The sequence below is a fragment of the Coptis chinensis genome, chromosome 4 (genome assembly GCF_015680905.1).
Source record: "Coptis chinensis isolate HL-2020 chromosome 4, ASM1568090v1, whole genome shotgun sequence".
Taxonomy (NCBI): Eukaryota; Viridiplantae; Streptophyta; class Magnoliopsida; order Ranunculales; family Ranunculaceae; genus Coptis; species Coptis chinensis.
Window position 1 is genome coordinate 16,778,684 of NC_141459.1, and position 72,089 is coordinate 16,850,772.

General features: G+C 38.6%; 1 protein-coding gene, 1 long non-coding RNA gene and 1 pseudogene across 3 annotated transcripts in view; 1 reads left to right on the forward strand and 2 right to left on the reverse strand.

The window, feature by feature from the left end:
* LOC147502216 (3-ketoacyl-CoA synthase 10 pseudogene) overlaps nucleotides 1–6,496 on the forward strand; it is a 12,448-nt pseudogene extending 5,952 nt beyond the window's left edge. Inside the window, exons 2-3 of the transcript XR_015220904.1 lie at nucleotides 5,750–6,376; nucleotides 6,484–6,496. The product of XR_015220904.1 is annotated as a 3-ketoacyl-CoA synthase 10 pseudogene (transcript). The remainder of the gene's footprint in view (nucleotides 1–5,749; nucleotides 6,377–6,483) is intronic.
* Nucleotides 6,497–9,992: 3,496 nt separating this feature from the next.
* LOC147502217 (uncharacterized) lies at nucleotides 9,993–10,505 on the reverse strand. Its single transcript, XR_015221736.1, has 3 exons — nucleotides 10,408–10,505; nucleotides 10,254–10,323; nucleotides 9,993–10,171 (listed from the first exon to the last, which is right to left on the reverse strand). It is a non-coding gene; the product is annotated as an uncharacterized LOC147502217 (long non-coding RNA).
* A 15,805-nt stretch (nucleotides 10,506–26,310) lies between these two features.
* On the reverse strand, nucleotides 26,311–29,158 carry LOC147502218 (putative trehalose-phosphate phosphatase J). Its single transcript, XM_086607132.1, has 11 exons — nucleotides 28,655–29,158; nucleotides 28,427–28,567; nucleotides 28,263–28,334; nucleotides 28,060–28,152; nucleotides 27,893–27,949; nucleotides 27,675–27,776; nucleotides 27,486–27,563; nucleotides 27,274–27,343; nucleotides 26,988–27,058; nucleotides 26,771–26,863; nucleotides 26,311–26,665 (listed from the first exon to the last, which is right to left on the reverse strand). Exons 1-11 carry the CDS (start codon nucleotides 28,937–28,939, stop codon nucleotides 26,597–26,599), a joined length of 1,131 nt encoding a protein of 376 aa, XP_086463258.1. The 5' UTR covers nucleotides 28,940–29,158; the 3' UTR covers nucleotides 26,311–26,596.
* Nucleotides 29,159–72,089: the final 42,931 nt, after the last annotated feature.

Consider the following 72,089-nt stretch of genomic DNA (forward strand, 5'->3'; position numbering starts at 1 on the left):
CCTGAGGAGATTCCGCAAGACAAATGGGATTTGCAGGATAGAAAGGCCTTGGCCACAATCCGATTGAGTCTTTTGAAGTCGGTAGCCTTCAATATTAAGACTGAGAAGACGGCGAAGTCTCTCATGGAGGCACTTACTACGATGTATGAACAACCCTCGGCCGCGAACAAAGTCTATTTGATCACCAAGCTATTTAGTATGAGAATGTCGGAGGGGACATCCTTCAAGGATCACTTAAATGAATTCAACCAAACTAAGGACCAATTGGAGTCGGTTGAGATTACATTTAGTGATGAGGTGCTAGCTTTGGCGATACTTGGACAAATGCCTCCAAGTTGGAAGGCTACAGTTGCGGCTATTAGTGGCTCTGCGGAAATGACCAAGTTGAAGTTTGAGCACGTTGTTAGTATGGTACTAACCGAGGAAATTCGGAGACAGGATTGTCCTTCATCTTCGGGGTCAACTTCGAGGTCGGCATTGAGCACTGAAAGTAGGGGGAGAAATTCAAACAGGAATCGTGGTAAGAAGAAGTGGAGGGGGAGATCGAAATCTCAAGCCCCCCAATTGCAAAGCGTTGAACACAAACCTCGAGACATAAGTGAAGTGGTGTGCTATAATTGTGGTAGGCCTGGCCACTATAGCCCCAATTGTCCGGCACCAAGAAACAACAACAACATTAATAAGAACAAGAAAAAGAATCAAGAAGCTAATGTTGTTGAGATGGTAGATGACGCTTTGATATGTTCGATGGAGCACAAGAAGGAGTCTTGGGTACTTGATTCCGGTACATCTTTCCATGCTACCTCACATCGAGAGTTCCTTGAGAACTACACCGAAGGTGACCTTGGAACGGTCTTTCTCGGTGATGACCAACCTTGTGACATTGTCGGCAAGGGTCACGTGCATGTCAAGATGAATGGCTCATCATGGTTATTGAGGGACGTCAGACACGTTCTGGATTTGAGGAAGAATTTGATTTCTGTGGGGCAATTGGCAAGTGAAGGATTTGTTACAGTCTTCACCGGTGATACTTGGAAGGTCTCGAAGGGTTCATTGATTGTTACAAATGGTAAGAAAGATGGTACTCTCTACATGACTGCACATGGTTGTGAGTCGATTGCCGTGGCACATGGCAAAGAGGATCCGAATGTTTGGCACCGCAGACTTGGTCACATGAGTGAGAAAGGAATGAAAATCCTTCACTCTTCTGGTAAACTCCCAAAGTTACAGTCGACTGAAATTGACTTCTGTGAGAACTGTGTATTTGGAAAGCAGAAGCGGGTGAGTTTTCAGAGAATGGGTCAGACTTCGAAAGCAAGAAGGCTTGAGTTGATTCATACAGATGTCTGGGGTCCAGCTAATGTCTCTTCACTTGGCGGAAAGTCATATTTTGTGACTTTCATTGATGACCATACTAGGAAGGTGTGGGTCTATTTCTTGAGACACAAGTCAGAAGTATTTGAAGTATTCAAGACTTGGAAGGCCATGGTTGAGAATGAGACAAGCTTGAAAGTAAAGAAGTTGAGATCCGACAACGGTAGAGAGTATGAGGATTCAGGTTTTAAGAAGTACTGTGCTGACAATGGCATCAAGATGGAAAAGACTTTGCCAGGGACACCTCAGCAGAATGGGGTTGCAGAGCGGATGAATAGAACACTGACAGAGAGAGCTAGGTATATGCGTACACTAGTAGGCTTGCCCAAGCAGTTTTGGGCAGAAAGTGTTAGCGCAGCAGCTTACCTGATCAATAGAGGACCATCAGTACCTTTGGATTTTAAGATTCCAGAGGAAGTGTGGAGCGGAAGGATGTGAACCTTTCCCATTTGAAGGTGTTTGGTTGTGTGTCCTATGTCCACATTAGTGACCAAGCTAGAAGCAAGCTTGATGCTAAGTCACTAAAGTGCACCTTCATCGGCTATGGCGGTGATGATTTTGGGTATCGCTTTTGGGATGATCAAAATCGAAAAATCATTCGTAGTAGAGATGTTGTGTTTAATGAGAAGGTGATGTATAAGGACAGAGATGAAGCACAAACCAAGGAATCGGGTACAGAGAGCGGCACAGAGTATGTTGAGTTGGAAGACTTCGATGTAAGTCGTGGTATAGTGGGAGCCCCACAGTCAGAGGATGACAGTAGTAGTGACTCAGAGAATAATGAGGATACTACACCACCGAGTCCATCTCCACCTCGTGCCCCAAGGAAGACATCCAGGCCACATGTACCGAGTACGAGATATCCACCCTCCACCTATGTGAATTACTTGCTACTTACTGATGGTGGCGAGCCTCAATGCTATGATGAAGCATTGGAGGTGAGTGATGCAAGCAAGTGGGAGCTTGCTATGCAAGATGAGATGAAGTCCCTCATCTCTAGTGGCACGTGGGAGTTAGCCAAACTACCCATGGGCAAGAAGGCTCTACAGAACAAATGGGTGTTTAGAGTCAAAGAGGAACATGATGGTTCCCAGAGATACAAAGCGAGGCTAGTAGTCAAGGGTTTTCAGCAGAAAGCAGGCGTTGACTTCACAGAGATATTCTCCCCAGTGGTGAAACTGAATACTATTCGGTCAGTGTTGAGTATTGTTGCAGCAGAAGATTTGTATCTTGAGCAGTTGGATGTTAAAACTGTCTTCCTCCATGGTGACCTAGTTGAGGAAATTTACATGCAGCAACCGGAGGGTTTCATCAAGAAGGATAAAGAGAATATGGTATGCAGGCTCAGAAAGAGCTTGTATGGTTTGAAGCAAGCCCCTAGGCAGTGGTACAGGAAGTTTGATAACTTCATGCAAGGAAATAGCTACTATAAGTGCAACGCTGACCATTGTTGCTACTTCAAGAGGTTCGACTCCAGCTACGTCATCCTGTTGCTATATGTTGATGATATGTTAGTAGCAAGTTCTGATATGTCAGAAATTGGGAGATTGAAAGAGAAGTTAGCAAGTGAGTTCTCTATGAAGGACTTGGGTGCAGCGAAACAGATTCTAGGGATGAGGATCAGAAGAGATAGGCAGAAAGGTATTTTGGAGTTGTCTCAGGCTGAGTATATTGAGAAGGTATTGAAGAGGTTCAACATGGGTAGTGCGAAACCAGTTTTCACACCTTTGGCAATCCACTTCAAGTTGTCCAAGGAACACTCTCCCAAGACTGTTGAGGAAAGAAACTTCATGGCTAAGGTACCATACGCCTCTACCATTGGAAGTCTTATGTATGCCATGGTTTGCACGCGTCCGGATATAGCCCAAGCAGTAGGAGCTGTCAATAGATTTATGTCTAATCCTGGCAAGCAACATTGGGAAGCCGTGAAGTGGATATTGAGATATCTGAGAGATACTACAGAGAAATGCCTATGTTATGGAAGGGGTGTTGTGAACCTGCAAGGGTATGTGGATGCCGATTTTGCAGGAGAAGTAGATCGCAGAAGAAACACTACTGGTTATGTCTTTACAGTAGGTGCTACTGCAGTGAGTTGGATTTCTCAGTTACAGAAGATTGTTACTTTGTCTACCACGTATGGTATGTGGCGTTCTGAGAGGCAAGCAAAGAGATGATCCGTTCTGAGGGATTGATGGAAGAGCTTGGGATGAAGCAAGAGAGAAGTGTGTTACACAGTGACAGTCATAGTGCTATACATCTTGCTAAGAATTCCGCCTTTCATTCTAGGACCAAGCACATTGGTCTCCGGTATCATTTTATCCGATCTCTGTTAGAGGATGAGGTTTTGGCACTTGAGAAGATCCAAGGGAGTGAGAATCCGGCGGATATGTTGACCAAGACCGTGCCTACTGAGAAGTTGAAGTTGTGTTCAACTTCGGTGGGTCTTCTTGCTTGAAGACCATGATAGATGAGCCGAGTGTTTTTTTAGTAAATTGGAATTGGATGGAGTTGTTACAATTGAGATGTGATGTGCATGTAGAATCTCGAAGGTTCCAAGTGGGAGATTGTTGGGCTGTGGAACCGTCGAGCGTATGAAGCTCCGGTATCTCACCAGCAAGCTTTAGAGTTATGAAACTTTTCGGAATTTCGACGATTTGTCGATATTTCAGCCCCAAACCTTTTCTCCCCTTTTTTTCTATGTACACCTATATAAAGGAAATAGATTAGGGTTTTGAGACAACCTTTTGAGAGATTCATTTCTTGGGTATTGTGGGAGCTCTATTGAGCTAGGGTTTGAGAGAGGCCTCTTGTTCTTGATTCTTGATATCTCTTGTAAACTCTCCAATCTTTGCTATAAAGGAAACTTGGCTCTTGTGTGGATGTAGGTAACATTTACCAAACCACCTAAATCTTTGTGTCTCTTTGCATATTTACTTCCTTATTTATTGTTTGCTTGCTATGGGTGATGATAAATTAGTGGCTTTGCTTGTTTGAGTTTGTTGTGATAACTACCAAAGTCTTGGGTGGGTGATTTCCTTGGTGTGAGCTCCAAGTTGAAATCATTTGGGATAGAAAGTAACTAGATTGAGGTGTGAATTTCTAGTGAAATCTCCCAACAACTCAAATTCACTCTATATTTTGGATCGGCTGTACCAATTTGGTTGCCTACGTACCCATTTCGGAATCAAGCCGTCGTAGTTCACTTCTCTCTCCTCACCCTTCTATGCCTCCATTGATTGCCCCTCTTTCTTCTCCCTTCTTTTTCCTTTTATATCTCTCTTAGGTTTTATTCATGGGCATAGTATGGTCCTGGGCCTATTCTCTGGGCCCAATATATACTATGGTATGGGCCTTATCTCTTGGGCCAATACTTATGTGATGCATTCCTGAATATGGCTACTACATCTGATTTGTTTTTAGTAGTAGATTAGAAGTGGCAACTTCATGTGAATTAATTAATAATATACTGAAAGTTTAATTAATTAATAGCAGACTAACTTCATGTGAATTTTGAGAAACTGTAGCAGTTTAATAAACTCATCACTTCTAGCTGAAGTAGTTGAAGTTGATAAGCAATTAATAGCTGTGGTTACAGTCATTACTGTAGCAGTTATAATGCAATTGACTGTAACCATTAACAATAACTCATCACTGTAGCAGTTATAATGCAATTGACTGTAACCAGTAACAATACAAACACCACTAAGTGTCATACTGTCATTGGATATGTAAGAAGTTAGATAAGCAATAATTCACAATACATGGAAGATACTAACATGCACATTGTCATCAAATTGGAAAGATGATATCGAGCATACATGACCTCCAAGATAAAGAGACAAGAGTCCGTATTAGACAATGAGCAGAGTAAGGTGCAGAGGATGACATGCGTACACAGGACCTAGTTCTGCCGAGGATTTCCTATGTTTTTTTTCGTTATAAAATTGTGTGATAGAGTTTTGATCGAAAGATCCCCTACTCAAGTGGTATGCTTAATAGAAAGTAAAATTAAAGCTTGCTGATGAACATCAGAACATGTCAATTAGGTGTTCTGTTTGTGTCATAATTTTAGGTTCAACCAAATGAACCAACTGCCACATTAATTCACTATCAAAGTCTTCACTTTTCACTACCGAACTACTGGTCTACAGCATGACTTTGGTGTAAGACCTATACCAAGACCCTTAAAATCTAGTGTCCAATAGAATCAATATACAATTTATACCATGATCACAACCTTTAATTTAAAAAGTGAAGTTAATTATGCTGCTTTTCAACGCAATAGTAGTCATGAGGACTGACACCCATCATAAGTGATCTTTTTATTTAGAGTGTTTTGGGGTTCTACTGCATTACCATTTGAATTATGGAACAGGTATCCAAGGAGGATTTTATTGAGTTAGCTCGAAAATCTGGTAAATTTGATGAAGCAAGCCTTGAATTTCAAAACCGAATTCTAGAAGCATCTGACATTGGTGATGAGACATACATACCCCAGGCAATATGGTCACCGGAGAATTGTTCAACCATGAAAGAAGGCCGCGCAGAAGCTTCAACAATCATCTTTGGCACCCTTGATGAACTGTTTGAAAAATGTCGAATTCGTCCAAAGGATGTTGGAGTTCTTGTTGTTAACTGTAGCCTCTTCAACCCTACTCCATCACTGTCAGCCATGATAGTAAATCACTACAAGATGAGAGGGAACATCCTTAGCTTCAATCTTGGGGGGATGGGATGTAGTGTCGGTATCATTGCTATTGATTTGGCTCGGGACATGCTCCAAGCTAATCCAAATAACTATGCTGTCGTGGTGAGCACGGAGATGGTCACTTTTAACTTTGTACCACGGCATAAACCGTTCAATGCTTATACCAAATTGTTACTTCCGCATGGGATGCTCTGCTGTACTTCTCTCAAACCGAAGACCAGATTTCCGACGGGCTAAGTATCATCTTGAGCACCTTGTCCGAAATCCTAAAGGTGCTGATGACCGGAGCTTCAGGTATTCAATACATTCTTTAATCGTTTTTGTGTTAACCCCTAGATTCCGTAAATTCATATACCATTTTTGAGACCCGCAATTAACTGACACAAAATATGAATCTTTAGGAGGGATACATAAAATGGAAGTTGGTTATAAAGTTGTCAAATGGCCTATAGCTTCTTTGATATTCTAGTGGTATGGTTACTTTCTTTAATTAGGTAGACTAGAAACCATGTCACTTAGTTTTAATTAGTATAAGTGAAGCTATTGTTGTATATATCTCTCGTTACATTTTAAAGTAGAAGTCTATCTAAACTCTTTTATTAAATGAAACAAGTAATGCATGCGGCATTTGTTTGTTGCCGACCTTGAAGGATGGGGGTGGTCGATATTGCCACTTGGACACTTTATAATAAGAAGACTTTCTTTCTAGCTAGTTGTAAGCATAGTGTAATGTACTTTTTCGCTTGGAAAATTGAAGTACTTGGTGTTTACAAGTGACTTCATAATTTTGAGTGATGGAATGAATGTTTTATTCTTGAATGGGATTGACGGTGTGATTGTGTATTTTATGTATGGAATGGATTGTTTTTTTAAAGAGTTGTATCTTGGCTAGTTCATATAGCAACCGGTGGTGGCTAGGGCTAGTTGTATCTTGAATAATAATAATAATAATAATTGGTTGCTATACATCCACCGGTGAATATATAGTAACTAATTATTATTATTATTTTCTAAAATATATTTTGGGACGTCAAAATGGCGTCACTAATATTGCGACGCCATTTTGACATCACAAAATTGGATTGTTTTTTCAAAGAGTTGTATCTTGGCTAGTTCATATAGCAACCGGTGGTGGCTAGGGCTAGTTGTATCTTGAATAATAATAATAATAATAATAATTGTTTGCTATACATCCACCGGTGAATATATAGCAACTAATTATTATTTTTTTCTAAAATATATTTTGTGATGCCATTTTGACATCACAAAGTTTTATGACGCCAAACTGGTGTCACCAATTTGTGACGTCAAAATGGCGTCACTAATTTGTGACGTCAAATTGGTGTCACAAAAAAAATTGACGCCAAATTGTGACGCCAAAATGGTGTCACTAAAATTATTTGTGACGCCATTTTGGCGTCACAAAAAAACTGTTTTGGTGTAGTGGATACTTCAAATTACATATAAAATTAACTATAAGAAAAAAGACAACGTACCCCACTGATAGAAAAACGTATGAATCTGAACTTTCCTTATATTACCATCCTCACTAACCCTCTCACCTCGATCTCTTCCCACTACTAAAAAAAATGGTTTTATATCGGCTTAAAAGTGATATAAAAGACTTATTATATCGGTTTTTCAATAAACTTCAAACCGATAGAAGTACCCCCGATATAACAGATAACCATAACCGATATAATAAGTGTCCCTTTCTAGATCGGTTAAACATGAACTGATGTAATAATCTTATGTATTTATAACATAAATTCATTAAAAATTGATATAACTAACAGAGAAAACCGATATAAAAAAGAGTTATTATATCGGTTTTTATATTGTTTGTTATATCGGTTTTGATATTTGTCTGTTATATCGGTTTTTGTAAAATTGTTTAATATCGGTTGTTTTGTAACCGAAATAATATTATTATTATTTTTTTTTTAATATTAAAACCAATTGCAACACCACAAAATAACCTCCAATCTCACAATATACCAACAACATCCTTGCAGTAAGCTAACAAAAGAAGACTTGCATAAGAAAGCTTGCTATAGACAATTTTCCACTGAAAAAGTATGTGTTGCACTTTCAGGTAAAAAGTTAAAAGAAAACAAAAAATCAAAAGTAACACAAGATGCCTCCATGTAAAGCTTCCTCGATTAGTTCTCTAACTTCCATTCCATGCATGTACAAAAAAAAATTAAAACTAAACAAAAAACCAAAAGTAGCACATGATGTCTCCATGTAAAGCTTCCCCCATTAGTTCTCCAATGAAAACTTTACCTACACGGCATAAATCAAGCACTTCATCAATACTTTGCAAGAGAAGCCTAACAAAATAATACCAAGCACGTACACCAAGAAATTAAACATGTAACTACTAAACTCCAAGAGAAGTCGCCAACCTAACATTGAATATTATTTTACACTATTTCACACATGGCAAATAAGTGTAGTAGTGTAAGTGTAAGTGTTTACTTAAACTTCCTATCGGCTTGAATGGGCAGGTAAGGGACAGACTGATTGTTCCTACTAAGCACACTCACTCAAGCTCACCTACGAGTGCCTTCCTCGCTTCTGTTCTGACCAAAGAACCGACATAGCGCATTGCCCAACCAAAGGCAGGGGAAGAAAGAGCATGTCCAGATACATCTATTACATAGATGAGGTTACCCTTAAGTCCCTGACTACTGCACTGCTCTAGTAGCGAAGTCACTTTTATCAAGTCAGTGTCTCGCCTAACAGCTTTGACAGCATAGAGCTTGACAGTGTATCCCCAAGGATAACCTAAAGCCTTGACAGATTTTCCAACTCATTTGTTAATAATATTCATAAGGCATGTTATGTGTGACACAATTATTAATATTTCTAAGGATGTATAAGGGTGGATAGTTGGAATAGTCAGGCTGAGCCTTGGGACTTGGTCCCATTGTCTTGGGTTTAATTCCCACCTTCGCAAGGAAATAGAAAGGGGAATCAAGTTCTAACTATAAAAAAAAAAAAGCTTACACCCCAATCCCAATCACCCTCTAAAAGGTTTGGTGCCTCAAGGCTCTCAAGTGTTTTCTTAAACTGATGACGTACTCACGTTTTTTAAGGAAAAAGGAAATTAATTCAAAGGGGACAAACACAACCAACAATCACATTTGTTAATACTGATATGTCATGTGAAACATATATAAAAGAACAATTACTGAAGTAAGCTAAACAAGGCAAAATAAACTCTCTCAGATTAGCAAAACCGACTAAAAATACTTTTAGACCCTATTTGGCAGTAACAAATTATGTAGTACTTAATCAAGATTGAAGTATAGTAATGAATGTCATAAAGGTGAATTGTTCAGAAGTTGTTTGGCTTCCACACGTGCTAGATTATGCCACAAAACCTAAATACGTAAGATCAAAAGAACAAAAATAACAAAAAATTGGGAAAACAAAGATTTCAACACCCATAGTAACTCCAAAATGCATACTATTTTGCATAAATTTTACATTGCATAGTTTTGCATTTCCAAAAACAACAAAAACCCTAATATGGAATTAAAAGAAGAAGAAAAAAAAATGTTGGAAGAAAGTACAAGTGTCCGATTTAGACACAGGTACGGAGATTTGGGTACGACATAGTCTAAAATATCAGATTCGTTGACACGGCTAATATTCATTTTAATTTTAATTTTTTTTATTAAATAGACTATATGATGAGAAAGTTATAGTAAAGATAAGTAAAACGTTGTAGTAGGAATAGACAAGTCTAACTCTTGTCCTTAATAGGAATACAAATGCGGAGGTCAGCTTGTTTTAGGTCATAAAGGGAATAGGTTTCATGCCATCAAGAAAGACAAACATGCATTCATGCCAATTAAGAGCCAAAAGCATAGGAAGTACCTATTCTCCATGGTTGATAAAATCCAAAATGTATTCAACTAACTCCAAATGAATATCATTAAGCTCCTCGTCTTCGTATGTCGCTACTTCCCCAAGTTCTTTCAACTTAGATTTTGTCGACACGAGAGGATCTTCCATAAGGTGCTTCATAAATTTCATTCCATAAATGCCGCATTCCTTATTCCCTGTTTGTTTAGGGCACTACATAGAGATGAAAAAAAAAAGTCACACACGAGGGATTAAACTATGTGGTATATCATCAACACAACTATTCATTCCTCACCTTCACCAATTCCCAAGTCGGATTTCCTTTAGTTCTTTTTCCCATTTCCATAGCTGCCACTTTCATCGCACTTCACACAACGGTATCCATTACGACTTAGTATTTTAAAAATGAAGCCTTGAAAAAAAACAAACAAGAAGAATGAACTACTCACTCATTCACTATGAACTTTACATCCAAATCAATAGCCTTTCGTACCATGGAGTCCAACCAAAACACTTCCATTGATGTCATATCAATGACTAACAAAAGCCAATGACCCCTAAAGCCACAAAAGTGGACGGATTAAATGACAAGTAAGATTTAATTACATACAAGTGGTTAAAATTAAATAACTAGTAAGATACATTGAACACACATAAATATACAATACATACACACTTACATGGTGGAGTATGGCACAAAAATCAATTGATCCTTTCTCACAACTTTCATTCTCTTTATCAGGTTGCGTTTCATCTCTTCTCTATCTCCAAAATCATTGAAATGTGAAGGATGGAAGAATCCATATTTTGCTCGAGAACTTTCAAATCGGGTCGTAGAAAACCTAAAAAATAAGTATAGTAAATTAAATGGCAATACCACCCAATGTATAAAAGATTCCTCTTGAGACAAATAGTTTACCTTAAGTATGCAGTCATTGAGTTAACCTCAAGCTTCTTCATGTTACAAACATCTAACAAATCAGATTTTAAGAAATAATTGAATGCTATCTCTTCTTCAAACACCCCCTTCTCAAGTGGAATACTTATTTGACTTGATTTCATCATTTTTTCTATAATCTTGCCAAACTTTTGGAGCTGACTTGCCACTTCACCATTAGCTGCAGAAGAATCATCAACCATATCCTACAATCAAGTAAAAACGCGTAAAGTTAGTTTCACGATAGTTCTAAAAGCATAACTAATAAAATTTGGAAAATATATTTTACCTTATCACCTACTATCACCCACTTTTCAGGCCCAAGCCACAAATGAGTTGTGTGCATCTAAAATAGAGGTCAAAACACCACGCATGGTGCATAGAGAGGGGAATCAGGACACAATACACAATCAATCGACACTTTTACATTGTGCTCCCCTAAAGGAAGATTGTGAATTTTTTTCTAATGGTCCCGCTTCTCATAAACCTTTCCTTTGGCAACAATCTTGTCCTTTGATCCCAAAGTCAATCTACAATTCTGCATCTATCAAATAATACATACAAGTATTAAATACTAATGTATATGATAGAATGAAACTAATGTTGGATATAATTTCACAATTTAGCCCATAAAACATACTTCTATGGATACTAAACTCAATATTTGACGCCTTTGTCCACTTTTGAAGTACCACCATCTTCAAACTACATGTAAGAGATAGTGAAAGTTAATAAATAAAGACAAAGCAACATTGCATAAATTTCTAAAATTTCTACTAAACCAAAAAGCTAACAATGGGGACCATTTCTTGGCATGTGGATGCGACATAACTTAAGTCGTATCAATGATCTAGTAATCCTTTTTTTGCCGCGTTTAGTTAAAAATACGCAAGTTCCTTGTTTCTTATCCAAAACCTTCACCGTTCTATTCCTTTTTAAGGCAAAACATCCCTCTCGTTGTGGAAGAACACCGCTCATCATCCTACACATCCAATCCTTGTGTATGGTTTTAGTCATCGTTGGTAAAATCCTACACCTTGAACACGCATGAGTTCAACAAATGGTAAAACAAATCTTTAGAAGAACCATGAGTTCCCAGTTTTTGAATGTTCAGAACTTCCCACCTCTCCAATCCTTACATTCCAACGTACAAGAACAAACACACAACATGGTGGATAGTCACCATATGCAAGGAGTGAATGCAGTAAATCCAGGAGCTCAAACAAGAAATTGGAACGAGCTGTTCCAGGTCAAAAGGAGGTGCAGGTAGAAAATTCTGTAACCATACCTGAGAGTAGCATGTTTAGAAATGATAGAGGGGAAGAAATCACCAGTCTTCCTGAAGCTACAGCGGAACAAACCCAAAATGAGATAGTGGAGCAGTTGATGCAAGCAGAAGAGAGAGAGGTACTAGCTGAGGTAGAGGAGCAGTCAGGCTGTAACATTAATGATGAAGTGGACACGGGGCTTTTGGAGAGAGCAGTTGTCTCAGGTAACAGTGTAGGCTCTATGGCAGTAAGGGAGGAAGTGCGCCGGATTGAGGTTGTGTCAGAAAGAGAGGAACAAGCTGAGAGAGAGAGGAGCTGCTAGGCAGAAACTCTTATGAGGAAGTGGGCATAAGAAGTTCAGGAAGAGATGTTGTCTCAGGTAGTAGTGTAGAATCGATAGCAGAAAAGAGCTTGTGATTCGGTCGGAGGTAGTGGCAGAAGCATCAGCAGTAGAGTATAGTGAGTCTGAGGAAAACAGGGACAGGAGAGGTGAGATAGAGAGGCCAGAAGGAGTTCTCGATACCGTTGCTAGTGCAGTCAATCGGCTAGAGGCAGAGATTCTGGTCAGCAGTGTTATAGTGGTAACAGGAGAGGAGTCAGAAAGTGGGGTTGAGTACAGTGAAGGGCTATACAGAGAGAATAGGTACGGGAGCAATGAGGTGGTTCTGGGGGATCAATTGAGGCCAGATCAAAGCACTGAGGGGGCTGTGATAGTACAGGAGCAGCACAGAGTGGTGGATTCTGAGAACAGGGAGAGGTTGTCAGGGGAGTTTATGGAAGAGCATGTTAACGTCTTAGTGCCTTATGTTAACGTCTTAGTGCCTTAACTTTTAAAAAAAAGCTAAGGTTTGGCAAACTACCTGTCGACCTCTTGAGATGGCGCTACTATTGGATGCAACATTTTCTGAATGGTGGGAGTTATTTGTCTCTTTTTCCTTCACAATATGTTCTAAAACTCTCACCCTTTCCTGAGATTCATGTAATTGGGCCAACAGCTCCGCATTATACTTCTTTGTTCCTCGTTTTGGTATTTTGAAATAGGCCATTGGCGTGACATGCTTCCCTTCGCCTCTAACTCGCCCACAGTGCTCCGGAGTACCCAAAGCCATAGCAAGAACATCATTGCTTCCCTTATTCACTACAATCCCCTCATCTACTTGCTTTTTCAAATCATCCTACAATAATAATGAAACCAGTGAATCCCGAGCCATATGTATACAGGTGATATAAAAATAGCTTGATGTATGGGCATGCAAGGCAGTCTTCCTACTGCCCCGCAAATTAAGAGCAATCAGTGGAAACCACCTACTGCTCAAACCATAAAAATTAACATTGATGGAACAGTTGGGAAGAATTCTGAACCTGCAAGCTATAGTTAAGGCGTTTGATACGTCACAACCTTGGGAAATCTTACAAAAAGTCCAAAACAGTTGACAATGGAAACTTACAATTTTTCCTATTACTTCCCTTGTGGCGTCATTTGAATATTCGCCGTTTTTGTTTTGACGAGCCAATTTCCATTTGACACTCCTATCTTCATGGTCAACAAAAATGCCTGTCTCTATGGATTTTTTTTTCTACACATGAACCATAACAACACAATTAGACATCTAAGTTAGTTTAGTTTGAACGTAAGAAACTACTTAAAATAGTATTTACTAAATGTACTTACAATATCTTCTTCAAGACCCACATAGCCCGATTCGGTGTATATACATTATTGGATTGCCTTTCAGATTGTAGCAAGTTTAACTCCTTAAAAATTCCAAAGAAGAAAAGACATTAACATATGTATATATATCTAAAATACATTAACAGACAAAAGAAGTAGATATATACCTGGAACTCCGGGGTCAACCTTGATTGCACAAATGCAGTCCAAACCATTATGTCAAGATATTTATACTTTGTAGGTGGCGCCACAAGTAGTTCGAGATCATCTTTGAATGGAAGTATGTACTTAGTAGTCGAGTTGTCTTTAAATGTCCTCCACTTGAGGCCAATATCGATATAACTTGACCCCTCGTGATTTGGATCCAACACAAATCTCGTCTATATCAAATGAATTAAATGGTAAGCCCACGCAGAAAATTCATTCTAAAATATATAAATAACAGGCCGGAAAGCGCATATTTCTTTACCTGCATTGTAGCCCATAAATCTTTTTCCAATTGCCCTCCCCAAAAATCTTTTAGTTTGCGCCAATCACTAAACGCGTTAAGTGGGACCATTACTCTTGCCAAAGCCCCTTCATAACCAGCTATCTTCCTAGGCCTGCGTACTGCTCGTGGTGTAAGCCTACCTTTTTTTATCATACTCAACAGTAATTACCTTTCCATCCCAATTCTTGGTCATCTCAAGCATTACAGTTGTCCCCATACTAGCTTTCCTTTTTTTTCTGAATGTGGGGTTGATCAACATTACTTCTGTTGTCCTGTGATTCACCATTCCTTTCTGGATCCATTACTATGCTATGAAAAAAACCATACATATCAATAAATATATTGTGCATGGCCTAGAATGGGTAAGTTCAACATGATACACAGAACAATGCAGAGCATACGAGTATGAATAAACATAGTATAACAATGCAATGCAGAGCATAATGAAAGTATGAATAAACATAGTACAACAATGCACCGCAGAAAATATATAGGAACAAAAGACACTTACACAAAAATCGCAATTACCATACATAGTAATCGATTACATGTCTTTGGCATCAATTTTCAAAACAAACAAAAAAAAGATCATAAGACAAAAACAGACCCGAAAACAAGTAGCACCATGCAAAAAGATCTATCACTTAAATATCATTGTCGGTCCAAATCCCTCAACATCTTCACGCGTGTGTACATTTTCTCGGATTCATTTACAAAGATCCAAAGGTTCATCATAATGCACTACTTCGGATTCGGTATGATCTTCAATGCCAAAGATCAAAGAGGTCTTCTTCATTGTCATCAGCATGATAGGTTCTTTGAGGAGCTGCTAGAGCAATGGACCATTTCTGATTGACTGGATCAGGTACATAGAAGACTTTCTTTGCTTGGGAGGCTAAAATGAAAGAATCGGATTTATAGCCAATTCTAGAAAGATCAACTATGGTGAAACCCAACTCATCAACCTTAAAGCCATTCTTGTTGTCAACCCAATCACACTTGAACACTGGGATTTTGAAATGACCATAATCAATCAACCATATTTCCTTAATAACACCATAGTATCCTGCTTCGCAGAAAACAGGATTTTTATCCTTTGCACTAGAGACATGCATTGCAATGGCTACTAGACTAACACCACTATTCTGACTGACACGTGAAGCATCACGATCCTTTGTGGTAAAATGACAGCCATTAATTGTGTAACCATGATATTTCATTACATGTATACGGGGACCTTGTGATACCCATCTCAAGATTTCTGAGATTTTGTTACCGGAGACGCGCCGATCTTCAAAAAACTGTCCCCTAAAAATGTTAGCTACATTTATTAAATAGACACAAAACATGTTTTATCAAGACAATTGTTACCTCGCTTTTGAGCCAAGAACTAAAAGAACGATTATGTTCATCTTGTAACCATTTCTGAACTTTGGACTGTCGGGGAAATGTTTTCTTTAGGTGGTTCATGTGTCTCCTACATAATTTTCCATACGAACCGCATGGTTAGCTCTAAAATTTCCATAAAGAATTAGAGTAAAGCGTAAAATTTGTAAGTCAAATAGTTAAAGTATAATTACTCAATATATGGCTGAACAACACTTGTATTGTGCAATACATAGCAATGTGCTTGCTCCAAAGACTTAACATCAGCTGCAATAAAATCACCTCCTGGAGGATTCTTTCCAGTCACAATTTCAGAGGGTGTGTTATTTTCAATGGGAGGAATTCCAACTGCATCCAATCCAGAGAAGAACTCACTACAAAACTCAACCGCTTCCTCGGCAATATAACATTCCGCCATGCAACCTTCTGGACGGTAACGATTTCTTACTTGACCTTTTAACACCGACATATACCTAAAACACAGAAACCACTCTTTACTTTAAATAATTTAAATTAGTAATAATATTAGAAGAATATTTAATGTTCTTAATACCTCTCAAATCCATACATCCATCGAAAGCAAACGGGACCACCAAGCCGACTTCTCGAACAAGATGGACGGTTAAATGAACCATAACATCAAAGAATGACGGTGGGAAATATTTTTCTAGCAAACACAAGGTGACCACCAGATTCTTCAACTTCAAGCAATCTAAGAACATCTACTACCTTCGCACATAATTCATGGAAAAATGAGCAGAATTTGATAAGTACAATCCTCACATGTTTTGGTAACACCGATCGTATAGCCACGGGAAGTAATTGCTGCATCAACACATGACAATCATGAGATTTCATACCCCCCAACTTCAAGTCTTGCATAGAAACCAATGCTCAAAATTCATGAGTATCCATCCGAACTTTTAACTTATGCAATGTTTCACACACACTAAATTTCTCTTCTTTGGATAATGAGTAACAAGCTGGTGGTAAGTACGCTTTCTTTTCACTTACATCAGGTACCAATTCATCCCTTAAACCCATCTCCTACAAATCAAGACGACTATTCAGTCCATCCTTTGTTTTGCCTGGAATATTCAACAAGGTTCCAATAAGACTCTCACAAACATTTTTCTCTATGTGCATCACATCCAAGTTGTGCCGAAGAAGCAAGTACTCCATGATGAGGTTAAAGAAAATTGACTTCTTCTTCCAACAAATTCTAGCACCATCATCACTAACATCTTCCATCCGCTTCCTCTTTAATGGAGTTGACCTTTTTGATTTATTTTTCTTTTTCTTGGGCTTCTCTTTTTGTATTGGTTTCCCCCACAAGGTTTTGATTCCATCAACCTTTTCTGCCACTTTCTCACCAGTCAAAGGAATAGGTGCTTATCGAAGCTCTTGCTCACCATTGAATGCTTTTTTCTGTTTCCGAAAGGGATGATCTTCTGGAAGGTACATTCTATGGGCCATGTATAAATTCTTCCTTGAATGTTTTAATCTACACAATTGTGTCTCTTCGCCACATACGGGACAAGCATGATAGCCTTTTACAACACAACCAGATAAATTACCATATGCAGGGAGATCATTAATAGTCCACAACAATACAGCTCTTAATGTAAAAGCCTCTTGTCGATAAGCATCATAAGCTTTAACCCCTCAGATCCCACGGTGTTCTTAAGTCATCAATTAGTGGCTGTAAGTAAACATCAATGTCGTTTCCAGGTTGTCGTGGACCTGAAATCAACATCGTTAACATAACAAACTTTCTTTTCATGTACAACCAAGGTGGGAGATTGTAAGTGACTAACATTACTGGCCAACAACTATACTTGCTGCTCATTGAGCCGTGCGGATTGACCCCATCTGCTGAAAGTGCCAAGCGCAAATTTCTTGGCTCTTGGCCAAACTCTGGCCATTTATCATCTACCAACTTCCATGCAGGGGAGTCAGCTGGGTGGCGTAACTTATCATCAACCTCTCTCTTGTCAGCGTGCCAAGTCATATGTTTTGATGTTTGTACCGACTGAAACAATTTCTTAAACCTAGGGATAGGTGGAAAATACCACGTAACTTTTGCGGCACCCCTTTTATGTTGCTTTCGGTCAGTTCTTATTCACTTTGTATCTTGACTCACCACAAGTAGGGCAATTAGTTTTATTCTCATTATCAGATCCCTTTCTATAAAGCACACAATCATTCGGACAGGCATCTATTTTCTCATAGCTCATCCCATACACGCATAATGTCTTTTTTTTCCTCTCTCATACTTCGGGTAGTAAATTATCATCATCGGGTAGCATATCTCCAATGATTTTCAACAACCGTGAAAAGCTTATGTCGGACCACCACCCACTCCTTGCTTTCTCATTAAACAATGTAACGACCGCAGATAATTTGGTGAACTTTGGGCAACCTTTGTATAAAGGTTCCTCGGCCTCTTTCAAGAATTTTCTTCAAACTTTTCGGGATTAGATGAATACCGGGTCACAAGCGGTCTGAGCCAATTTTATTGTGCTTGCAGCATCATCTGGGGGTGTGGTATCATCTGCGAGTGCATCATCACCTAGGGCTTCACTCCCAAAATGGTGATGGGTGGGCCTATCTAAAGGCACACTCGAGGGAGCTTGACCAGGAGATTTTTCTCCATGCCATATCCATTTGGTATAACTTCCATCAACACCATGGTAAAACAGATGGAACTCAACATCCTTAGCCACAAATTTATTGAGATTCCCACATGTTTTGCATGGACATGGCATGGGATTATGTTCACCAAACTTCTTTTTGGCAAACGTCATAAAACTTTCAACCCCTTTCCCGTATGCAGTAGTAAACCGATTCAACGACATCCAAGACTTGTCCATTTCTGGATAGCACAATAAAATGCTAGAGACAAGAAATAATCAGAAAGCCATTGCCTAATTACCTAAGAATTTTCCTAACAATGCCAATATTATGTAAAAAAACACATGTACAACTTATAAAAAATCGGTATATTTAAGCAAATACACAAAACAAAACTGGAAAATAATAAAGTCTACTTCAAGATTTGTTTTAAATCATTCCTATTAAAATACAAAGAAAATGTTTAGAACTGGAAGTAAGGTAGCTTAATGCATCATAGATAAGTTAAGTTTCCAAAGAGATTTGGTAACTAGTGTGGTTCTAAGCTAGACAATGGAAATGAAGCTACCTACTTTAAATTTAATTGATGCAAAAAACGTAAGCCACACTTTAATTTACATTCTAAACAAACATTTAGTCAAACAATTGAGCATCAAAGTTCAAAGTTTCATTAACTAATAGATTCACACCCAAAACTATGACTCTAGCAAGAACCCAGAAAAAAACACAATATTTACATATTATATTGAAAACTAAAACAAACCCCAACCATGTTTAGCAACCGACAGATGCACAATCGCAGTAAACACAAAGATATTCACAAAAACAAGAACATTGCCAAAGAGGAAGAAAAATTACCACAGGGAAATGCACCAAAGCACTGCAAAAGAAAATAAGAAAAGTCGCAACTTTGGAGAAGAAAGATGTCTACTTTTGAGCGAGAAGTTTCTATTTTGCTGTTTGAAGTATTGTGGGTTGCGAGAAGAAAGATGTCTTCTATTTCCGTTTTAAGCGGGAGACTCAAAACTTTCGGCGTTGTATCCCGCCTATGATTTTAAGTGATATAACATACTTTGAGAGAGGGCTTTAATTTTTAACGAAGTATATTAAGTTATGGCTTTAAGTTATTATCATAGCACATGAGTCGGCCCGATATTAAATATAACAAACTAATTGTATCGGTTTCAATTTTGTGATATGAAATTGCAAAATTAATATATCGGTTACAGTTTGCCCGATATTTGAAATTTGAAACCGATATTACAAAACTGGAACCGATATCAGATATTTTAGAGGGGATTATTATATCGGTTTTACTTACAACCGATATTAAGAGATTTTATAACCGATATAAAATCATTGTTTTTTAGTAGTGTCCTATGCACTCACTACCTATAAGTTTCGATGTAATATGTATACATTACTATTTGCTAATGCGTTAAGATATGGTAGAACAAAAGTTATATACTACTAGACTCCCTTGTTATTTTTTGTAGTTGAATTGGAACCAATTGAAGGTTTGCTGGAGTGGATGGATTAACAACGTACGTAACTAACTAGATTCTTTCATGAAGTTCATCTAGGCTTGGTTGTTTGATTGCAATTTTGTTAGACATGCCTTTGGTATTTGTTTAGATGAATGGAGTTTTCATTAATGTGAATGGTGGTATTCTTTGAAATTTATAAGTGACGTGGATACAGTTTCAATGTTAAATTTGAAGAACATTTCCAATAGCAATCATCTGTATATTTTATTTTTTTTAAAAGGCAACAGTTATCACGCTTTACAGAAAAGTGACACAAGCAATATATTTATTGTGACGCTTTTGAGATGACTTGATGATATTTTCTCTTAAAAGTGACACAAGTAATATTTTTTTTGTGACACTTTTGAGCGGACTTGATGACGTTTTCACAAAAAAGTGACACAAGTAACCTATTTTTTGTGACGCTTTTGAGCTGACTTAATTGGTGACGTTTTCACTTAAAAGGTGACACAAGTAACAATACTTATACGTCACTTTACGTTCGGAAAGCGACACATCAAAGTAGTTATATGTGTCACTTTTGGTTGAACTTTATGTGTCGGGACTGTTATGTCACTTGATAGGTCATCTCAAAAGTGACACAAGTGATTTTTTGTGTCAATTAAAAAGGGACACAAAAAGTCTTTCTTTTAGTAGTGAATGCAATTCAGGATGCTGCAAGCCTTGTTAGTAATTCGCCGAATTATTCGCGAATAGAATTTTTGAAGGGCAATACGTATAATACTTTCGAATATTTCAAAAATTCGAAATAATTTACGATTTTTTACTTTGAAACGAATAATTCGGTTTTTGGCGAATTTTTGAAAAATTCGGCTCTAAAAAAAAATCAATTGTGCTTTTGTTATTTTTTATGTATTTTATGTCCTCACTCTTACTTTAAGCTCCCCACTCTTACATTCTTCGTAATAAATTAATCCAAAAGTTTTGTTTTTATATTTTTTAGGTAATATTTAAATTGTCATGTCATGGTGTGTGTATTTTGAAGTTTGAACTGTAATTTCAATTCAAGAACAAAAGTACCTATGTAGACCGTTCAATTGGTTTCAATGTTTTCGTAGCTAAACTGTTTATATATATTTGTTATGTTGTAAAGAATAACAACTATTATTAATATTTACTAACATAATATCACAAATTTTTTACTTCCGAATTTTTGCAACAAAACGTTTAAAACGCGTATTAATTAAACACCGTATAATTGCCGTATTATGAATTTTTGACCGAATATTTGACCGTACCGTTTTTTTGAGTCGCCGAATAATTTTTGAATTATTCCCGTACTGAATTTTTGCCATATCCCAAATTGCTAACAAGAATTGCAAGTTCCTTTGTATTTGTGAGAATTACAAGAATTGCTAACAGGCGGCTGATTACTTAGCTAGTCTAAGCACTCAGCAAGTGTGTTGTTATTTTGTACCTCCTCTAGATGAAATACTCTTGAATATTGTTGAGGAGGACAAAGCAGGAAAGATCTATGTAAGAGCTCCAAAATTTTAATATAGGTTGGGCCGGTCACCTTAACCCTAAACTTCATTCATAATAATAATAATAATAATAATAATAAAACATATAAATGAATTTGATATATGATTTCATTTTCTTTTGCAATTAAGCTAGAACTTACTACGTTTGTTTTAAGTGATCGTACATCGTACTAGCCAGCATTGTTCATAGTCCAGCTAATTATATACTGCATATGCGTTTGTTTTCATGTTTTTTTTTTCTTGTTACATGAATAGAAATCAAAGTCTATCATCGATCACTAGCTAGTAAGATTTTTCTTGTAGGTCCATCAGTCCATGGTGTTCTAAAGATAATGACATATAGGATAGCATTTGGGATGTCGGTATTAAGGTCTAAATCAGAAAGCCAGACGAGCTAGTATGAATAATAAAATGCATATTTGAAACTGCTTACTATACGAACGCAAGTTGCACATCTATCTTAAATTATTTTTGTCACTACTCACACTAGTGTTAAGTTATATTAACACAAATAATAGATGCAATGCATGAGAACCACATATTGGAAGAATGGCTCAATAACCAGTTACTATAAGGCAAGTCGATATTCTATAATCCTATAAGGCAAGTCTTAATTACCCTATAGCATCAGTTGTATAATATCTAACCATATATAGCCAATAAAACAGACCTAAACTTGTGTATTCGACGAGGGACGGAACCTGAAAATGAAAGCCAAGTCTTGGGGTGTTGTAACTTTATTTTTGATTAAAATTTTGAGTTCATATCCTCGAATTGTCGTTTCAGAAGTATACATACAAGTATAATAATGAATTGAAGTTTTTTCAGTTGGGAGTGCGGTCGCAACCCCCTGGTTCCATGGTTGGGCACGAGGGTGGTAGCCTCGCTCTTACCATTGCTTAATTGGATTTGATAGTTTGATACTACAGATAAACAAATTAAAAATACAAATCAATGTTATAATAGCTTAACAATTGCGTTTCACTTAAGTAACATTAGCCTTGCGCGTGCACTTGCTACTTTGAAAAATGGTTGCTCTAGAAGAAGTAGGTAAGATGATGCCTGCTTCACCTGACTTGCAAAGCCTACAACCTCAAAAGGTTGAACATCAAAGTTAGGCAATAATTATATAAGATACTCCTTTCCATTATAATTCCTAATCGATTAAAGGCCCTGAACTTTAAAAGATCGAGTAGTGTGATCCATAACAAAGTCTGCCATTAACCCTAAAAAAGATACACTTATTATATATAAGAGGGGCCCTCTTCCCTTTGTTTAATTACCTTAAAAAGTACAACCATAGGCTGGCTTAAGGTGGAAGACTGCTAAGTTCGCAACTACCCCGTCTCTTTTCTAGTTGTAAATTCAAAGTTCAACTCATTGACCGATTTTTAAAGGGTCACCCTTCTCTTTTGGCTCAATCGCAACAACCTTGTTACATTTGCAAACCTGAAGTATTACACCCCCGTTTCCTTGTGCTGCAAGTCCTAGTGGTTATATTATTCAGTCAACGTGCTCTCCAAGTATCACTTCAAGGATCTAAAGCAATGCCCACATTGGTCTTGTGATCAGTTTTCAAAGTTTGACAGTTTCGTAGGAGTTTATACGTAGATTGGAGGGACTATCGACAGAATGCGACGAATGAGTAAACACCACGTACCCCAGTGTCCATCTGTTCCCCATAATAAGGCATCTGGGTCACATGGGAGTACATGTGATCATTGCTAGACATACCCTGAGCTTCCCATTGTTATATTATGGTATTCCATGTCAAACCACCCACCCTATAAGCATGCTTGGCTCGACCCTTTATGCGGGGGACCGATGTCCTAGAATGACACACGTGTTGGAAAATTTTCTACTTCGCCGTTGGCATCGCCGCGTGTTATCGAGGACCATTTGTTTGGTAACTGAGAAGTATAATTCTGACAAACAAAAGATGAAGTGTTGTGTATATATACAAAAAATATACCATTTTATGAAACTTTTATGCACTATATAGTGTGTATGGGCCTAGTGTTCACATGATGGATGGGCAGTTAGATGGATGGTTTAATTTATGAATGCATACTTTTGAGTATTTTCTGGGTCTGGTTTGTTGGGAGCAAGAGTGACTCAAGTGAGACCACATATTTTTTTTTGGTAACTAAGTGAGACCATATCTAAAGTGCCTCGAAAACACCATTTTATATTAAATCAAGATTGGAGATCTGTATCGGTTAGTTTTCAAAATCCATAGTCAGGAATGATTTGAGAGTTATAGGGTTGTTAGTTTGTTACTTGTGGGGGATGAGTTGGTTGCATTGGTTAGAGAACCCCCTTCCCCACCAATTATAGAGACTTAGTATACTTAGTTTATTTCAGTTTATGCACCAATGATGGGTTGAATCTAGTGAACTTCATCTTTACACGTATGAAGGAGTCAAGGTTGGCAAAGCTTGGATGCAAACTAGTGTCCCAATGCAAAATCCATGTGTTTTCTTCACATCAAACCCCTATAAGTGGAATCCAACTCCTCTTCAACCATAGATTCCCCTTCACATAGTGGGGTTTTCCCTTTCACAACCTAACCAAAAAGGATATCATTCCAAACTCCAAAGTCCCATAAAAACAAATATAAAGTTAAAGTACAATCCCCATTAAACATTTATATATTTGAGATTCCACTCATCTCTGGTAGGGTACCCTCAAAATCTATGTGCCCAATGGCGGAGTGCTATTTTTTTGTTTGTGATGAATGGGTATTTTCAGTCATAAATATATATTAAATCTACTATGTATACAAATCACTTTCATTGTGGGGTAATTGGGATTATATACCAAATTAATGAGTTGTATATGTTTCTTAGTTTAAGAGCATATAGGTTGTCATTTTTAGCTTTAGTTTGGCCAAATATCTGGCCAAATACATATTATATATTATGACTATTTGTATATTTACTTTCAATGCACCTGTATATAATGATACTACTACATTTTCTATATCATATATATATTAGTTCCTCTTTTTTAGATTATTATACTTACTTCAAAACCTTTTTCCTCAATTGTCTGAGAAGAGGGTGAAGATCTATGGTTTGCATGAATGGAGGAAGCATAAACCATAAAGATATACTTTTTAATTCGTTTTCTAAATTTTCTATGTTGCACTAATTATATTGTCAAATAACCATATCAAGCGATTCTAATGTAGCTTAAATCAGGAAATAATTAAGCTTCCCTATGGTGGAGAGTATTTCCATATAGCCAAAGATATGTTGCTCTCCATTTTGTAAGGGAGGAAGAAAGGATTATCTGTTGGATGTTTGTGCCCTACCAAGATTTCGAAGTTTGAGATGGATATAACCAAATCATTAAGACAAGATAAGGTATCCTATCAGAAAATAGAAAGCTATCAAAACTTTGAAATTTATGGAGAATTTGTCAATGCCTTTATATATCTCAGAGGTTATACACTTATACACCTTCAATAGTAATTTTCATAGTTATCGTCTGTCCTGAAAACTCAATCTGAATGATAAAAATGGAAAGAATAATCTTTTTGAGCAATGAAATTACATCACAATCATCAATGCAGGTTGTAATCTGCATGCAATATTTGTTAAGTAAATTGATTACTACGAACTGGATAGATATGATTAGGTGAGCTTTCTGTTAATAGCTCTGGCGTGACTTCTGATCTCCATTCCCAAAGACATTCATTGAGGCAATATTAGCTATCTCAACTTCAAACCTGCTAACACGCACTTGAGGGATTATTTTCCCAGAGTGCCTTCACAGTTCACACCTCTGTTAGTGTTACACTTCCAGATTTTGTTTGTCCTGTGGACATAGTGAACAACAAATAGGGTATATGGAAATCGAAAAATAATTCTTCTAGATAATAAAACGGATTCATTATTAGATGTACGATAAAATAAAGCGTGCTTGCCAGATGTACGATAATTCAGGTTATCTACGCCATTAGTAATTCCATCATTATTGGTTATAAAGCGTGTTTGGCAGATGTACGATAAAGTCATGAATATATTATAAAGATGAAGAGATTGATCGAGCCTTCTATTAATGGGTATTTTCTGTGGCATTGTAGGAGCATTTTTCTATTTGGAAATCATTCCTCAAGACAGAAATTTTAAGGCATAGTTGGTCACTCGACAGTAACAGCTTGAGAAATATTTCTGTTCATATTAGGCTTGTAAATACAGAATTCAGATCCTTGAAGATGGATTTAATTGGGAGCTGTATGCCTGTATTCATACTAATTAAGGGAGGTTGACATCGTGTATTTCTTACTTCTGGTTTAGAAGATGTATAATTAGGAGCACTAAATGATGTACGATGTGATGTGATAATGTTCTATCAGTTCTCAACAAGTATCTAAATGATGGAAGAATTTCGGCTATTTGCTTTCGTGCGGTCCCTTTCCTTTCAGGAAATTGTGTTCCGGATTCAAGTTTACAGCAATTCAGCAGTCACATGATCCAGAATTGTCTTGCACGAAATTTCTTATTCTTTTTCCTTCTGAGAAATGTAAAAGTGTAAAACAGCAGGTCACCTTTCCTGTAAACTGGCGACGCACGTACTCCTATTGTAGATCTATTAGCAAACTATTTATGCACTTGTAAAATGCTGATGTAAACCTGGTGTTAAAGTCTCTCTCTTTCGTAAGTTTCGTTTGGTGTTCTGTAGAAACTATTGGCTACCTGTTGATTTTGTAACCCACTGTTTTGCAGGTTGCAATCAGCTGTATTAAGCACATGATTAAGAACAGATTCTTTCGTATAATATGATTGCAACATTCCCGTAAACGTGGCATTTAACTATTCAAAATTATAGATATATAGTTTCCAAAGTATACACTGAAAGCTGAACTATACCATAGTGAAACATCACAATGCAAAATATTCAACAGTCAGAGACAAAAGACTGAGAAAGATATATAAATAACTATATATTGATCCGTACAGAAAATTGGAAAATTACATTTTTCAAATGTAATGTTGTGAACCCCAGGTAATGGGATTAGGCTAGGTTGTTGATAAAGTTTCCCTTGTACATACGTAGTTACAACTTACAAGAAGGTCTCCAAGCCTGTTAAAAACAAAGGAGAATAGCCTTTTTTTCTAGACTAATTTTCTTTTTCTGAACAAAGGAAAAATACATTATCCCCCTACTCATTGATCATTTGTCATTCATAGATGGGTAAAATCTCCTTTCTAGCTACACCCTTGAATGCCCTCGAAGTGACAGTCGCTTCCATTCGACTAACCGGTGCAAAAAATCCATAACCTATAAACATACAAAACAAGTAAAAACATTAGCATGCAAAAATAGACCCAAAACAAGAAAAAGTTCAAAAGAATTGCATGGATAGATGCATGACTAAGATCTTACTTCTGCTGGTTCCTGGAGAGAATAAGAAGCATTTGTATCTTTTGGACTTTTAGAAACAAGAATGCCAAATCCTTGTCCTCTATCGCGCAATACCTAAGTAAGAAGGAATCCATCTTACGCCAATAAGTTTGTAAGCAAAAGAAAGCTAAAATGACACAGAAAATAATAACCACAAAATGTACATGGGTTTTGATCATCAAACAAGAACATAGGATACCTTAAACGCATCTTCATCAGTCCGATCGTCTCCAATGTATAATGGCAATACATTGTTTTGGTTGGCGAATCCTACAGAGCGAAAAACAATAATAAAGATTATTAAACAACCAAGTGACTAATACTCAACTATTATACAATTGAAATATAGATATGGTGGGGTTGCTTTCAATTAATCTTGTTCCCTGTGGTTTTATATAATCTAATTTTTTACTTAAAGACAGGAAAACAAGGTTATGTGAGCTGTAATGGAATGTGTATCTTAATCGTTGTTTAATGACACTTACCAAGAGACTCTAACAAAAATTCAAGAGCCTTCCCTTTGTCCCATTTAATAGTAGGGCGGATTTCCAGTACCTGTTAGTTAAGGAGAATAACAATGAAAGTGAGACTTCTATTAGCCATAACCACATGAAAAAAAATAAAAAATCATTATTATGGAATAATATATAAATATTAGAAAATTTGGGGCCAATGAAAATAATGTCATATGTCTTACCTTCCTTCCTTGAGTCAGTCTAAGCTTTGGGTACTCTTTGAGCACTGTTCTAACTTGTTCTGCTAGTGTAGTCCAACTCTGTAAACACAGTGAAACACTTGGTTCATATCTTTTAACTCCAAATATAACAATACACACATGGTGAAGAACGTGAGAAAATAAAATATAAGATATGGAAATGAAATCTACCTTTTCATCAACACATCTGAAGTGAACAGATACACAGAACCTATTATTCTCCACTTTAGCACCTGGGACTGATTTGGTTTTCTCTAATAGTGCTTTATAAACCTGTAATTTTTGTCAAAAGCCAAACAACATTAACTTCATAGTTTCCTATAACTTTACAAATAGTACTCATTACAAAATTTTATTTACACTCCAATAAAATTAAAGAAGCAACCAACCTCATCAATCATAGGCAAGAATTCACTAGCTGGTTGGAACATAACTGGTTGTTTTCTCTGAAAAATCAACAAAAGCAGAACCACTTTAGATATAACCCATTTAAAAAAGAAAGAAAGAATGGATATTGTATATTTAGTACACAGTGAGGAGCTACACTACTACTTACTTTGTTGTTTTTGGAACTTTTTGTTGGCCCTTTAATGTCCATACCATGACTTCCAGCATAGTACAGTTCTGCTAAGCGTACAAAGCTATACACCTAAACAAATACAGAAACAAGACTACAGGCTTTAGTTTCTGTAAAGTTTTCAGACTAAATATACATGTTAGTTCCATCAGTTAAAAGGTTTGAAGACAAAACTACAGTACCTTATCTCTGCATCTCCCGCTCACTATTGCCGTTGGGAAATATCTTGCAGCGTTTCTTACTGCTCTTCTCATCTGCATAACGTCACAAATTACATTAATCTTCAATGAACAACATAGCAAAAAGTAACGAAATTAGAGAAACAAGAAGTAGAAGAAGAACTAACCGACTCAGACATGAAAGCGCGGTCCGGGTCATCGACGATAGGAGAAAGTGTACCATCATAGTCAAGAAACATCACAATTTGCTTACCCTTTGAAGCATTAGTGATGTCTTCAAACATGTTCAGTGCTGAAGGATGCTTCAGCTGTTTCACAAAATTAAAATGTCAGTTTTTCGACAAAAAACAGGACACTTATTTCGTAAAGACTTTGAAATTTATAGTATTACTCACAATCCATGACCCTTCTTCTTTGTTCTTAAGAGAAGGTGTTGGTCTAACATGAGTTGGTGAAGAAGCTCTCATGGAATCAACCCAAGCATTAATTCTTCCAGTACCAGTAACAACTCCACTTGTTTCAAGTGTCTTCAAAAGCTTACTTCTAGATATAGTTATATAACCACCTTGTGTTGTTAATGGCTTCTGCACAGCAGAAGAAAACAGAGAAGTATTTGACACCGCAACCGTTATAGCTAACCCGGATTTTGTTTCAGAAACTAGCACATTCTGCTTAGTCATTTTAACTCAAATGCACTATAGACACAAGCCCAAGAAGAAACTCAACAAGATTTTGAGGTTTGAACTGATTTCCCAAAACTCTCCAAACCTTAAAATATCAGAAAAAAAAGTTTCTGATATTGGAAAATGGTTAGAAAAAAAAATGATTAAAATGGACAAGCCAAACAGGGCATAAAACAGAGAAACTTGAAGAAAAGAGAAGGAAAAACAGAGCTGGTGAGAAGAGCAGAGCCCATGTGTAGTCAATTTATAGTTGCTTCTTGACCACCAAAGGACGGAAACTCCCTACTTAATTAATAGGTCCCACATAAACTACAACCCAGCCTCCCAAATCGCCACGTGGGACCCATCTGATGGGGACCTACCTTGTGGGACCTACTACTACTACTCCTCCCTCTTTACGGGTGTTCGGCCGCCGTCAAAATATAGAAACCTGCTACCTAGTAAAGTTTACACGTGGCTAGTTATAAACTGGCCCAGTTTCTCCCATCATGTGGGTTGCGTTAGAAGTTAGCCACGTTCGAATCCATTGAATTGGGCTTTGTTTCCTAAAATGTATGTGGTTCGGTTTTACATCTAGACCCATTACCCAACCAATAATTTGCTCAAACTTTCCTTAATTAGCAAAAGAAAATTCGAACGAGCACGCTTTATAGGGTTGGTTTGGCTTGACTTTTTCGGCTGAGATGAATTTCTTGCTCAAGGCTTAGCTAAAATTATCAGACGTATCGACCTCTATGTTTTTTTTTGCCATACGAACTGAATTCGGATGCAAAACTAAATAAATATATATTTTTTTTATGAGATTTCACTTTTTGTTATTTTTGTTAGTAGGTTTAGAAACTAGTTTAGTCTCCAAAACACTTGATTGATTGAATGCATCTACGTAAGAACATTCATTAAAATGAAAGAAAACACTTAATTGATTGAATATATCTACAATATAGGATTCATTAAAATGAATGCAACGCTTGATAATGGACGTCAGTGTGAGCCAAGTTGCAAATGAGCAGAGAGCCTTAGTAGCCTGATTACTAAACTATGTAGGGTGGTTAGGTGGTTGTAAGTACCCTCCGGTCTCAAACATATCACTACAGCACACGTATCCACACACCAGGTCATACCATGCCACTAGGACGTAAATAACGACCCAGACTCAAGTCGTCCCAAATATCAAACACAACCATATATAGAAGCAAATGATCCACCGCGATCCTGAAGCTCAGTCAACGCACCAATCAAGAAGACATTTACTTTGTAACATCAGAAGTAATGACGAATCATCAAGATATCACAAAATATGAATCTACACCTGATAACGACCTGGAGCAAATAAGGAAGGTCAACTCAGACATCTATAAGTAGAGAGAGATGAACACCAAGAAACTTGATATGTAGGCAACTCTTATCCCAAGAAAGAGTGCAGTCATTCCCTATCAACCTCAACATTAGGTCATAGATACAAATCCACACCTCTACATTGGCGTCGTTTGCCGGTCCGTTTCCTTGAGAAAAAACATCCACACTATTTTCTCAAGCCCACGAAACTGGTTAGAAAACCACCATAGAATAACAACTAAAAGCTCTAGTAGATCAAGTAAAGTTTCTCCACGAGTCATTTACCACGCTCCAGCAAGAGAACCAAGCTATGTGCGAGCAAACCACCTCCAACACCAACAACCTGGCTCTAGACGTAATTGCAAACAACGTAGTCACAGCCCTCACTACAACCACCAATCAACGACTAGAGGACTTCGCCCAGCAGTTGGAGAAGTCAAGCGAAAAAGCAAGCGCAACCCAGATCGTACAAAATATGCTCCAGTCATACAAAGCGTCACCATTCACCACAGAAATCAAGGACAAACAACCTCCCACTGATTTTATTCAGCCAAAGTTCCCGTTGTACGACAGTAGCTCATGTCTAGGCAAGAACATAGCTCGTTTCAGCCAAATCCTGACGCTCTACAGCGCTCCAGACTTTGACTACCTCAAATGCAAACTCTTTCCAACCAGCTTGAAGGACCGAGCATTAGACTGGTTCTACACGCTAACTCCTGATTCAATCCATAACTTTGACAATCTGGCTGAGACATTCGCAGCAGAGTTCGTCCACAATAGGAAGAAACAAGCCGACCTAGACTCCTTGTTCCAGCTGAAGCAAGCACACGGTGAGACTATTCGCGCTTTTCGAGGACGTTTCAAAAATGAACTCCTATCAAAGGAGCAAGGCCTCAAAGACATCTTTGCAACCTCTGCATTCACCAACGCCCTCTTAGATGACTCCGAACTAGTAGGGTCTCTCATGCGCAACAGGCCAGAATGCCTAGACGACCTGTACCATAGAGTCGACAAGTACATGAAGTACGAAGAATGGATGGCCCAGCGCAAAGGCAAAGAAGTCCTCGCGGTCAGCGACAAATGGGGACCCAAAGAAAGTAACTAGTACTCAAGCAACAACAAGGGCACTAACTCCCACAAGTCATCATACACCGAAAGAGAATTTTCCAACTTCTCTAGGACGCCAAGCCATATCCTGAAGAAAATATATACAGTACCTTAGTTCAAACCAAATATCAACAAGGTGATCGCAATATCAGGACGTCCATATTGCCACTTCTACAAACTCCACCACCATGACACCGATCCAGGCAGCTCCTGCGACATCATCTTCTACCAAACATACAAGGATATGCACCTGCCAGACTCAGTCATGATAGAGTCAAATGCACCACTCTACGGATTCAATAGAGACCGCACAGATGCCATTGGAGAAAAAGAAGACATGGTCAAGACCTCAACACGCTTCAGTGTGATTGATGTCAAGTCGTCATACACTGCCATCTTAGGACGCAGGTAGATTTACAAGATCCAAGTAGTTATATCAACCTTACACTAAGTCCTGCGGTTCCCCTGACCCCGAGACATCATAGAGCTCAGAAGCAACTACTAGAAGCTCATCGATGCAATCAAGTAAGCGCAACAACCAAGGCCAAAACTCAGGTCATCCAGACGAAAGTCATCCCAAAGCTGCAAGATCCTCAAGCTTCCAGCCTTCCAGCATCAGTAACATACAAGCTCAAGGAAAAGCATGCACAAGTCAAACCCAGAGATAAAGTCAATTTGGGCACAAATGATGACCCAAAATTTGTTTATGTAGGGGATGATTTAGACCCCAAGCTCAAAGAACAACTTGTCAATTTTCTATCTCTCAATAAAGATGTTTTTACTTGGTCGTATATCGATATGCCAGGAATCGATCCTCAGGTCGCTTGCCACAAATTAAATGTAGATCCAACTATAAAGTCAATCAAACAACGACCTAGGAAACTAGCACTCAAATTTCAAAAATCCATCAATAAAGAGATAGAAAAGCTCAAAAAGGTTGGATTCATCAGAGAGGTCGAGTACCCGACTTAGTTAGCTAACATCGTAGCCGTTCCTAAGAAAAATGGTCAGGTACAACTCTGCATAGACTTCACTAACGTCAACAAGCATTGTCCAAAGGACAGCTTCCCCTACCTAGGATTGACATACTGGTAGATCAAACTTGCGGTCATGAACTTTTATCATTTATGGACGCATATAGAGGGTACAATCAGATACCACTTGCAGAAGAAGACCAGGAAAAAACGTCCTTCATAACCAAACAAGGAACGTTCTCTTACAACGTCCTACAGTTCAGTTTGAAGAATGTCGGTGCGACCTACCAGAGACTTGTCACGAAAATATTCAAAGACTTGTTGGGCGACACTATAGAAGTCTACATAGACGACATGGTAGTCAAAAGCGCAAAGGTTGGCGACCACATTTCTCACCTGCAAGAAGCCTTTGAAAGATTGCGCCAAAACAAGATGAAACCCAACCAAGCAAAGTGTGTATTTGGGTAGCCACAGGAAAATTCTTAGGGTACCTCGTTTCACAAAGATGTATTAAAGCAAACCAAGAACAAATACGAGCTCTCCTTGAAATGTCAGAACCAACTTCCAAACAACAATTCACAAGCTATCTGGTATGGTTTCAGCCCTCAACAGATTCATCTCACGTGCATCTGACAAATGCAGACCGATCCTGCAAATATTAAAGAAGGGAGTAATATTCACATGGACAGACGAATGTCACAAAGCTTTCAACGACCTGAAGCTTACCTATCAACTCTGCCCATCCTCTCCAAACCAAATAAAGGAAAAACACTAGGGCTTTACCTTGCGACTACGGATTTTGCCATCAACTCGGTCCTCTTTCGCGAAAATGATGGAATAGAAAAACCAGTCTATTTCACCAGCAAAACATTGGCAGATTCAGAAAAGCATTACTCTACACTTGAGAAAACAATGTTATCTTTGTTATACTATGCTCGCAAGTTTCGACCATACTTCCAAGCTCACGACATCAAGGTCTTAACAGATGTACCCATCAAGTAGGCTTTGAATTCCACTAACAAAACAGCCCATGGCTAAATGGGTTAAAGAACTTGGAGAACATCATATCAAATTTTTTCCCAGAACGTCTCGCAAAGGTCAGGTCGTTTTCGACTTCCTTGCTGACTTCCCCATCGAAGATATCAACTGGGAACCCGAGCCCATTACTTCACTCCATCAACCAACCACCCCAGACACATGACACCTCTACGTAGATGGAGCTTGCAACAACAGCGGTAATGGGGGGGACTGTGTTAACTTTACCAAAAGGAACCCAGCTAAAAAAGTTAATCAAGATCGATTTTGCAACATCCAATAACAAAGCGGAATATGAAGTGTTAATCACAGGCCTCCGCATGACACAACAATTACAAATCCGAAAGCTCAAAGCTTACAGTAACTCCCAACTAATCGTCAAACAGATTACCAAAGAGTATATGACAAATGGAGCAAACTTAGCCAAGTACGCTCAGGTCGTCAATGATATCATCAGCTCGTTCACAACATTCTCCTTGAAACACATTCCCCGAGAGGATAACATACATACAAACAGCCTGACTTTCTTAGCCTAAAAAACCCAAGATGTATGTCCCAGCACAGTTTACATTGACATCTTAGAGAGGCCCGCCTACCAACAAGAAAGTGTCAACAACCTCATGGACTTCCAGCCCTCATCCGAAGAAGAGATCACTCAATCTTGGATAGGTCAATTCCTGAAATTTATCTTACATGGAAAGCTCCCAGCAGAGGCAAGGAATGCTCTTGCCATACAATTTTGAGCTCCCGGATATACCGTGATCAACGGATGATTGTTCCGTAAATTCGTAGGAGGACCCCACCTAAGGTGCATAACTCCATGCGAAGGCCAACTTATCTTAGACGAAATTTATAAAAGCGAATGGGGCAACCATGCAAGAGCAAGATCTCTGGCTCATAAAGCAATCGCCCAAGGGTATTATTGGGCAGGCATGCACATTGAGGCAAATAAGTATGTTCTCAAATGCCACCAATGTTAAACATTTGGCCACAACCACCTAAGTCCAGCACGGGAGTTGATCAACATAGCCAGCTTGTGGCCTTTTCATATGTGTGGGCTAGACATCATGGGACCATTTATCCCACAAAAGAAAACAGGACTCAAATAAGTCCTTGCAGCCACAGATTACTTAACCAAATGGGTTGAGGCAATCCCGCTTGTTCAAGTCAAAGAAGTCCACATCATCAGCTTCATATGGACTAATATCATCACAAGATTTGGTCTACCCCACACTCTCATTATGGACAACGAAACCCAATTTGTCAACACACAAGTCAAGGCATTCCTACAAAAGTGGCGCATCACTCAAGCATTTTCTACACCTAGATATACACAAGGCAATGGCCAAGCAGAGGCCATAAACAAATCCATCAAAGAGAATCTCCAAAAGAAGTTAGAGAGCAAGAAAAGCCAATGACCAGAACAACTCGAGAACATCTTATGGGCATCCAGAACAATAACCCAAGCCAGTACCAACGAGTCTCCTTTCACACTTTGCTTCGGAACATAAGCAGTAATACCATCAGAACTTACAATCACAACTACACATTCTGACATTGTCAAATTAGGAGAAAACGAAATCATCTTATCCAAAGAAGTTGACCTCCTAGAAGAGCGAAAGGAAACCACTGCAATATCCCTAGCTCGGTACCACCAAACCATCCAACGAGCTTACAACAAGAAGGTCGTCCCAAGATCTTTCCAAGCTGGCGACCTAGTCCTAAAAAAGACCTTAGCACCAGCCAAACTTGACCCAACGTGGGAAGGACCATACATAGTGCATAGAGTTGTTGGAAATGGAGCTTACTGGATCAAAACTCAGCTTTGTCATGTGCTTCCCCAACCTTGGAATACAGCTCTACTTAAGCGTTTTAACCAATAATTTTTTCTCCAGATGTATCAATCAATATGAATAAAAATTCATCAGCATTTTGCATATAAGTGTTCTCCTTGCATTACATGAGTATCACACATCTTGTACTCACTGCTCGATCTGGAATATGAAAGTAACCGACCTAGCACCAACGCCATAGTTAAGCATGACTCAACTATAATTACCATGCAAAGGTTAATTATCAATCAAATTTAATCCAAGGTCCCCTAAAATGACCACAAATCAACTTAACACCAACGCCAGGGTTAAGAACGATTCAACTATAATTGTCACGCAAAGGCTAATTATCAGTCAAATACAATCCAAGGTACCCCCAAAAGGACTACAAGTCAACTTAAGGCCTTTGAAAGAGCTAAGTTTGACTCAACTATAATTACCACTCAAAGGCTAATTATCAGTCAACGATCAATAAGAAGTTCCTCCAAAAGGAACCACTCAATTAATACACACACCTAAGGACAAGAAGAAACCTAGGTGCCAACTACGTGCATCTATCAAGTCGTACACAAACACTTACAACCTACAAGCATCAGACAATCTACCAAAGTACGACAGGTCATCGAGTCTATTACTATGCAGCACAGATCGTCAAATAATAAAACAAAAAGCAGGAGAAGCAATCACACTCATACAAAATTCACAGACAATCTCATTTTAAAACAAGTAAGTAATTTAAATATTTTTATTTACAACAAATTCGGTTAGATACTAGAGGCCCCCAGGTTATCCTGGGAAAACAACATCTGCATCCCCATCAAAAATAGAAGTTATCAATATCAACAACAACAGAAAATATAGTTCAAAAATTTCATCCATCATCATTCAAATTACAAGAAGAACACAATCAATTAACACGAGGCAGATTCTCCACATTCAAGGGATCCAGTTGGCACCCCTCTTCACCAACAGAGCCACTAGCCAGATCACCACTTACATTAAGCACTTCAAGGCGGTTGGCGGCATCTTCGATTAAAAGCGGTTGGCAAAGACACCGTGTCGGTTGGTAGATCATATCGTCTACTAACATCTACGACAGTACTTTCTACAGTTACTGTTGCAACCCTACTTTCAACAGACTTTTTGAGGGTTTTGTACTTACATTCTAGTTCCATGTAATCATCCACCAGAACATAGACATCACCACTCTCTACCAGATCGACAAAGTCATTATATTCATTCTGAGCTCGTTTGACAACGGCTTGCGATTATTTGCTCTCAGCAATCTAATGCGCTACCTCCACCCTCGAAGCATTAAGAGATGGCTGCAATAAGGCCACCTTCCCAGCCAAATCCCCGACCTGAGCCCTCATCCCCACCATTTCAGCCTGTTCAACCTCTTGCACAGCCAACAACTTGTCATAAGCCTCCTTAACAACCTCTAGCTCCTTCTTGTACAGGTCAGAGATAATTGCCATCTCTCTCAACTTCTTATACATAGCCAGAACCCGACAAACCAACAAATTAAAATAAGTCTAAAAGCAGTAACTCAAAGCACAAAGCAAAAACTCAGATCGGAAGGACACTTATAAAACAAATCGAGCGATCCATGTCTTTTAGATTCGCTTCCAGATCCTTCCCAGTCTCTAACTGATGCCTATCTCCATCTAGGGCAATTCTCTCCAGCAGCTCATTCACAACCAGTGAAGATTTGAAACTACAGTCCCTATTTTTCACCAGTCGCATCAGCCCACTCACTGGGTCGTAGTAAGTGATCGTTCTATCCAGAATGTCATACTCACTAGCCTTATCACCTAGGCCCGCACTCCCAGACCCTTTGCATTTTTGGGCAGTTGGCTCAGTGTCACTAGCCTTCTTCTTGCCCTTAGTATTAGCCACCCCAACATCCACCGCCAGCTCCTTCAGGTTCATCCTCTTCAAAAGAACCCGACCTGATGCAGTACGACCTTCCATCATAACAGGTCGTTCCTCAGACTCAGTTCGGGTCCTCTTAGCCCCCTCAAGCTTGCCGACCTCAGCTCGCCCCTTCAACTGAGGCCTACGAAAGGGAGCAGGAGCATCACCAACTCCCCGAGCACTACTACCTCCATGACCTTACCTATCACTCTCACCACCCTCCCCAGCTCATCTAGACACATCACGACTCCCACCAGCACCACCACCTTTTGAACTCCTCCCCCTAGCATTTGACCCTTCACCTCTCTACATTTCAGTAGCTAAATCCGAATTAAAGTCAACACAAATCAGCCGACGAGCCCTCTTCTTCTTCTCAGCCTTCTTCAAGTTTATCTTCGCACCACCTCGTCTTTTGAAGTAATGTGCAACCTCCTCCAACAAGGACATTTTTTCTTCCCAACTTAGCCTCGCAAACTTTTCAGTAGTCCCCATAGAAGATGACCACGAATTACAACCTCTGCAAAACAAACAAATGTCATAACGTAATTATATCAACTCGTAACCAAAACAAACGACCTACACAAACAAACAACCTACACAAGTAAACGACCTACACATGAAAATGACCCACACGGATAACGACCTACCATAAGTCCTCACATAACGATTCTCCACAACACATCCAGAAAGACAATAACTCCCTATAATCAACAGAGGCCTACGCCACCATTCCTCCTTACTCACACCAACAATCACCGATGATTTACCCCTCATCACTTGTAAACCAAAGTTCATAGCATAAGATATTTTTACAGTAAAATGCTCTAGCATGTCAGACAAACAAATATTGTAACCCCTCTGTCTCAACAGATCCAGAACATGAAACACCCTCCAACTATTAACCACAAATTACAAAGGTGTCTTCCCACAAAAGTTCAGAACGTCCAAGGTCAGACGTGAGAATGGCAACCTCAACCCCACCTTCAGTTGGCCATACATAATTACAACCCCACCATCTCGAGGAACATAGTCTATACCAAAAACGTTCTTCTCACCACTCAGGTCGTATATCATCAGATTGGGACTCTCAATCCCAAACTCCCTTATAAAATCCCCAAAATTATCAAACATCGACCTAGATACCGCCTCCTCAGCCATCATCTCCAATGAGGAGGACGATGACGCCTCACCTCCACTACGAGCCCTAACACCACCATCTCCACCACTCACAGTTCTCTCTCTCCACTGATCCAAGGAAACTTTCTCACTCATACTATCACTAGTAATTGACATGACAAAAGCAAAAAGGGAAACAAAAAGATCAAACTTTATAGTTCAAAAGAGACGCACCTGAAGACGAAAAGTTGGAAAGTTTTTGGTTTTTCTTTTTTCTCTACTTTTTTTCTTCCTTTGTGTTGATAGAATGAAGAAATGAAAGACCGCCAGACCCTAAACCCTTTAGCTGCACAAACTTCGAAAAAGCCAAAATGTTTCACATTCCCCAACAAAACACAATCATAACCAACTTACCTCGCCCACAAATTCACCACGATCTGGGCCCAAGGATCAAATCCAACAGTTCCCGCACATTTTCCAAAATTGTTCAAATAAACCAGCTGTCTAACACGTGTAAAGAGCTTTTTTTTAACTTTTCTTTTCACACCACAGCTGTCTAAAAAAATAAATAAAATAAAGGGGGTTGTGTAAGTACCCTACATTCTCAAACATATCACTATAGCACATGTGTCCATCCACACACCAGGTCGTACCACGCCACCAGGATGTAAACAACGACCTAGACTTAGGTCGTCCCAAATATCAAACACAACCATATATAGAAGCAAATTAAATGATTGACCGCGATCCTGAAGCTAACATCAGAAGTAATGATGAATCATCAAAATAACACAAAATATGGATCTACACCTGATAACGGCCTTGAACAAATAAGGAAGGTTAGTTCAAACATCTATAAGTAGAGAGAGATGAACTACGTAAGGCTTGATTCAAGTTCACCCAAAAAACTTGATACGTAGGCAATTCTTATCCCAAGAAAGAGTGCAGTCATTCCCTATCAACCTCAACATCAAGTCGTAGATACAAATCCACACCTCTACAGTGGTATTCATGCTAGGTTAGTCAATATGATCAGGGCAGAGCCTGAGATTATAGGGGCCCTAGACAGGTTTTTAGCAGAGCTTGAAATTTATGTAAAAAGTTTCAGGAACGATTTATAATGGTTGAAAATGTGTTTTTACATCAAAGTGTATTTGGTTTAGTTTAGTATATGCGACCACAAATTTCTCAAAATCACCCCTATGTTCAACGGACACTGAATTGGGGCTTTTTTATTGAGCTATATTACATACACAGGGGCATAGTCAACGAACTGAGTTATGTTGTCCCAAAATTTGCTGTTCAGCTATCCAAAATAAATTCACAACCGCTTATATAATGCCTTGAGGTTTACACACAAATGTCCATGTGTATTCCAATTTCAATGCAAACAAACAGTACACACTGAGTCTGGATAGCTAGGACACAATATTTTAGGACAGCTGAAAACTATCCCTAGAGTTGGCCTTAAATATGATCGGGTTCAGGGGGTCAAGCTCATATTGTTACACAAATGAGCTTGAGCGATGTTTATTATATCTAGTAATCATTTCTCTCACAATTATTCATATCGAACTATATATATTAAAACACATTTAATGCTATTCATTCCATAGTACAAAATATCCTGATATATCCCGATATTTGGGGATATCTATCCATATTCCAGAAAAATATATATAAATATCACGATATGTTCAGAGATATATACGACTGCAAATATCAGTGATATTTCAACGATATTTGTGATATTTGCGATATTTGGAGATATTTTGCGATATTTGGGGATATTTTGTGTATATAATAATTTTATTTAATATTTACCATTATATTTCAAATAAATATAAATAATGTATCATGATATATGAAGAAATATCCACAACATCCATGATATTTTTTGATATATCCATGATATTTGCATGTGAAACAATGTCAAATATCCCCAAAGAGGGGGATATATCCACGATACATATCCAGAAATTGAATATCGATAAATACCCATATCCTGATATTTTGTACTATGATTCATTCATATCGCATTAGAAGTTTAGAACACATTTCACTAGTCTAGTCAAGGTATACTTGGTGTGAATTTAGAACGGCACTGCTCATCATATCCTACATCACGATCAATATTTTTGTAAAGTTTATTTTGCGTACCTGTAAGTAATTTCAATTTTTTGGATTAATACAAAATTACAAACACCAAGCAAACTGCAATTTTGGAATTCTCTATTTATTTCTTTGAGTATAATGTGGGCTGTGGAGTCAAGCTAGCTTTTAGCTAATTTGACAAAAAAAAAAGGGTCGAGCTAATTAATTAAACTAATTAATCATGCTCGACTCTCTTACAAACTAATTAAACTCTAAAAATTTGTATCTACTTTTCTCAAGTTTAACCTAAGCCGAGTCATTTCCAAGTAACAGCTCGAAGCCCAATAGCATATAGCATCGTCTAGTTCTAGAATGTCTTCGTTATTATATGCGAATGGTAGCTCAAAAGAGCAACTGCAGAAGGAGCTAGACGCATAAAGACATTAGGGTACCCAAGACATTATCTGACTTCGGCAGGCACCAAATACGGACTTACTGAACTTTGAACCGCCCCTGGTAAAGCATATTCAAACAAGCAGCATGGAACCTAATCAATTCAAAACCAGCAGCAAATAACTCAGCTTTTTCCATGTTGTCAACTTTTGCCAGGTGATGAATTGACAAAGACGAACAATGTCATGATTTTTAATGCATTGGGTGTTAAAATTTAATTAAGTTTTGGCAAAAAGTGATCTTGGACCAAGAACACGCGTCCAACTAGCCGTGATTTCTTCTACTTGTTATCGTCACTCTGTACTCTATGACCTTAACTAACAGCCATCTGGCCTAGTTCATCACCTCAATTCAGTTTTGCATGTAATTCCAAACAAGACTTATTAGTTCTTCTTCATTGTCAGTCAACAAAGAGAGTACATTTTGGCTTTTTTTTTACATTAATGGCCTGGTTCTTTTTTCTGTGTATCTATCAATCAAGCCAAACAGAGAGAAAGCAGTTTCAAAGGGTTGGTTCGGGTTATCTTTCTCTGCACCTTCTTACAGATTCCAAACTACCAGAAAAGGAATATTTTTTTGTTGATTTTCTACCATTTGAACCAAACCCCGTTTCAGTACTCAGCACATTCATGCTTCTTGTATGAATCAATAATAATAATTTTGTTTTCTTAACTTGCTTGTTAGGTTTTGAATACTTTGAAAAAGTACGAGATTCTCAAAGAACGGAAGGAAAGAAAGGAATTAAAGAAAGAATTTCTCACATGGGGTTAGAGAATTTCCTATGTTCTTATTAACACCATAGTCTTTGGAGATGCTTTCTTAACGTGTTTAATGAAAATTGAGTGGTTTAGAACATTGGTTTAATCACTCATGGTTTATAGAGAAGAAAAAAGGGCGTACACAAAAGAAACTTTTTTTTATGAAAAAAGTAAATCCCATGTTATTCGGCTGAATCAACGCTTTAATTCTTTCTTAACACTTTCTCTTTCTCTTTTTGACGACCAAACAGACCTTCAGCTCTTTTTCTTCAGTTCTCTGAACTAGGAAGGAAACTTTCACTATAACGTGTTTGATGGCTACCCTGCAAGAAACATGCACGTATGCGCGTTTCTATGTGGTTAATTAAACACATACACGTGTGAGTTTATTAGTAGGGACAGTGGGCACGAATGGTGTTGGAATGGATCTCGACAATTCACGTGTGCAGTGAGATGCAACTCGGTTTTTTTTGATGATGCGTTGAAAGATGATGTAGTATAATGTTTGCAAAGTTGTTGCAAGGAGCATTTATAGAGAGCCACACAATTGGTCGGCGGAATCTGGAACCATTAAGTTGGTATGTATGAATTGGGCACTAAAGTTTGTGTTACAAGCGCGTGATTTTTCTGAGAGATTTATGTTTGTCATGTGGGTTAGATCCAATGAAAATTAAGATGTTTTGCCGCTAGCAAGTAGTAACTAATTTTTCTTAGCGAGTGTGTGAAACGTTCAAGTGTTGAACCTGTGGATGCCGTGGATTCTTGAGAAGAATAATGATAGTCCAAGTCTTCTGGTTCCCTTCTTATTTTTTAACTTCTTCGTTCTTGCATGTTTTTGGACTTTTATGGAAATTGGATGTGCTTTACAGGCAACTCTGAATGAGATATTATCAGGTGTGTTTGTGATTGTGATAACTCCCATCAAATGTTGGTTCACGATAGGACTTGGGACTGCATTGATGTATAGGCCGTCTGGCCGTGGGGACCTTTTATGGGCCAGAGAATAACTACAAATTTGTTTGATTTTTTTTTTTTTTTTTTTTTTTGATAATATAAGTCAGATAATAATAATTATATGAATTTTCATCTTTACTAGAAACTAGAAAGAAAGTAGACCCATACATATGCAATTATGCACTGACTTTTTTTTAAAAAATTTGCTCAACAATCATAACTATATATATTTTCTAACAAATCGTGATTCATGTTTTCGTTGCTAATCTGTTTTAATTTTCTATCATATTGTTTTAAATCAAGTCTTAAAATCTGTTTTAATTAAGTTTTAAAAATTTATTTTTTAATTGGAGGAGAGATCTCGTTTTAATTTAGAAGTGTGATTCTCATTTTTAACAAGAGAAAGATTTCCGTTTTAATTAGAAATACTAGATTTTTATTTTTCAATAAGAGAGATCTCCTATTATAATTGGATAATGATTCATGTTTTAATTAGAAATGCTATAATTTTTATATTTTCAATAAGAGAGGAATTCCCGTTTTAATAGGAGTTGATGACGTAGAATTTTAAGAAAGCTGAAAAAATACTTCTTGTGGTAGGTTTAATATTAACTAGCATGTAGACCCGTATATACGCACCAACTCTTTTGAAATTTGCTCAAGAATATACAAATTTCATGACAATCATTTGAATTGGGAAAAAAAGATCCCGTTTTAGTTGAAACCATATTTTAATTTTTTAACCGTCATTTTAATTGAGCTTTAAAAACCCGTTTTTAATTGGAGAAAAGGCCATTTTAATAGGAGAAGTGCATTCTTAAAATGCATGAGATCGAGCACGGTTGCGGATAATACTTGACATTTATACCATATAAAATAAATACGTACAATCACATATATATGTTATGCCTTGGTATTTTGTATAATGTGTATTGTGGCAATATATATATATATTTTTTCGCTAGGCAATATAATACGATCTAGATTGTATTAGTGGGGCGGCGTATTTCTTGTTGGCTACGGAAATGTAATACAATTTTGCGCCATCATATATTCCCAAGACTTTTTAACTTATCAGATCCTAAATACTACTTCAAGGCTCCAAATCCTAAATCCAGTTTCTATCGACATAAGCGTGGGTGTGTGACTTTAGTATGAGGTCTGGATATCACAAAGTAGTCTATTTCCCACATGACGAACACAGCACACACATGACACAACACAACAACGAGAAAAACTGCCAGAAGTAGACTTCATCGGCTTTTAGTTGTATGTGGGCCGAGACAAAAGCACTCCCAATCGCACCGCCTCGGACCCAGCCGGGCCCAATTGGACCACTGATTTGACATGTTATATTGCTCGGTGACTCAACAAGGGCCCATCGATCTAGTGCTCCACACTCACGGCCCATATCATTTTCTTCTCCTCTTGAGAAAAATCTGGATATCCTTTTCTCCAACCTTTGCTTTTCTTGATTTTGATTTTAATAATATAAATGTGGGGAACCTTTGATCTCATTGGCCCTGTACCTAAACTCTAGAAAAGCATGAACAAAAAGAGAAAGATTGGTGTTATTTAGGCAAACTCATTAGACTTCAATATTCTCTCTTCTTGTTATTATATATTCTCCATTTTTTCAATCATTCTTTTTTCCTTCTTTTTCCTTTTAAAATTTGTAAACAAAGAAATATATACCTGAATGTTGGAGAAATATCCTGGATACTTATATTGGATGTCAATTATTAATTTGATGTCTTGCTTGATTAGAGGCAATAGTCCATCCATTTATTATGTTCTAAATGTGGTTGTGTAGGTAACTTTTCAGTTTAGAACATTTTTTTATTTCAATTTGTGCTACGGATTTGCACCTGTTTGATTGACAAAATACTCATGAGTCATGAGATAAAGAAACAGGCTATCTAATTAAGTTTATCACGGTTAGTTTAGATAATGACAAGTTGTATATACTATCGATTAAGTTTGTGACATTTTTTTATAGGGAATGAATATATAAGTTGTCTGCCTCTAATTTGAGTTCTTCACGATTCACAATTCTCTCGAGCAACTCTTGACACGTACAATATACAAACATGTATGCCAATTACAAAGACACTCGCCCAATCACGCATCCACACATTTAAACACATAAGCAAAATGTATTATATATGACAAATTGCATATAGCATCACATAAAAGAAGAGCAAAGTATAATGATATGCCTTAGCTTGTTTAGGTAAAAGTATGAAGTTAACTAATAAATCCTATCTTTGTAATGATACGCCTTTAAGTAGATTGATCATTGCATTATAGTTCACAAGAGGGATAAATAAAAAATTAGTTAGAGCATCCAGTGGATTCCTAACTCAAATGATTTTATGGACCCGTCAATTGATTGTGACAGAAAGCTGTAAAACATTACTCCTATAGATCAATACTTGGGTTCTATTTATCTTCAAACTAATGTTAAATCCATAGATGATAAATCCATGGATCTTGTTAGTTGCACTTGAGAAACGGAAAGGAATGGTTAAAGAAAACCCTTTTCAAGCATGGGCGGGGAGGTTCTCATATCAGCTGATCTCCATGCACGCCTAAAGCTTATCCTAATCTTATCTACATTTATCTAGCTAGTCCCTTAGCATATTTGAAATGACATTCTCCATGTATTTCCACTTTTTCGTCCTATATATGGGTTCTAAAGTTGATCTTGTAAAAAATATTGGTAGAGATTAAGTTGAATTTGAAGATAACCCTACTTTTTCCCATAACCAACTCCCAACAGAAATGTAGTTGGTGATAGAATGTGAAGAGCTTCTTACTAAGATCCTCGTCGGCATGGTGGACTTCCCTCATGAATAGGCTGCGAAAATCATTTTCTCGAATATTTTTCATTTGGCCTTATTACATATATATAAAGGAATGGACGCCAATGGAATTATAAAGGAGCTCATGATTTTGATTTGATCCTCCTAAGAATGCTTTCATTCTACTTAAATTTAAAAATAAATTACCGAAAAGGAAAAAAAAAAAGTGAATTAATTTATGCGCTTAAAAGCTCTATTTTTTAAAAGCTCTACTTTATGTACCATGATACTATATCTTATTTTCTTTCATTCTTTAATCTTTCCTCTGTAAGGCGGATATTATAAATTACTAAGAAAAGAGAATAGTTGCTACATTGGAATGTACCGTAGTTGCAAATTAAACATCATTTCTTGTAATGTTACTTGTGTGTACACTAGAATTTGTTGGGGTGTGTGGACCAATATCAATTGTCCCACATCACCAAGAGAATTATTCACAACTAAGAAATTATCTATTTGGGGTTATTGTTCATACCTCAGCATGATACATTATGAACATGATACCTATTTGGGGTATGAACATATTGAGGTGTATTGTCAAAACGACATAAATAATAAAATCGGAAAACATTTATTTTAAAACATTTGGAAATCATTGTCAAAATATTTATTTGTCTTTACAGGTTATTTTCACTCGAAAATTGTCATTGTGAGTGATTTCGAAAAAGAACTGTCATAGAGAGTGATTTTGGCTTGAAATCTGGACCAATTTCATTATATAAGTGTAGATCTATGTAAACTAGTATTGATGCATTTACAAGAAAAAAAAAAATAAAATAAAATAAAATAAATTTTTTTAAAAAATTGTTGATGTAACAGGAGTTTCCGTTAGTAGGGTTGGGGAATGGTGATTTTGAGGTGGGAGAAGCTACTGAGAGGGTAGCAACATAGAAGATGGAGAAGCATGGGCAAGCGTGTAGGGCTAACCAACATTGTTTTATTTCATTAAGTTTAGACACTTTTGGGTTCTTGGAACAACAGTCTGTTGAGCTCTTCAAGAAACTTCAGAAAGTTATAGATAATAACGTTATGACAGCTGGTTCTAAGGAGTCTGTTTTTCAAATGATAAGATTTGCTATATATAAAGGACTTGCGGTGCAGCTTGTTGCACGTATGTCCTAATTGTTTGTAAAACTCATTATCATTATTAAAAAAATTCAAAAAAAAAAAAAAAAAAAAAAACTTAATTCATAATACACCTTCTTCTAGGCTATATATGGTCGTGACGTGGCCAGCCTAGGTGCATGTGAGATTCAGGTGGAGCATGTAAAATATATCTATGTTTACAATCGAGGGTTGTGTCTATATATGTGAACTCAACTTCTGATGGTGATCGATAAAAAAGCTCACCACCTATCGATGTCGTTCCAAGGTGGAGATTTTATTGTAGTGTGTGGACGACCGACATCAATAATCCCACATCACCAAGAGAAGAAGTAGTTTTATTTATTTGTTTTATTTTTATTTTTTATTTTGGTAAAGTAGAAGAAGTAGTCACTAACTATATACGTGTGAATCTTTGTAAATTAGGGTAAACTAACACCGATGCCTTTTGTTTATTTATTTATTTTTTTAAAAAATACCGGTTGGCTACAACAAGGCTAATAGGTGTTTTGTGAGTTTGTTAATTATATTCTATTCTAGATATTAAACTCTGTCAAATTGTAATGGAGGATATACAAGAAATATTCAATAAAAAGCTAGGGATATGAGGTTGTAATCCTTTATTCCTTGATTGTTAAAAAATAAAAATTCTAACGTCATGCACATCTTCGCAAATTTTGTAATGAATCCTTGGTATAAGGATGGTGATTGCTTCCCTGTATGCAATAAGCATACACTCAATGCATTTGGAGATCACATAAAGCACTGCAGACATTTTCCAGGCTTCAAATATCAGCATGACCATGTCAAGGACATTTTGTGTGATGTTTTTTGGCGGGCCGGGGTACAAGTAAAAAAAGAGACTCCGAATGAAGGTAAATTGGATCGACGCTTTGACCGGGAGATGTCTTGATTTATAGTTGGTTGGTATTAGGGGAAAACATGCATGTGTTGATGCTACTGGAGTTTCTCTGTTAGTATGACCTGGAAATAGTGTAGAGGTACAACAAGCAACCAACAACGTTGCAATGGCAAAAGTAGAGAAACACGATGACGCTTGTAAGGCTAACTAAAACTGCTTTATCCCATTCGCCTTTGACAGTTTTGGCTTTCTAGCATCACAATCCGTTGAGTTACTCAAATGATTACAAAAAGCTGTGGATAGTAATATGATGACTGTTAATGGCTCTAATGAGTTTGTTTTTAGGAGAGTAGGGTTTGCTATTCAAAAGGGAATAGCGACACAAGTGTTTAGCTTGTCGCCTCTCCCAATGTAGTTTGTTTTAAAAAAAAAACTTCAATGTTGTTCGGCACACTTGACCAAGAGCTTTTAGCTCAGTTGGTTGTGTACCCACTGTTCATGGGAGAGGTTGCAAATTGGAATCCTACCAAGCATTGGTTGAGATTTCTTTTTTGTGTAATGTGAAGGGCCTAAAAGCTAGGTGAGCCTTCGGACTAGAAATAGGATGCTGCTACAATAAGTGAACCCATGAGCGAAATCAAGTCTTTATGGATAAGGTGAAAGCGGTTGGGTCTACTCAAAATGGCACATTGGCGCGGGCTAGATTCTCTTCGGGGTTGGTGAGTCTTCAGGCAATGTAAGTCTTCAGGTTAGGATCCTTCAATGTGACCGGTGTGGGTCAACAATCCTATCTTTAGAACTTTCTTTTTTAAATATATTAGTCCCTTTTTAATATATACTCTAATCCTTGATTTTGTACTAATTTAATAAAGTACATGCGCCCTGCACTGATGCACCACTGGTTTCTTGATGCGATTTGAAATCCCTAGCTAGGTACATTCTAAGATGAATTTGTGTCGTTGTATTTGATTAGAGTCGGAAGAGAATCTCAAAAGACCCCGGATGATAAGAATGAATTCCCAATGATTTCGTACCTCTTTCTTTCTTTTGAACAATTCTTCATTATTAAATGACCCAATCAACGCAAACCCCAGATTTTGTTCCCCTGACGTTGGCTGATAATATTATCCCTACGTACTGCATGCAGCGCCTTTCATACATGCCTTGTTCAACTCTCAGTCTCTAGTCTCTCTACACTGTTTGTTGGTTTACAAAGCCCATTACTTTGAGTATCATTCCAACCATTGGGCCTGATCGAGCTAGCTACTTGATAGAATTTAGTTAATATTCTTGACTCCCAAAGTCCCCAACTACCACCTCCAAAGCCACTTGATCAAATTTGGTCAAAATTGTGCCCTCCCACAGCCCGTCAGTCCCACGTGTGTTTTTTTTTTTTTTTTAATTTATATTTGTTTCAACTTTCGAACTGTGTCACTCGTGTGTCAACCTGGGCATGTGTTCAGAGCCTCAAAGATTTAAAATATGTGAATGAACATATGACCCGATGAAATCTGTATCAAGATTAAACCTAATTAAAGCAATGTCGTGCGCTGTATATAGTTGTTGGAGTTATCCCTCGCATGAAGAAGGAGAGAATTCGGTATTGTTTGTGTAAGTACCCTCCGTTCCACACTACACTATACATATCTACATAACAGGTCGTCCTCCTTCAGGTCGTCCAACACCATTATACCGTACCCAATGACCCAACACCTAGGTCGTCCAAAGCATCAGTTACATCCATATATGGAAGGATATCAACCAGCGCAATCTTGGAGCTCAATCAATGCCACAATCAAAGAAATATTAACTTTGTAACAACACATTAATGACGAATCATCAAGATAGCACACAAGGTAGATCTACACTTCATAACGGTCCAAAACAAATATGGAAAGTCAACTCACACATCTATAAATAGAGAGAGATGAACTACGTAAAGCTTGATTCAAGTTTAGTCTGAGAAACTTGATACGTAGACAACTCTTATCCCATAAAGAGTGCAGCCATTCCCAATTCTCCAGATCATCAAGTCGTTGTCCAGTAAATACAATATCTACATTAGCGCCGCCTGCCGGTTCGTTTTCTTAAGAAAAGCACATTTACTCTTTTCTTAAGCCCACGAAGCTAGTAAAAAAAACCACCATGGATACCTCTCTTCAGATGTTGACAGAACAAATGAAGACGCTACAAGACGCTTTCGTCACTTTACAACAAGAGAATCATACGATATGCAACCAGGCCACCTCCAACGCCAACAACGGCATGACAGAAGAAGTGGAGCACAACGCCGTTGCAGCCCTCACCAACACCACCAATCAACGCTTAGAAAACTTCGCCCAAAAATTAGAGAAGTCAAATGAAAGAGCCAGCGTGATCCAGATCGCTCAAAAGATGCTAGAAACGTACAAAACATCACTATTCACCACAGAAATCAGAGGCAAGCAGCCTCCTTCAGAGTTCATCCAGTCAAAGTTCCCGTTATACGACGGTACCTCCTACCTAGGCACGTAGCTCGCTTTAGTCAAATCCTTGCACTCTACAACCATCCAGACTACAACTACCTGAAGTGCAAACTTTTTCCAGCTAGTTTAAAGGGCGGAGCAATAGACTGGTTTTACACACTCTCTCCCAATTCGATCAACAACTTTGACAAGCTGGCTAAGACGTTCGCGGCAGAATTCGTCCATAACAGAAAGAAGCGAGCCGACCTAGACTCTTTGTTCCAGCTCAAGCAAGCTCATGGTGAAACGATTCGCGTCTTCCTAGGATGTTTCAAGAAAGACCTCCTCTCGCTGGAATCAGGACTTAGTGACGGCTTTGCAATTTCTGCGTTCACAAACGCTTATTAGACGACTCCGACCTAATAGGGTCCCTTATGCGCAACAAACCAGAAACCTCAGCCGACCTGTATCACAGAGTCGACAAGTATATCAAGTACGAAGAATGGATGGCCTAGCGCAAAGGCAAAGATGTCCTCGCAGTTAGCAACGAGCAAGACCCCAACAGAAGCAAGCAATATTTAGCCAACAACAACAAGAGATCCACCTTCAGCAAGCCTTCTTACACGAAGAGGGAATTCTCCAACTTTTCTAGGACACTGAGTCAGATCCTGAAGAAGATATATACAGCAACATACTTCAAACCAAACATCAACAAGGTAATTGCCATACCAGAACGTCCATACTGCTATTTCCACAAACTCCACCACCACGACACTAAAGATTGTTGGAGCCTAAAGCACTACCTCCAAGACTTAGTGGAGGAAGGCAAATTAAAAGAGTTCACGCCGAAAAGCGACACGAGGCACAAAGTTTTGGATGCCAAAGCGCCACGAAGCGAGGCTGCGGCAATGAGCGACCACTGCGAGCAACAAAATGAAAAGCGAGGCGAAGCGGTCAACTCGATGATCTAAATCTCTAGGTCGGTCGAGGCACAACAGGAGACAACACTCCTCCGACCACGATGAGGAGAAAGTAATCAACATGATTACAGACACCTCAAACGACGAAACCTCAGGTCGGGAGAAGCGCAGAAGAGTAGGAGCACTTTGCCTCTTTTTGTGTGTAGATGAGATGGTATATGGATGATATAGATAGATGATATAGACGGATGGTGGTCGTTGAACAAAATAGAAGGGTATCAAAACCTAATTATCCCTCAATAAGTAAATGGATGAGTAGAGTATCGTTCCACTTTTAAGTGTATGTTATGTGAAGGACAGGACTGGAAAGGGGGCTTAAGGGATTAAAAACTATAATTGTAGAGATTTTATATTCTAATGCTAAACTAAACTAAATTAACTAAACTATTGGGAATTTATAAGAAAGGGAATTCAAGAGATTAGAATCCACCAATACTTTTAATCTATGACCTTCTGCTTCATGGTTGTTCTTACAAGTAGACTACAATTAGGCAATCGAGCGAGTGTGTCGATGCCTCTTTGAACGAAACATCGTTAACAATTAACTCTACTTAAGGTTGTTCCTATGTTTATGCTATTAATATCTTTTTTCCTTTTATGTAAGCTCGGGCAGCCATTCAATGTATTACCGAGAGCAACATCAAGGAGTACTTCCTAATAGGGTGGCCATTCAATGAATCACCACTTAAGGCAAACATAAAGAATACTTCCCCTAGGCAGCCACTCTCTGACCTACCCCTTCTAAGGTAACACAAAGAATACTTCCCTAACTCTAAAGAACTATACTACTAGAAGAAAAGTAAAGAACACTAGCATGATATTAATATTGTAAAACACAAACCCTATTCTATACTTCCATCTCCTGGTGTGGGTAATGAAACTAATAACTAAAAACATAAAGAACAAACCTGATTGAAGAACACCATGAACTAGAAGAATCATTAAACCTTAAACATCGGCTTCATCTCCTCCCTTGAAGGAGAATATTAGTCTTCCATAAAGAAGGAAGAACACGAAGAACGAGAAAAAGAAGAGTCGAAGAACATAAGACTAGAAAGACTAATTTATTAAGACTCAGCTAGTTAAAATCAAATTTTTTATTATTAATCTTTCTCTGCCTCAAGTTCTGGAGACAAGATTATAAGTGAATTAGCAAATTACATGAGGCACTTAGGTCCTCTATTTATAGGGGTTACAATGAGTTCTAGAAGCATTCCAAACAGTCATTTGTTTCCTAATACAAATAGACTTCTTTCATAGTCCAACTTCGTCTCCAAAACTGAGAAGGAATTGGCTACAGTGTCGTTACATGCGTCTGGATGCACGATCCATGCATCTTGGACGCGAGCAATGCGTCTAGACACGCGATCCATGCGTCCTAGACGCGGTTAATGCGTCTGGACGCACGATCCATGCATCCCAGACGCAGAAGTCTATTTTGTCTCTTCTGCTCTATCCTTCTATCCTCTTTTGCGAGCTTTGGTCCAACTAACAAATCCTTTGGCCTTGGGCTTCCAAATAAGCTTTAAAATAGGTCCAAGTCACATCTTTAATAACTTCAATTTCTTGGCCTTCTCCATGATTGTCCGCGGGCTTCCCATGTGATCCTTAATGCTCTGAATTACTCCGTTTTACCCCCTTTTCTCTAATATTCCACAAAACTCTCTTTTTCACTTGTAGAATCATAAAACATAACTTACAAACATTATTAGTCCGCTAAGATGCCTAAACAAGAGGCATAATCGAGGGTTAAATTGTACTTTTTGAGCACTTATCACAACTCCCAACTAGCATTTTGCTAGTATCTTAGCAAATAAGATAAAAAATAGATAAGTGATCAAAATCACATCCTAATAAAATCCTAACTCATTTTCACAGGCATCGCGATTGCATTTACCATATGCAACAAGGCTTTAAACTTTTAAGTTCCCCAAAAAGGACGAGTTATAGTCTCGTGAGGGTTTTCAGGTGATATACCCACAAAATCAATCAATAGCATGTTCAAGAATGATAGTATTTTTCAGAGAGAGAAATTCCTCACCCACTTAGTGCTTACTCCAACAGACGGTCTCCATTGCTAACTACATTGCTGCAAAGACTCATAGATTATGATGGGAGATAGTAAAAATTGACAAAATTCTCAATCAAGGCTTATGTGTACTTAGTCAATCTCCTATACTCTCCTATCCAAGAAACGGAATCCTTAGTTTACCATAGGTAGATAATCTCGACTTTCAATCCTCACCGGTCATACTCTCAGAAAAGAATCTCTTAGAAGATGGTCTACTATTTTACCTCATGTATGTGGGAAAAAGAATAATGAATATGAACATCCCACATACTACCTTGAAAAACGGACTTCTAGATGATAGTAATCTCATAGAAAGAATGTTAATCACATATAAAGTGTCGGGTCCTTCACTTTAGCATCCTCTCACATATTCTAGACTTCGTACCATACTGTAGTGATAAGTCATGGGTTGTAACTTGGCTTGGGTATTGGTTTATGAAGGAAAGGTAAAAAGGATTCTAAGGTTGTTTTTTAAAACACTAAGGGTTTTGCTTCATTCTTTGGAAGATTTTTTCAAATTCTGTATTGCAGATAAAATTCTTCCTTTGTCTTAGCTTTTACATTCATTCTGTTTTTTTTTTTTAACTCAGTGGTATATCCTTGATTAGTACTAGATATGCTTGTTTTCCACTAGCTTCTTTCACTTAGAACAGAATGATGGTTTTCATTGTATCTCTCTGATATTTTCTTGTAATCTTCTTTTTGTGCTCTTTCTTCTTCTTTATGCCCTTCGTATTCTCAGAAACATATGGGTATGGCTGATAAAGATTTTGGCTATACTCCTTGTCTGGAGTTGGGTAAAGGGTAAAGGGTTTTATGAAAGAAAGTGGCTTATTGTAAGGCTCAAAAGGGTTTAACATGATGGTCCTACTAGGTGGGATAAAGGCTGAATGGGTTCACTACTTGACTTATCAGTATGATACTCTATTTCGAATAGACTACAAGACCTAATGGCTATCTCCCCAGTTGATGTCACTTCGTGATTAACCAAATCAACAAATAATGAGACTATATTAAAACGACATAAAGAACTGAAAGATGTTGAGTCACTAAGACTCGGATTTTTCGTAAGAACTCTCCAAATAATGGGTATAAAGCTCAAGTCTCATGAGCTAAGTAAAAAAATTCTACTTCCAGTTTACTAGGGGTTTAAATCTCTCTTCTAGCAAAAGTACACAAAACTGACCAAGTTTTATGGTGGTGTCTTGATAAAGAATTCTATCAACAAGAACTATGTTCGAGCATAATAAATAGTCTAAGTGGTAATGAAATCAACAATATCAACTATCTATCAAACTCAACACTAAGCAGTATAGAATATATATCCCAGACTCATCATTAAAATTCATTTTTCTCATGCTATTGATATAGAAACAAAAATATTTTTGTTTTTGAAAACTAATTTTCGAAATTCATTTCTCAAGTACACCCTCCCCCTACTTATGCATGCATTGATCTCAATGTATAAAGAAGTAAATGAAATGGATGAGAAAAATGTAGGATATTACCATTGATGTCGAATATCAAGAATTAGTTCAAGAAACAAATTTTTTAGGTCTTTTTACGTTAGATCCCCAAGATGTAATGTGAGTCTTTTAAAGTCAGATTCTCAAGACTTTTGAGTCCTTTATAGTCAGATCCTCAAGACTAGTATTCCCACCCACTAGGTTCCACTTTGTAGGATTTCTTTTGATCTCTCTCAACATATGATTGACAAAAGTATACCTTGTACAAACAATTTTCTCTTAATGGTTGTAACCCAGGACAAGTTTCAGAATGGCAATTCTTATAGCAACCTAGCTTACTTCCTGTAGACATTTTCGCTTGATCTACTAGAATTCCTTCCTTTGAAACTTGGTGACCCAACACTATCCCTTCCTTTACCATGAAGTGGCACTTTTCCCAATTCAGAACTAAGTTAGTATCGCAACAACGTTTAAGGACTAAGGAGAGATGGTGCAGACAATCCTCAAAAGGACATGTGGATGTGGTCTTCTCTTGGTCCTCAGGGTGAATATGGATTTGAAAATATCCTGAGTAACCATCAAGAAATCAGTAGTAAGTTTGTCCGGCTAATCTTTCTAACATCTGATCGATGAAAGGCAATGGAAAATGATCTTTCCTCGATGCGCTATTCAACTTCCTATAATTGATGCAAACTCTCCATCCAGTCTGAATCCTGGTTGGAATCAACTCATTGTTCTCGTTCTCAATTACTATGGTTCCGGACTTCTTCGGCACAACTTGAACTGGACTAACCCATTGACTATCAGAAATAGGGTAGATAATGCTGGCATCAAGGAGTTTGGCGTCCTATTCTCGAACTACTTCCTTTTTCTTCAGATTAAGCCTCCTCTGTGGTTGCTTAGAAGTCTTGGAATCCTCTTCCAAATGAATCTTATGTTGAACTATCATAGGGCTGATCCCCTTGATATCATCAATTGTCCAACCTATAGCTGACTTGTGTTCCTTTAAAAGTGTTACTAACCTGGATTCCTGTTCCTCAGTCAAATCTGATGCAATGACTACTGGGTAGGTTCCCAAATCTCCCAAGAAAACATACTTGAGTGTAGACGGCAAAGGTTTCAATTCTAGCTTAGGCGGCTCCTTCTTAAGCTCTTTAGATGGTCCATCAGGCATAGGCGATTCAAACTTTTCTCTGAACTTCCTGTCATCCATGATAGGTGATGAATTCAAAATCACATTGATTGCCTCGACACTAAGTTCCTCACAATCTGAGTCTGTCAGAGCTTTCAACAACTCGTCAGCAGGATATGAATGAGTCAGATAATCTTGTGCTAACACTTCAATCATGCATACCTGGTTCCAAAGACACACCTCCTCGTGGTTCTTTGTAACATATGAAAAACATTGGTCTCGACTCTTATATTACCAAAGGATAACGTCATATTACCGTTTCGACAGTTGATGAGTGCATTTACAGTGGCCAATAATGGTCTTCCTAGAATGATTGGTATCTGCCTACCAGATGTAGGTTCTGTGTCGAGTACTATGAAATCAACCGGATAATAGAAATCTTCAATTTTAACTATGACGTCTTCAATGATTCCTCTAGGTATCTTCACTGATCTATCTGCCAACTGTAAAGTAACATCAGTCGGTTTTAGATCCTTCAAGCCTAACTTCTCGTAGAAGAAATATGGTAAAAGATTCACACTGGCACCCAAATCTAATAAAGCTTGCTCTTCCAAAGAATCTCCAATTCTACATGTAACAGTTGGATTTCCAGGATCTTTTAGTTTCACAACCGCTAGATTCTGTAGGTACAATAAACATCTTTGAGCGATAAAAACTTCTTTCAGAATGTTGGTCTTCTTCTTCACTAGATCTTTCACGAACTTGGCATATGAGGGAACTTGCTTGATGGCGGTCAAAAATGGGATATTAATATACAAATTCTGAAATACATCGCAAATCTCCTTGTACTGGTCATCCTTTCTGGTATTCACTAGTTTCGAAGGAAATGGTGCTGGCGGATTCTTCAATATCGGTTCTCTTCTTTCGGCTTCGGTTGGCTTGGTAACAAATAGTGGAGTGACAGGTGGAGTGACCCGTGATGCCTTCTTCTTACTTACTTCCATAGTAGTTCCTTTAGCTTCTCTTGCAATAGTTTCTTCAGCAGGTGACACAACACTAGATATATCTGGAATGTTAGAGCTGGGTGGAATGGTGGGGACATAAGTTACCTTAGGCTCCGCAGAATCTTTTCCTGGTTCATAGACAATCTTGTTATCAACTTTCTTGCCTGACCTTAGAGTGGTGACAACATTAACTTGGTCATGAGTAATCTCCAGGTTATCTACCTGCAAGACACCTCTTCCTTTTCGGTTTGGCTCGGTTGCTTGGTAATGCTCCTTTTGATCTCTCAATCAAAGGCGATTTGCCCTATCGGCCTTGAATGACACTAAAGTTACTCTCCAACTTCGGGTTATTTGTTTTGTCCGTTTTATTTCATTGACAATGGTGGTGATAGCTTTTCTAGATGTGGGATAAGCTGCTTTGCTTTCGACCGAGGCGTAAGGGCAATATATCCACTCATAAGATCTGTACTAACTCTCATTTTGTGTTAAGCGGTATTCTTTGGGTTACGGTATAACTGTTGATTTACGTATGGTTCTTTGGTGGTCTTGGAACCGATCTCATTGTTATTCGGAATTGATTAGACTGATTTTGGAATCCTGGAGGAAAATTCCTCTGATTTGTATTTTGTGGCTTCCAATAATTCTATCCTTGATTGAACTGGTTATTTCTTCCTAAAGAGTTGATATTACATGCCTCTGCATTAGTATCCAGATAGTACGAACACTCTTCAGTGGTGTGGCCTTCATCATAACATAGCTCACAAATGGCATAACAAGGCTTGGTTGGCTGAGGTTTAGCTTGGAAATTGTTTGGTTTTGGAGGATTCATGGAGAACTGATCAAACTTCTTGTTTAGAGTTTCAAGTCATGTTGATAGGCTTGCCATAATTGATAACATCGCTTGATTTGGGTCTTCTTGAATTTGGTTGCCAAATTGCTTCGACACCCCCTCCACTTTAGCTACGTCCTCGTTGCTAGTACTCCATTGTTGAGTATCTTCAACTAAATTCTCGAGAAAGTTGTAGGCTTCCTCTCCATCCATTGATGTAAACTTACCTTGATGCATTGAATGTATCATCTGCTTGTTCATAGTTGAAAGTCCTCGAAAGAAAAAATGAGCCAGTGTGCTTTTATCATAACCATGATGTGGACATGAGACTAGTAGATTATTGAATTTCTCCCAGCTTTGATGATATTCTTCAGTCACCTTCCCTTTGAAATTGCTGATGGCTTGCTACATGGCATCTGTCTTACAAAGTGGGTAGAACTTGTTTATAAACTTTGTTCTCAACTTCTCCCATTGTTGATTGAATTGATCGGTGTGCGGTTAACCATTCGGATGCTTTACCTTCGGTGAGAGTGGAAAAAATTAACTTGATACTTTCATCCCCGATATTTTGGTTCTTGAAAGTTAGGGGGATCGATAGAAATTTGTTCATGTGAACATAAAATTTGAACATTATGCGAACCATTGAACTTTGGAAGCATTGAGATTCTTGCGATGCTCTAAGTTCAAACCGGTTAGCTTCATCGTCTCGGAAAAACAATACTGCTGGGTGGGTCTCCAATGATTGGCAAATAGAAATCACTGAGCTTTTTCCTCTGTTGTGCTTGCATGGGTGGGATAGCTTCAGGATTATTGGTGTCCACAACACCTCCATCATTGCGTGCGGCCATTGTATCAATCTCGTCTAGTATTCTTGTGAGTCGGTTGTTGAACCTTGTCCACTGTTGTGTTCTTACCGGACGATGATATGGACGACGGGGCATACACTAGAAAATGCTATGCAAAAATGACGAAAAACTATCCTACAATGCTTGAATAATATGCAACTATTATAAATTATACTAAAATGTAAAACTACTTTTCTTCAATTGGGTTGGGCTTTGCAGCTAGTATCTCGCCCGTTTTCTAAAGCTGTCTCTTATAGGATTATGGTGAATCACTTGGATTACTTAAGTACCACGGCCCACAGATGATAGTCCGTTTGTCAAGATTCAGATAAGAAATACTAGAGTTTGATATTTCATTGTGTTGGTTTACAACGTCAATTGTTGAAAAAGTCTTAAATGGAATTATACTAGAAAGCAATAAAACTAAACTATGATGCAACTATACTAAGAATGAAGATTTGACTAACCTGGATGGTAGATCTTGTCTTCGAGATGTCCTTTAAGCTTCTCTCTTTCTCAAAAGGATGGATGATGTGGCTAAAATTACCTCAAAATCCAAAGTTCTAATCTTGAAAGAAAACGTTAAACATAAACTGGTAGCGGCGCCATTTGACCTCTTCCAGGGTTACAATTAATTATATCCCCAGCAGCGGTGCCATTTGACCTTGCCTCTTTCTGTGTGTAGATGAGATGGTATATGGATGATATAGATAGATGATGTAGATAGATGATGTAGATGGATGATGTAGATGGATGATGGTCGTTGAACAAAATAGAAGCGTATCAAAACCTAATTATCCCTCAATAAGTAAAGGATGAGTAGGGTATCGTTCCACTTTTAAGTGTATGTTATGTAAAGGACATGACTTGAAAGGGGGTTTAAGGGATTAAAAACTATGTTTTAGATTCTAATGCTAAACTAAACTAAATTAACTAAACTATTAGGAATTTATAAGAAAGGGAATTCAAGAGATTGGAATCCACCAATACTTTTAATCTATGACCTTCTGCTTCATGGTTGTTCTTACAAGTAGACTACAATTAGGCAATCGAGCGAGTGCCGATGCCCTCTTGAATGAAACACCGTTAACAATTAACTCTACTTAAGGTTGTTCTTATGTTTATGCTATTAATATCTTCTTTCCTTTTATGTAAGCTCGGGCAGCCATTCAATGTATTACTGAGAGCAACATCAAGGAGTACTTCCTAATAGGGCAGCCATTCAATGAATCACCACTTAAGGCAAACACAAAGAATACTTCCCCTAGGCAGCCACTCCCTAAGCTACCCCTTCGATCTAAGGCAACAAAAAGAATACTTCCCTAACTCTAAAGAACTATACTACTAGAAGAAAAGTAAAGAACACTAGCATGATATTAATATTGCAAAACACAAACCCTATTTTATACTTCCATCCCCTAGTGTGGGCAATGAAACTAATAACTAAAAACATAAAGAACTAACCTGATTGAAGAACACCATGAACCAGAAGAATCATTAAACCTTAAGCATCGGCTTCATCTCCTCCCTGAAGGAGAAGATTAGCCTTCCATAAAGAAGGAAGAACACGAAGAACGAGAAGAAGAAGAGTCGAAGAACATAAGACTAGAAAGACTAATTTATTAAGACTCAGCTAGTTAAAAACGAATCTTTTATTATTAATCTTTCTCTGCCTCAAGTTCTGGAGACAAGAATATAAGTGAATTGGCAAATTACATGAGGCACTTAGGTCCTCTATTTATAGGGGTTATAATGAGTTCTAGAAGCATTCCAAACCGTCATTTGTTTCCTAATACAAATAGACTTCTTTCAGAGTCCAACTTCGTCTCCAAAACTGAGAAGGAATTGGCTATAGTGTCGTTTCATGCGTTTGGATGCACGATCCATGCATCTCGGACGCGAGCAATGCATCTGGACGCGCGATCCATGCATCCCGCACGTCAATCAATCGTATGGGCGCTTACGATCCATCCATACGTCCCGGGCAGCGAAGTCTATTTTGTCTCTTCTGCTCTATCCTTCTATCCTCTTTTGCGGGCTTTGGTCCAAGCAACGAATCCTTTGGCCTTGGGCTTCCAAATAGGCTTTAAAATAGGTCCAAGTCGCATCTTTAATAACTTCAATTCCTTGGCCTTCTCCATAATTGTCCACGGGCTTCCCATGTGATCCTTAATGCTCCGATTGCTCCGTTTTACCCCTAATATTCCACAAAACTCTCATTTTCACCTGTAGAATCATAAAACATAACTTACAAACATTATTAGTCCACTAAAATGACTAAACAAGAGGCATAATCGAGGGTTAAATTGCATTTTTTGAGCACTTATCAGAGCGTTTCAAGAGATCTACCACCTCTCACACAAAGCTGAGATGATCAACCCCACCAATCCACAAACAACAATAGCAATTTCATTTACTGAAGAAGACCTAGACAAGGTGTGCCTACCCCCACAATGATGCCTTGGTAGTGCACGTAAAAATCAATGGGTGGACAGTCAAAAGAGTCTTTATCGATCCAGGCAGCTCGTGCGATATACATTTCTATCAAACCTACAAGGATATGCACCTGCCAGATTCTGTGATGATAGAATCAAACTCACCGCTCTATGGGTTCAATAGAGATCACACAGACGCCATTGGAGATGTCATCCTGCCAGTCTCCATTGGAGAGAAGGAAGACATGGTCAAAACTTCAACACGCTTCAGTGTGATTGATGTCAGGTCGTCCTACACCGCCATTCTAGGATGCCATTGGATTCAAAAGATCCAAGGTATTCCATCAACCCTACACCAGGTTCTGCAATTTCCCGGTCCCAGAGGCATCATGGAACTCAAAAGCAACCAACTGGAAGCTCACCGATGCAATCAGGTCAGCACAATAACCTCACTCAAGCCTCAGGTAGTTGAAGCCAAAGACGTCCCAAAGAGGCAAGATCCTCAAACATCCAGCCTTCCAGCAACTGCATCAGACAAGCTCAAAGGAAAGCAAGCTCAAATAGAACCAGGAGAAAAAGTCAATTTGGGCACAACTAACGACCCAAAATTTGTCTATGTAGGGGCTGATTTGAACCCCAAGCTCAAGGAGTAACTTGTCATATTTCTATTTCTCAATAAAGATATTTTTGCTTGGTCGTATATTGATATACCAGGAATCGACTCTCAGGTCGCTTGCCACAAGCTAAATGTAAATCCAACTGTCAAGCATATCAAACAACGACCTAGGAAATTAGCACTCAAGTTTCAAAAGGCCATCAACGAAGAGATAGAAAAGCTAAAAAATGTTGGATTCATTAGAGAAGTCAAGTACCCGACCTGGCTAGCCAACATAGTAGCCGTTCCAAAGAAGAGCGGTCAGGTACGACTTTGCATAGACTTCACCAACGTCAACAAGCACTGCCCAAAGGATAGCTTCCCCTTACCAAAGATCGACATACTGGTAGATCAAACTTGCAGGCACGAGCTTTTGTCATTTATGGACGCATACAGTGGGTACAACCAAGTACCACTTGCAGAAGAAGATCAGGAAAATACGTCCTTCATAACCGAGCAAGGTACGTTATGTTACAATGTCTTACCATTCGGCTTGAAGAACGTAGGTGTGACCTACCAAAGATTGGTCACCAAAATGTTCAAAGACTTGCTAGGAGACACAATGGAAGTCTACATAGACGACATGGTGGTCAAAAGTGAAAAGGCGGGCGATCACATCTCCCACCTACAAGAAGCCTTTGAACGACTTTGCCAAAACAAGATGAAACTCAACCCAGCCAAATGCGTATTCGGAGTAGCATCAGGGAAATTCTTAGGTTACCTCGTTTCACAAAGACGCATTGAAGCAAATCAAGAATAGATACGAGCTCTCCTTCAAATGCTAGAACCAACTACAAAGCAACAAATCCACAAGTTATCTGGCATGGTTTCAGCCCTCAACAGGTTCATCTCAAGAGCATCTGACAAGTGCAGACCATTCATGTAAAAAGGGAGCAACTTTCACTTGGATAGACGAGTGTCATAAAGCCTTCAACGACCTAAAAGCTTATTTATCAACTCTACCCGTTCTGTCCAAGCCAGAAGAAGGAGAAACACTGGGGATGTACCTTGCAACTACCGACTTCGCAATCAGCTCAGTTCTCTTTCATGAACATGATGGAGTCAAAAAGCCGGTCTACTTCACCAAGGCGTTGGCGTTGGCGGTCGATTCGAAAGCACTACTCAGATGGAGAAAACAATGCTTTCATTACTCTACTCAGCTCGAAAGTTCTGACCTTACTTCTAATCTCACAGCATCAAGGTCATCACAGATACACACATCAAACAGGTATTGAGTTCCAACAATAAAATAGCTCGCATGGCCAAATGGGCTAAAGAATTCGAAGAACATCACATCAAGTTCATTCCTAGAACGTCTTGAAAAGGTCAGGTCGTTGCTGATTTCTTGGCAGATTTCCCCGTCGAAGATATCAATTGGGAGCCTGAGCCAGTCACTTCACTCCAAAAACAAGCCACCCCAGACATATGGCACCTCTACGTAGATGGAGCATGCAACAACAATGGAAGTGGACTGGGGGCTGTGTTAACTTCACCAGAAAGAAGCCAACTATAAAAATCAATCAAGATCGATTTCGCAACGTCCAACAACAAAGCGGAATACGAAGCATTGATCACAGGACTCCGCATGGCACAACAACTACAAGTCCCAAAGCTTAAGGCTTACAGCGACTCCAAGCTAATAGTCAAGCAAATCACCAAAGAATATGTCACAAATAGAGCAAACCTGGCAAAGTACGCTCAGGTTATGAATGACCTCATCAGATCGTTCAAAATGTTCTAATTATAGCACATTCCCAGGGAAGATAACAGACATGCAGACAGTCTAGATTTCTTAGCTTCAAAGACACAAGAGGTCTGCTCCACCACAGTCTACATTGACATCCTGGAAAGACCTGCTTACCAGAAAGAAAGTGTCAACAGCCTCACTGATTTCTAACCCTCATCCGCAAAAGAGATCAGTCAATCTTGGATAGACCCATTTCTCAAGTTCATCTTACATGGCAAACTCCCATCAGAAACAAAGAATGGCCGTGCAATACAATTCCGAGCCCCAAGATACACAGTAATCAACGGACGATTATTCCGAAAATCCGCAGGAGGGCCCCACCTAAAGTGCATAACTCCACGCGAAAGCCAATTCATTTTCCATGAAATCCACAAAAGTGAATGCTGCAACCATGCAGGCGCATGATCTCTGGCACATAAAGCAATAGCCCAAGGATATTATTGGCCAGGCATGTATATAGAGGCAAAAAGGTACGTTCTTAAATGCCTCCAATGTCAAACATTTGGTCATAACCACCTAAGTCCAGCTAGAGAATTGATCAACATAGCCAGCCCATTGCCTTTCCACATGTGGGGGATAGACATCATGAGACCGTTCATCCCACAAAAGAAAATAGGTCTCAAATACGTCCTAACAGCCATAAATTACTTCACCAAATGGGTTGAAGCAATCCCGCTAGTCCAAGTCAAGGAAGTCAATGTCATCAACTTCATATGGACCAATATCATCACAAGATTTGGTTTACCCCACACCCTTGTCATGGACAACGGAACTCAATTTGCGGGCACCCAAGTCAAGACTTTTCTACAAAAATGACGCATCACTCAAGCATTTTCTACACCTAGATATGCACAAAGCAATGGCCAAGCAGAGGCCACAAACAAGGCAATCAAAGAAAACCTCCAAAAGAAGTTGGAAAGCAAGAAAAGCCAATAGCTAGAGCAGCTCGAGAATATCCTATGGGCATATTGAACAACAGCCAGAGCCATCACTAATGAGTCTCTATTCACACTTTGCTTCGGAGCAGAAGCAGTAATACCATCAGAATTCACACTCACAACCACACGTTCTGACATCATTGAGTCAAGAGACAATGATACTATCTTGGAAAAAAAAAGTTGATCTCCTAGAGGAACGCTGAGAAACAGCTGCAATATCCCTAGCTCAGTACTACCAAACAATCCAACGATCTTACAACAAGAAGGTCGTCCCAAGATCTTTTCAAGTTGGGGACCTAGTCCTCAAAAAGACACTAGCTCCAGCCAAACTCGACCCAACATGGGAAGGCCCCTACATTGTTGACAAAGTCGTTGGAAATGGCGCATACTGGATCAAAACTCAGCTCGGTGATATGCTTTCCCGACCTTGGAATGCAGCTCTCCTTAAGCGATTTTATCAATAAGTTTTTCTTTTTCGCTCTCCAAATACATGAGTCGATATAAATAAAGTTTCATCAACATTTTGAGTACTGATGTCATTTTTGCATTACATGAGTACAATGCATCTCACTGCGCAATCCGACCTACGTCATCACAATGTCAGGTCGTACATCAAAGGTGGAGTCTACAATGACTCAACTACAACCACGCAGTGGTTCAATTTCAATCAATTCAAACAAGGTCCCCCAAAAGAACCCTAAATCAACTTAACACCAACTCCAGGGTTAAGTATGATTCAACTGCAATTGCCACTCAAAGGCCAATTATCATACAAATACAATCTAGGGGACCCCCCAAAAGGACCCCACGTCAACTTATGACCTCACAAAAGGCTTAAGTTAGACTCAAATATAATGGCCACTCAAAGGCTAATTATATCAATCAGAAGTTCTCCCGAAAGGAACAAATCAGGGCGTACACCTAGGGACAAGACGAAGCCTAGGTGCCAACTACGCAAATATATCAGGTCGTACGCAAACACTTTACGACCTGTAACAATCAGACGACCTAGCAAAGCCAATCAGTTCATCAGGACGACTACGATGTAACACAGGTCGCCAAGCAACAAATCAAAAACAACAAAGCAATCACAGTCATGCTTCAAGCAAATTCCAACAAGTAAGTAATTTAAGTATTGCTACTTACATACAAATTTTGGTCAGATACATGAGGCCCCCAGGTTATCCCAGGAAAACGACCTCAGTATCCCCATCATAAGAATATAAAGTATATCGATGTCGATGTCGATCAACTCGCATTGAAAAGAGAATATTGTTCAAACACTTTACCCACACCACAAACAACAATCAAACCAGAAGAAGCTCAAACAACACGAGATACTTGATCAACATTCAAAGGATCCAGCTCATAGCCCTCTTCACCCACCGGGCCACTAACTGGATCAACAACAACTTCATGAACATCCAAAGAAACAACAACGGGAGGCACAACTGGAGGGGCAGCTAGAACAACACCTAGGTCAGTCGGCAAGTTAGATCGTCTACTAGAATCTACACCAGTACCTGCAGTAGACACTATTGCAGCCCCACTTTTAACTAACATCTTGAGATGCTCATACTTATCCAGTACCTCCATGTAATCATCTACCAGAACGTAAACGTCGCCGCTCTCCACCATGTCCACCAAGTCGTTATACTCAGTCTCAGCTCGTTCAGCAACGAACCACAACTTCTTGCACTCGGCAACCCATTGTTGAACCTCCAGCTTTGCAGAATCAAGAGAAGGTTGCAAGAGAGCCACTTTCCCACCCAACTCTTGCACTTGAGCCCTCAACCCTACAACCTCAGCCCTTTCCACTTGCTGCTTGGCCACCAGCTTGCTGCAAGTTTGCCTGCTGGGATCCAGCTTCCTTCTTAAAATGATCAGAAATAGAAGCCATCTCCTTCAGCTTCCTGTACATTGCCAGAACCTAACAAACAAGAGAACAAATATAGATATCAGATTGGATCAAAATCGACAAAGCCCAAAAGAAGCAAACTCAGAATGGAAGAACACTCACATAGCACAAAGACCGGTCCATCTCCAGCAAGTTCACTTCCAGAAACTTATTATCCAGCTTACGCCTATCCCCATCAAGCACAATACTCTCCAGCAATGCCCCACCAACCAACTTGGACTTAAAGCTACAGTCACCATTCTCCACAAACTTCTTCAGCCCACTAACAGGGTCTTCATACATAACCAGCCTGTCTAGAACATCACTTTCACTCTTCTTACTTGGGTCCGTACTTCTTGACCCCTTGCACTGTTCAGCAACAGGCTCAACCTCATCAACTTTCTTCTTTCCACGGGCCTCAGCCAGCCCATCATCAGCAGCCAAATCAATCAGGTTCATTTTCTTCAGATGAACCCGACCTAAAGATGTACAACCCTCACCAGTACTAGGTCGTTCCTCAGACTCAGTTCGGACCCTCTTGGCCCCCTCCGACTTAACCACTTCGGAACGCCTTTTCAGATTAGGCTTCCAAAATGAAGTGGGAGCATCACCCTCCCCACCAACACTTCCAACACCCGCATCTCCAGAAAAGAAGCAGGTGGATGCAGAATGATCTGCATCACTAGAGGAGAAGCGGTTGGATGCAGAGCGTGCCACATCCCCCAACTCAGAACGTTGGGATGCCAAACGGTTTTCATCACCGAACTCAGAATGTTGTGATGACAAATGATTTGCGTCACCCAACTCAGAGCATCTGGATTGCGTCACCCCTTGATAAGCACCCAAAACTGTAACATTAAACCCCGAGAGACATAGCATTTTGATTAATTATGTGTTTAATAATCATGTAATAATTATAATTTCGTACTTTTGTAGGTTTCCGCAGTTAACATGAATATAATGATAGGGTTAGATAGACTTACCCCCCCATTACTGGTTACCAATTAGTGTTACCCCCCATTTTCAAAATATTAGTGATACCCCCTCCCCCGTTTGTAAGATCCAACGGTCATTTCTTCATCCGAAAAAATCATCTCGTGGCCGTTGGATCTTGCAATTGGGGGTATCACTAATATTTTTGAAAAATGGGGTAACACTAATTGAAAAAATGGAATATCTTGAATATTTGAAGTTTCCCACTCAACCCCAATGAAGCCCAACAAAGCCCCGACTAGAGCGAAGTTTCCAAAAGAACAAAACCAGTGCAGAACGGGTCCACATATAAAGAAGCAGCAAACTTCCGAAGCTCATATATGACAAATCTAGATGCTGACGTTGGCTAGTGAACTACTAGAGCGACACGGGTGGAACCCTAACCCTACGAAAGACGAAAAATTGTAAAATGCCAAAATCGGTACGCCCAATGGACACACTAAGTGGACCCACTCGGTGGGAACAAAAGGCATGACGAGTCAGCATAGGCAGGTGGCAAGAGATGGTCACAAATTTGTGCCACCTTGTAATGTGAGAAGACACGTACCTGTTCAAAGATTGAAATGGAATTGAGCAAAGGGACAAAAGCAAAACATAAAAGGATGAAACATTAAATGAAGTTTTGTTTCGTAAACAAAACTTTGGATAAAAGGAATTCACATGCAGACAAAGTTTTGAACGTCTCAATTTGAGAAACGGCCAAAACTCAATTAAATCCTTCTCCAGCCATCCATCCTATATATATGACGGGGAGTCTTCAGATATTCTCCTTCAGCAATTATTTTTAGCTTATGCATTAGTTAGTTTTCATTCCAACATTTACATTCCGTCCTTTTTATTCCAGCAGCTTAAATACTGTAAGTCATTTTCTTCTTAATGAAAGCCATTTCTTTTCAAGTTTAATTTCTGTCCTACATTTATTTATTTAATGTATACAGCAAGTTTAATTATTCCTTCAATGACCATGAGCTAATCCCCCCCCCCTCAGGGGGAGGGTTATGATGCTCGTGTGAGAATCCGGATTGACTCTTTAATATTATAGAATCACTACTTAGGAATTAGGTGTAGATTCGACATCCGGTCCCAAAATGATCGAGATCTGCATAAATTTGGAGTCTTGATGTTCGAATAGCCGATCATGAGAGACCTAAAATGTCTCAAGGCGTCGCGACTCTGCGGTGTCGATGACTTTCCAATTTGTCCAGTTGATGTAGAATCGAACTAGGAGCTGAAATGATATTCTAGAGATGAAGTATTAGTTCAACTTCTTATGCTAGTGCGATGCGGCTCAGAGATGTGGGCATTTCGCCAGGGATCAATACTCGATATCGTCTCAGATTTGTCTATGAACTCGAAACGAATTAGAGCTGTAGTGATATGGTAATATAAACTGTTAAAAAATGATTCTTGCATGAGTATGATTAACCCTCTCCCTGTTTCTCTATCTTTGTTTATTTACATTGAAATCACCGTTAGTAATTTACATTATTTACATTTCTGTTAAATTAATTAAACCAACTAAAAAACCTAAAATCCTACTCACTAAAAGTTGTAATTCTAGTTGTGAACCTTGCCGAGCCCTAAGGTTTGGACGATCCCTTACTCGACCTATCCTACCAAACCCACGTGAGTAAGGTAACTTGACTAAACGAACGACTATACGGACTTTAAACTTTGGACTTTGGTCTTCGGACTTAAGTAACTAAAACTAATAAACGTACAATTCCACGTTTATCAAATGGCGCCGCTGCACATCGAAGGACTCTAGACATTTAACGTAATAACTGGAATATATCAAACATAAAACCCCTCCCCTACCCCCTAATCTTTTTGATTTCCATTTCTTTTGCAATACTAACGTATTACGTACCTATTTTCCCCAACTTTTTCTACTAATAGATACCTGTGAATCAGATCTTGTTTATTTTTATTAGCACAATCTAAGTATTCCGTAAGAACTTGAAGTACTGAACTGACAAAAGAGTCTCGGACGAGACTAAATTAGTAGCGCGCGAGACTAACCTGGAGTATCAACACTCTGGTTTTCAGGTACAGGCCACTTTCCCTTTCAGTACTATTTTGGACTCTCTAGTCCAGTTTATCCAGTAAGTTCACGAGCTCGGGAGTTAGTTCGATCGTTGTACGAGGAATCGCAGGACGCCAGGTTTCAAATTCTTAAACTCCTCAAACTTTGTCGAGGATATTATTTGGTTGTTGCTATAACCTATTTTACCTTGCATGTTTGTGTGTTGGCATGAGAACTCTTTGCATATAAATGTGGTTCGTCATTACATCTTCACAATAACACGATTAATATGATTCGAATATATTTGGATATATGTGTAGTTTCAAACCACCTGCTTAGAATATTTTTGTATGTGTATGTTACATCAATTCACGTACGCGGTATTCATTTGTATGAGTTCGTTCTCGATATTCCCCTAGCTCATATTTAAGTTGCACGTATCGATAACTATAGATTATTGAATGCGTAGGACACATTTCTATTCACATAGATTGCATATGTAGACTTCCTATGTAAAACTAGCATGTGTTAATTGTATGTTTAGTTTTTATTTTGACATCTATCGTTTTTAATTGCATGTTTCGTAATCACGTCTCCATAATACATTAATTATGTAAACTAAAAACTAAAAATAAAAATAAAAAATAATAATAATTAATTAAAAAAATTAAAAATTAAAAAAAATATATTAAAATAAAAAAATAACAAAAAATCCTAATAATTAAAATTTCATCTTAATCATCTTAATAACACCCCGCATAATACACCATCATAAATCATCATCCTATTCCATCAGTGCCTAGGAAATTTGGAAAAAATTGAGGTTGCCTAATTAAGGAACGTGCTAGCACGAACAATCTCCCTCAATTCTATCAGGTGACTTGGTTGTTGGAATATTCACACATTGTCCTAGCTTACCTGCTCAAGTTAGCAACAGCTCAGGAAGACGTGCTTCACCTCCCTCCTCCCTTAATTCTAAAATCTCTAGTCATAATTCGTTCCTTATGAGCCTTGAATTAAAATTTGTATTTGTATGAGCCTACGGTCTGGTAAACATAAGGAATTAAAACTTACATATCGTCGTCGAAAATACAATAAACAACTGCTTATGCTATCTCCTAGACATAGTTCTTCCTCCGTAAACCAACCTCGTCAAACATCTCCGTTGCCATTATCTCCCTTAATTATGGCCCAGGAAAATCCCACAGTCGAGAAACCCCTTTCGGATTTCTATACTACCTTACAGGAAGGACCTGCTTCCTGCATTAAACTCGATGCAATTGTTGGTGATTTTCACATTCTGCCAAACATTTTCGGTTTGTTACCTGTTTACCATGGTTTAGACCATGAAAAACCGTACAATCATCTTCGTCGGATGCAACAAGTAGTCACCACTTTCTGCCATCCGACCGTTACCAACGAACAAGTCTTACTTAGGTGGTTTCCCTTCACCTTAGCTGATAAAGCTTCAGTTTGGCTCGCCGGACAAGCGCCGCAATCCATTGACACATGGGCCAAACTCGTACAAGCATTCATGATAAGATTCTATACTCAGAAGAAAACTACAGAAATGCTTCAGAAGATTCAATTCTTTCGCCAACACCCCCAGGAATCATTTTCGGAAGCATGGAGCTGATTTACTGATCTGCTTCTCGAATGTCCCCATCATCAACTCGACACCGCTATATTAGTCCATTCATTCTTTAATGGTCTCTCTGACCATCAAAAGGAAACATTAGATATTATAAACGTCGGTTGTTTCATGGACAAAGGCACTACTGAAGCATACACTTTCCTTGAGAAACAGGCTTCACGAAGCACCCATTGGGGAAACACTGATTCTTCCAGATCTTCTAAAGACACTCCTACCAAGGTTACATCTATGTTTGAGGTCAAACCCGATCCGGAATTAAAAACCCTGATCGAGTCCCTAAACAAAAAGGTCGATGCTCTTTCGATTCAAGTAAATGATCGGAAACCCAAACAGGTCATGGCTGCCAACACTTCCCCATGTCCTCTTTGCTTAACTCCTGAGCACGCCAATTCTTATTGTCCTTTTGTATACGAGTGCCCTCCCCAATCTTTTGAAGAGGCTTGTGCTTTTAACATCCCTAATGCACCTTGGCGACAACATCCGAATTTGGCTTGGGCACCACCTACCTAACAACAAGCTCTTCCGGGTGTCAACAATGCTTCTACACGACCACCCGCGAACTATAATTCCTACCGCCAAGGAAATCCTCCACAATTTCAGCAAAGGGCAAAATAATTTTTCCAACAACGCAAATATAGGGTACCAAAACAACCGCAACCTTGTTCCCGCTAATCAAGGATATGGCTACCAAAATCAACTTGTAAACAATAACTGTGAACTTGTTCCTACTGCTCCACTAGTACAATTCGCTGCCGATAAAACAGCTGAAACTTTTCTGACTAACATGAATCAACAGAATCAAATCTTAGCATCCATCCAACAGTCTCTTCAGCTGTTAGCACAAGATAAAAGTCAAAAGGGCGTGTTCCCTGGCCAAGCAGTTCTAAACCCTAAGCCTACAAACACTGCCTTTGAACTCAACAATGCACCAGGATCTAGTAATCTAAGCCAGGGTGAGGTAAATGCCATTACCACTCTTCATTCTGGCCGAACCATCGACAATAACATACGTATGCCAGACGAAGAATCGACGGAAGCCACGGCTGATGTCCTTCCAACTCCTACCCTGCAACCTATAACGGACGAAGTTGTTCCTTCCAAATCTACACCCACGTCCCTAGGGAAAGACGTCACTACTCCTTATGCGCGATTCCACCCAAAAGCTCCGTTCCCTGCCCGTTTGGCAAAGAACAAACGTGACGAACATTTCGATGAGATCCGTGAAACCTTCAAAAATTTGACCATAAACTTACCTTTTCTAGATGCGCTTAAGCATTTGCCCAAGCATGCCAAGTTTTTGAAGGACATGTGCACCACCAAACGACGTACGAATGTTCCTCAACAAGCGTTCCTCACTGAGCAGTTTCTCTCAATTAATACTACCAATGGTGTGGTTAAATACAAAGACACAGGTCAACCAACTGTAGCATGCACGTTGGGCGACAAGTATACCGCTACCGCACTTTTAAACCTCGGAGCCAGTGTTAACCTACTTCCCTACTATTTATTTAAGCAGTTAGGTCTTTATGAATTAAAACCTACCAATATGACTCTACAACTCGTGGATCGCTCCATCAAGTACCCCAAGGGCATAGTAGAAAATGTCATAGTCAAGGTCCAAGATTT

Bases quoted from the DNA above. Each gene is read 5' to 3' on its own strand.
- LOC147502218 (XM_086607132.1), bottom strand. From the start codon at position 28,939: ATGACTAAGCAGAATGTGCTAGTTTCTGAAACAAAATCCGGGTTAGCT. The intron at 27,777-27,892 runs GTTGGTTGCTTC...CAAAAATTACAG, and splicing joins TCTTGCCTATGATTGATGAG to GTTTATAAAGCACTATTAGA. The intron at 26,666-26,770 runs GTAAGATCTTAG...GTATGTTTATAG, and splicing joins CTCTCCAGGAACCAGCAGAA to GTTATGGATTTTTTGCACCG.